We start from the raw sequence: 72089 nt of genomic DNA, 5'->3' as shown, positions 1-72089 counted from the left end.
AAAAATAAGTTGCGGGGCATGCATCAGACAGTAAATGGGGCACCAATTCCAATACTCATTGATAGGTGCTTTTGGTAAGGCAGGCATTTTGGATCTAGGAAGCATATTACCTTAAAAAAAAAAATAGCCTTATCACCATTACAAGCTCAGGCTGATCGTAATAAATATGCACAATACTCAGGATGACTTAGTGAATAATGTAGAGACCACAGGAGGCACAACAGCGTGTTATTATCTATAATAAATTGAAATATGCATGTTCTGCAATCCAGTAATAGGAATATAGTATTTGCCATACTAGATACAAACCACTCACTCAAGAAACCTAGTATCTAGCACTACCCAATGCTTCAGAAGAAGGTGTGAAAAATCTCTACACTTTCATTGTACAATAATCTATTTGAGGTGTGGAAGAAATTCTCTTTCTGAACCCTGCAATGACCAGTTTATGCATTGACCTGTGAGATTTGTTTGCATACAGAAGTATTCGTCAAAACCATATAATATACTAAACAGCAGTTGGCATGGAGGAAATAGGATATTATTCTAAGCAATAGTAGGCTATTGCCCAGATCTTCCACCACCCACCAGGCGTATCCATTATAAGAGCATCTTGCCTGCTTATAAATGCACATGATTTAAGCTTCCCTGTGTCAAATTGCAGCCACCAACTTTGTCTAGCACTTCTCTGCCCCTCCCTTCTCTCAGATCCCAGTACTCAGCAACACCCCAGGCCAGCACCATCCCTGCTACACCTGACCAGCACCTGCCTACACCGTGAACCCTAGGCCTAGTACCCCATCCTAAGGGCTCCAGAGCCTTCCTGCACTGTGAGCCTAGGGCATCCTACACATGCTACCCAGAGCCAAGCACTTTACCAGGGCCCCTCTGCATCCTTCACTTCCGAGGGGGCACCACTCTTAGCCTAGGCCCTCCCGTACCCTGCACTCCATCTCTCAATGCAAGGCCCATGTTCTCAGACCCGCTCCTGTACTCCATGCTCCAATGCCAAGCCCCTCATCTCAGACCCCCCCTCCCCGGCCCAAGGCCCCCCTGTACCCCACACTCCACCCCCCATGCCAAGCCCCTCACCTCAGACCCCACCCCAGCCCAAGGCCCCCCTGTACCCCACACTCCATCCCCCATGCCAACCCCACACTCCACCCCCATGCCAAGCCCCTCACCTCAGACCCCTCCCCGGCCCAAGGCCCCCCTGTACCCCGCACTCCACCCCCCATACCAAACCCCTCACCTCAGACCCCCCCTCCCCGGCCCAAGGCCCCCCTGTACCCCGCACTCCACCCCCATACCAAGCCCCTCACCTCAGACCCCCCCTCCCCGGCCCAAGGCCCCCCTATACCCCACACTCCACCCCCATGCCAAGCCCCTCACCTCAGACCCCTCCCCGGCCCAAGGCCCCCCTGTACCCCGCACTCCACCCCCCATACCAAACCCCTCACCTCAGACCCCCCCTCCCCGGCCCAAGGCCCCCCTGTACCCCGCACTCCACCCCCATGCCAAGCCCCTCACCTCAGACCCCTCCCCGGCCCAAGGCCCCCCTGTACCCCGCACTCCACCCCCATGCCAAGCCCCTCACCTCAGACCCCTCCCCGGCCCAAGGCCCCCCTGTACCCCGCACTCCACCCCCCATACCAAACCCCTCACCTCAGACCCCCCCTCCCCGGCCCAAGGCCCCCCTGTACCCCGCACTCCACCCCCATGCCAAGCCCCTCACCTCAGACCCCTCCCCGGCCCAAGGCCCCCCTGTACCCCGCACTCCACCCCCATGCCAAGCCCCTCACCTCAGACCCCTCCCCGGCCCAAGGCCCCCCTGTACCCCGCACTCCACCCCCATGCCAAGCCCCTCACCTCAGACCCCCCCCTCCCCGGCCCAAGGCCCCCCTGTACCCCGCACTCCACACCCCCCTCCATAGCCGGCCCAGGCTCCCCGCTGCTCCCAGGCCCAGCGCCACCCTAGCAACGGCACAACGCTCCGTAGCGATGGGGAAGGCGGGACCGCGGGCCGGCTCTGGATCCTCACCGGCATCCTGAGCGAGTCCCTGCGGGGCGGCTCCGGTCCGCACCCAGCTTCTCCGCCCGAGGGGGAAGGGCGGGCTCAGTGTAACCCCGAACCCGATACAGTGTAACAATAACAGGGGCGCTAGAGCCGCGACGCCTGCTCCTCCTGGCCCCACCTCCACGCGCGAGTGACGGGGCGCTCAGCTAACCCCTGCGCCATGCGGAGGCCGCTCAACCAACGGGCTTGGGGATGGGGAGGGGCACATCTACTCCCCGCGCAGCCATTGGTGCAGGGCTCCAGCCAATGAGGGGTGAGGCAGGGGCTGGGCGAAGCGGCCTCACTGCAGCAGCCGCGCCCGATGCTCCGCGGGGTTTGGCGCTGTTGAGGTTGCGGGCCGGGCCGGGCCGGGCCGGGCTGGGCCGGGCGGCCACGCGTAGCCCAGAGTGGAAGCTGGTCCCAAAAGCCGCATCATGGAACAGCTCGTGTTGTCACCATATTGCATCATTAATAATAATTAATGCTAATTAACTAATCATTAGCACTGATCTAGGGCTTCTCATCCAGAGAGCTCAACGTGCTCTGGCCAGTGTAGGAGCTGATCCTGCAGTCTGATCAGTTCAGGTGTTCGCCATACACCCACACAGACTCCAGCAAAGGGGCCAGAATCTGGTATTATCTGGCCATCTGAGGATTCACTGGTCTATACAACTAGCTTCTACCTCAGCCTCCTGACCCAGAGACAGGCCTGGTTGGAGAAGTGCTAGATTCTGGCTATTCTGACCTGACAGGTGGCCTCTTTGCCGGACTTTTGCCAGCTGGACCAGGTCAGAGCAAGATCCCAAGTTGCTCTAACCAGGGTGGTGGCATGACAATAACCAATTCTCTGATGGCCTCCTCTCCGCTGCAAGATGCTGATCTCTGCTACAGCAGAGAACCTGGCCCAGTGACTGTAGATGTTAGTGTTCACCATAGTCGAGCTATTAGTTTATTTGGTAGAAGGCTCTGTTGTAATGATGGTGACACTATGACATGTACCGATGGGAAGCAGTTATTACGCAACACAGTGAAAGGGTCTGGTCCTGCAAGGTACTGAGTGCCTTCATGTTTGCTCAGCACAAAATCAAGCCTGGTCTCCTTCCTCACAGAAATACTCTCATTGACTTTAGTGGGGGCTTACTCACATGAGTAAGGTGAGCAAACATTGAGACCAATTTTCTCTTAAGGGGGCCATTGTGAAAAACGAGAACACAGTATTTTTATACTGAGGACCAAATCCTGGTTTTAGCATGTACATCCTGAGTACTGGGGGCTGGGAAGAAATTATTCCCTCATAAGCTGCATAGTAACGGTAAAACAGCAAAACCCTGTTGTGGTTTTACCCCACAGCTCCTAATTCCACATAAAGAAATGGATCTGATTCTTCTCCAGTCTCCTCCCATCCTTCCCCCAAAATCCAAAGGGAGTTTTTCCCACATTCCCTGCAAAGCAAATCGCCTGTGTAAGGTCTTGGAGTCCTGTACCCTCTGCTGAGTACTAGTAGAACTGCACCAGGTATAACTACAGGGACCACCATTTATAGTTACAATGGGCAGCCACGGAGAGGGGAAGAAGTATAGATGGGGAGACTCGGCCTCTGATTGCATACATCTACAAAAAACATCAATATCAGAAGAAAGAAGGTGAGGTCTGTAACATTTAGCAACTGTGCACATTTGCCTTCCGGTTATAAGAGAAAGTGGAAATATGGCAGGAGTCAAGACTAAGTTTTTATAAGAGGATGGGTTAGACACCTAATATAGTATTATACAACTAGCAATTATCATGTGGCATATGCATGGGAACTTACACATAACTACAGATATGTGTACCATTTCCTCAGACCTATAGGCGGTGTCAAAAGTGAGTCAAAAAGGTGAGAACAAGTAAAACAATCTCTTCACAGCTATTTTTCATTATGTACATAGTGCCACAATGGTACATAGCACTTTACAGTGTGCAAAGAATCCTAATGGAGACATTTAGCCCTCCCCTCCAAGAGTTTATAACATAAAGGCAAGAAGAGGTTTGAATACAGTAAAACAGACAGAATGGTGTGTGGATGTCTCCACAGAGCAGCTGGGGCTTTGAAAGGGCATGGCATATATTAGCTGGGGGTCTACTCCATATGAAAGTGCTGCATGAAAGAATCCAAAATTAGGCGTGGAGGAAAAAGCCAGGGGAAGCACTCAGGGAAGACGCTTGGGTGGAACAAAAGGAGCAGGAGGGAGTGTAGGAGGAGAGAAAGGCAATAGCAGTTATATAGAGCTACGAAAGTGAAGAAGAGACGCTTGGATTGTCTTATGAGAAGCCAGGGCAAAGATCGAATTCCTATCATCCTTGAGTAGCAGGTAGGGAAACTGCCCCAAGCAGCTGCATTTTGGCTGGAGCTATAGGAGAAATTGCACAGGGGTACACCAGAGAAGGACTCCGAAGGAAGTTGTTGTAGTCAAGGCAGTATTCAATGCGAGGAAGGGACAGATTCTGGAGATACTCTAAAGGAAGAAAAGATAGGAATTGTAGCCCAGTCTTGCATTTCTTCCTCTGCCAAAACTTCAACTGGCTTCAATGAAAGCAAGATCTGGCCCTATGGTAGCTAATGGACAGATTCAGCCACCCTTACTCATACTGAGTGGAACTTTGAAATCAGCTGGTCTACTTGTGGAATGAGGTACTACCCAATTCAAGTAAAAGTGACACAATTTGCCCCTGAATGTGTAGGAATTAATTTAAAATATTTATTATGATATAGGTCTTAGCTTTTCTTTCTTTTTTGCTGAACATATTTTCCATTCGTATAACACAACATTTTAGTCACTACCACAATAGTTTTCAATCTATGGTCCCATGGGGGTCTGAAGACTATGTCTAAGGGGTCCGTGAAAGGTTGTCGTTACCATAGAACAGTGATTTTCAACCTGTGGTCCACGGACCCCTGGGGGTCTGCAGACTAAGATTTCCAAAGGGGTCCACACCTCCATTAGAAAATTTTTAGGGATCTGCAAATGAAAAAAGGTTGAAAACCATTGGTCTACACCATGAGTTTACTGGAATTTATTTTGGGGTGGGATTTTTAATATATGGCCATCAAAGGCTTGAGCTGCATGTACATTGAGAATGACTCATAGACTTTAAGGTCAGAAGGGACCATCATGATCATCTAGCTTGACCTCCTGCACATTGCAGGCCACAGAACTTCACCCACCCACTCCTGAAATAGACCCCCAAACTCTGGCTGAGTTACTGAAGTCCTCAAATCATGGTTTAAAGACACGTTACAGAGAATTCAACATTTACACTAGTTTAAACCTGCCAATGACCTGTGCCCCATTCTGCAGAGGAAGGCAAAAAAAACCCCATGGTCTTTGCCAATCTGACCTGGGGGAAAATTCCTTCCTGACCCCAAATATGGCTATCTGTTAGACCCTGAGCATGTGGGCAAGACCCTCCAGGCAGATACCTGTGAAAGAATTATCTGTAGTAACTCAGAGCCCACCCCATCTAATGTTCCATCTCCAGCTCTTGGAGATTTTTGTTTCTGGCAGTCGCCAATGAGTCACATGCCATTGTAGGCAGTTCCATCATACCATCCTCTGCATAAACTTATCAAGCTCAGTCTTGGAAGCCAGTTAGATTTTTTGCCCCACTGCTCCCCTTGGAAGGCTGTTGGTTAGAAACGTTCGCCTAATTTCAAATCTAAAAAAAAACAATACCTAGCTCTTCACCTCCCTTGAACTCATCTGCACCCTCATAATCCTTCCTCCTTTTTAAAAGCCTAGGAAAACAGGCAAGCCTTGCAGTGCATTCAGAAGGGCATTTAAATTGATACTATTGTATTTTCATAATAAAATGTCATTGACAAATCTTGCTTAATGAAGTTCTTTGTACAACTTCTCAGATGAACTTAGTGTGGGCCAATTTTTGCCCAATTCCTATTAAATCCATGAATTGTTTGGCCCCACCAGTCAAATCCTGGCCTTTTGAAGTTAATAGCAAGACTTCCATTGGCTTCGATGGAAGCAGGTTTTGGCTCTGATTTTGTTAATTCTGTGTGTGTTTGAGAATCGATCTTGAGGTAGTGGCTGAGGCCAAATGTTCCAGGCCAGGTGTCTATGATTATAATGGTATCAAAGAAGTGTTCCAATTTTTAAGGTGTTGCAGCCCAGTGATACTTGAGCTGTGATATTCTACAACTGCATGACACTCTTTATGGGGCCTGATCCAAACCCCACTGAAGTAAAAAGAAAGCTTCCCTTTGGGTCGGTCTACACTCACGGCAGTTGTAGAGTATGGACATTGTATGTCCAGTTAGCATGGGTATAAATAGCAGTGTACACTGTGAGGCAGTCCTTAGGTGAGTAGACATGCCAGAACCCATGGGTATGTATCCTACACGGCTCTCTAAGCGCCCAGCCAGTGTATCCCACATCTACACTGCGACCTTTAGCAGTGTAGTGTCCCACTGTCCCTCCACTGCCAGAGCCTTTCCTCGCTGCAGTGAAAGACTCTGGCAGCAGAGAAAGGCTCTTGCAGGAGGAAGGCACCAGGGAAAGTCTCCAGCAGCTCCCCACTGCCAGAGCCTTTCCCGGCTGCTTCTTCTCTACCAGAGCCTTTCCCTGCAGCTTGTAGCTACACATCACAGTGTAATTAATTCATCTTAATTAATTAGCCTCAGAGTTGGTAGGGCAACTCCCACCTTTTTCTTGTTCTCTGTATGTGTATATATATCTCCTTACTATATGTTCCATTCTCTGCATCTGATGAAGTGGGCTGTAGCCCACGAAAGCTTATGCTCAAATAAATGTGTTAGTCTCTAAGGCCTGGTCTACACTAACCCCCAAATTCGAACTAAGGTACGCAACTTCAGCTACGTGAATAACGTAGCTGAAGTCGACATACCTTAGTTCGAACTTACCGCGGTTCAGACGCGGTCCACACACGGCAGGCAGGCTCCCTGTCGACTCCGCGGTACTCCTCTTGCCGAGCTGGAGTACCGCAGTCGACGGCGAGCACTTCCGGGATCGATTTATCGCGTCCAGACCAGACGCGATAAATCGAACCCGGAAGTTCGATTGCCAGCCGTCGAACTACCGCGGTAGTGTAGACCTGGCCTAAGGTGCCACAAGTACTCCTGTTCTTATCACAGTGAGTGTGGATGCAACCAGCCTTTCAGTGTGGTGTGTACCCTACACGGTGCCACAAGTGTAGATAAGGCCTTTGACTTCAGTGGGAATCGGATCAAGCCCCTGTGTAGACTCCTCTTCCGTGTAAGCTCCTTAAAGTGTCATGCCACTCTATGATCAGCTGTGATCACAATATGGTGGCTGCCCTAGGAAAAACAATGACAATTTGAAACAGGTAGAAGGAGGCAGAAAGAAATACATACATATGGGTGGCAGGGAACTGACAGAGGCAGAGTTCTCATGCTTGATCTGTCAAGCAGCCCTAGATAATACAGTTCATATCACAACCTTTATTCAGCTCTTTTGGTGGCTACATATTGAAGTGGATTGTCTTAGTGATTGGAGCAGGACCCTGGCTGCTACACTGGATAACTCAGGTTGTGAACAGCTACAACAGGATTTTGTCTTCCTCTTTTGGATATTTATGGTATAACCAAGTTAAGGAATTACATAGCCTAAATATCCACCAGGTTTAAAACAAAACACCCACCAACATATAACTCCTATTTTGTCAAGAAAGACATCTGCACCTGCTTACAGTTCTGAAATGCAGATAGAGGCTGGAGCCTGCTATGCTACTGGATGAGATTGAGAACCAGAAACTATTAACAAAAGTGGAAGTGAGGAGTCTGTTTTTAATTTTCCAGACTGAGTAAAACACAAAACACAAAGACCATAAATAGTGAGAATAAAATGCCAGTTTAACATAACAGAAGGTATGGTTAGTAACAGTATAACAGTTATTAAATATGTAACACATAACATTAAATATAGACACTCACTTAGGTCCCCAATCCGGCCAACACTTCCACATGTGCTTCATTTTTATTACCCATCCCCGAGTATCAGTGGCACGACTCAGATCACGCTCCAGCCTGCAAACGCGTTTTCTTGTTGCTAGTCTTGCCCGCTAGTTTTTTCAGAAATGTGTACCCGGGCTTCAGCAGAGGAAACCTTGCCACTGCAACTCTCGAGAGCCCAACCAAAGGCTTGTGAGTGGCAGACGGACACGCTGGCCTGGATACAGCGGGTGCAGAAAGCCCCCAGGGTACCCAGGGCGGCTGGGACAGTCCGAGAAGCAGAGGCTGCCGCCAGGCTGACACCGGGTCCCGCCTCCAGCCGGGCGGGCTTGTTCTCAGGGCTGGAGGAGTTGCGTGCGTGCGGGCTGGGAGCTGCTGGCTGCTGGCTGCTCCATGCTGATGCTCACGTAGCCCCCGGGAGGGGGAGCTGTCCTCCTGCTGCTGGGCTCGGCACCCCCGGGACCCGGCAGGGGAGAGGCGGAGCCTGGCGCGATCAGAGCCAGCCCCAAAGGGACTGTCCCGGGAGCTGCGCAGACTCCGGAGCCTGTCAACAGAGCGATTCTCCCCTCTAGGTATCCCTGCCAGCGCCTCGTCCTCCGGGGCAGGGCAGGGCTGTCTTCCCCGCTGGCTGTGCGGGGGTCAGCAGCCCCCTCTAGCATGGTCCGGGGAGACCCCCTCTGCCTGCGCAGGCTGAGCCATTTCCTGGAGCTGAGGCTGCCGCGGCCGGGACGGGACACAATGGGAGGGGAAGCGGCGGAGTGAAGGGCTGAACCCCACCGTGCACGCGGCTCCCCCAATGCCCTGCCAGTGCGATCCAGGAGACCCGCAGCGGCCGATCCAGGGAGGTGAGAACCGGGGAAGGGACGGGCATGGGCGTAGCTCTCGGCGGGACTCCCCCCACCCCGCACGGGTACCCACCCAGCGCTGGTACCCTGACTCTGATCCCAGCCCCCACCTCGGTCCCCGAGATTTCTGACGTGGGGTAGCCGCTCCCCGGCTCCCAGAACCGGTGATTTGGTTACTTGTGCAGTTAGTTGCCAGCCCATCACATGATCGCCCTCCCTTTTGTTTCCGAAATGAAAACGAAAGAGGGATGGTGGAGTCGCCGCCTGCCTTGCTCCTGCCCTCTGCCCCTCAAGCCTGGTTATTTTGTGGGTGCTGAATCCAGCATCCAGACAGAAGTTACCCAGCGGGAGCTCAGATTCTTCTCCCAACATAAGGGCCTGGGAACGGGGGGGGAGGAAACCCTGGCCCAGCTGTGTTCACACTGGGATCTAACAGTCAACTTCCCCCCCCCCCCCCCCCGCTTTCCTTCTGGTGCCTTTACAGCATTACAAAAAAGAGAGAGAGAAACAGACAACTCCAGGGAACCAGGAGTTTTTGCTCCCATCAGCTCTACAAGGGAGATAAAGCACAATGAGAAGTCAAGTGAAGAAAGGGCCTAAGGGCATCCCTGGCACCAGGTCAAAATCATGGACAGTCCACGGGTTTCACCCAGTTACAGGGAGACCCCCTCCACCCTACACCATAACACTCTGTGACAAACAGCCCCCCTGAGTGGGTTGTCATATAAATGGGGCTTCGGGCCAATATGTGACGAAGGGGGGGAAATGGGCAGGGGCTAGCGAACAGACGCGCTTTGTGGTGTGTACTCCCACCCTTCCCATGGACTGATATCCAAGTTAAAACTGGGGGAGTTTTTAATGCTGCTCTAAAGCGATCCCTGCTCTGAGTGTTTTCGGAGGGAGGAGGTAGCACAGTACAGGCAGTGGCTGCTAGCCATGGCAACACTACATGAGGCCCACAGCTGGAGACTGATATCTCCCTCCAGACCCTGGCTAGGCTCACAAATGTTTAGAGAGGTGAGAATTTCCTAGGGGTGCTAATTTCTTCAATCTTCACCCCTGTCACCCACCCTTCCCCCTGCCATGTCAATCTCCCACTGCTTCCATCTTCTTTCTGTTTAAAAAAGAAATAAGTAAAACTTACCTTATTGCTGCTGCTTCGAGATCCAAGGTTTAGTCCACTCAGGGAATGGGGCACCAGGTGCGACAGCATGTCCCTGTGATTGGCTCTGCCTCATCAGGGTGCCTGGGGATCCACGGTTGTGGCCAGGGATTCCTGACCTATAGGGCCTACCCTGGCCCCATCATCCTGCTGTCAGCCCTGTGCAGAGGATGGTGTGCCTGAAATGTAGCTCCCTTATTCTCATGCACCATTTGGGTAAATGTTGCCAGCTGCACCTCTTTGTGGGAACAAAGGAGCCAGAGACAAGAGAAGGAAATGAAGTGTTGAATCATTTGATCCATTCCCCTGCTGTGGCAGGATTACTCTGTAACGTAATTTTAAAGAATGCGGTGCTTCAAGAAAAACAGAAGATTGCAAATGGATTTCAATAAGAATCATTTGTAAATGTAATACGTGAGAGATCCGTTCTGTTAATCACTTGGCGGGCCAAGTTTGCACATACAGTATTTTGGGAAGTATAGTTACTTATATTGCCAATATTCATTTTTCTGTATTAAGAATTGCTTCTATTTAATTTTAAATTGTTTTTATTTTATTTTTTAAACCAGGAACAGGGATATGTCAGTGTGTATCAGAAAGTGGCCTGGCAGTTTCCCTTTGGTTACATTGGCTTCAGTTCTTGTTTCAAACTCTCCCTTTGGTTAACTTTTGGGGCTTTCAGTTCTGATGCTCTTTTACACCCAATTAAAGCCAAAGTCATGTGCATTATTTTTGCCTTTAGCGGGGGAGGGGAAAAACATTTCATGGAGTTTCAGCTTTGGAAATGTAGAGTAGTTTCCAGAAGATTCATGGAGGCTTAGAATACTTAACTGAGCTGCTGAAAATAGTGATAAGAGCTTCTGGGAAGCAAAGAGGAGGAAGGCAGAGTCCACAGGTCTTTATAATAAAGAAAAGAAGCAGAGAACTTAAAATTAGTAAAAATCAACCCTGGGTCCTGTTTCACAAGTGAAACACTATGTCCATGCTCATGCTCTTTTCTTTCAGCTTCTCAAGTGGCACTGAAATGTAAGCATTAAAATCTTTAATTTCAGCTTGTCAATGAAGTTCACATTTCTTGATACCCAAGTGTAACTGTTTTGATGGTTAGAGGTGGTGATTTTTCTAAAATTTTATTTTTAACAATCAAATTTCCTTACCTGTGTTACTAATAACATCCAATATTAAAACAACAAATGGAATTTTTAAAATCTAGTTTATTTTTCATCAGCCTGGCTGTTTGTTTGCATCTTTGCATTGCTTTCTGTTTGACTAATGGAAACAGACTCACCAGTGTCATTTCTGATTCTCAGTCACTAGCACTGGACTGTAAAGTTTAAATTCCAAACACTGCAATCAAAGTTTTATCTTGTTTTAAGCATAACTTTTCCCCCTGGAATTATAAAATCCCCATTGAAAACAATTTTGTTCGTCTTAGGTTTTGTGTGAAAAAAGCAAAAAAGGATGTTGAACCTGTTTACCTTAAACTAGAACTCTAGGCCTCTGTTTTCCAAAACCTTCCAAAATCTGTTAATAGATTTTTTTTTTTAAAGCTAGTTAGGAACCTAATTTTATTTACAGAGTGTGTGAGCCCAGTAGTAGGTAGTCCTCCATTAGAAGGCTACTGCAAGTACTGTATTTATGCAGCCCGTGAAGAAAAACTCTTGGCTGCATAATTGTTCAGTTGTCTGAGGTTCTTTCATCATGGATCTGCTTCTGCTTCCATGGAAGTTAATGACAAAATTGTCATGAACTGGCATGAAAGCAAGACTGAGTCCTACCTCTTAACATCTTTGGGCAACAGACAAGTAGCAGGGACATTCTTTAGTTAGTTCTCAACATTTTAAAGTTGAAGAAGCCACTATGAAAAAAATCCTCATATAGTTTTAAGGAGTTGTGATGTTTTATAATGCTTCAGTTTTCCTTGGTTTAGATAGCTGTGCCTACCTGGGAAACTGGCCCACCCACTCGTTGCTATGAAGTGTACCGGATCTTCTGAGAGTCAGAGATTTCCGTTCCTACTAGAGACTGCCCTAACAAGAGAGGCTAGGAATTGGAAGGTGCCAGTTTTTTGGAATTTCACACTGAAGGTATTCTTTCCTCTTCTCTTTGGAAATGCATTAGTGTTCCAGAAGGTTTTCTGCAAAATACAGCCCCAATTCTGCTATCTGATCCACATATCTACATCACATATGGACTAGATACCAGGATTGGGATGTGTGTCTGTCCCGGTTTCAATTTAGTATAACAAGATGCACAATGTCTAAAACACAGTTGATCCAAAATAAAATCCAGAGAATATCCTTGCATAAATGGGAACCTGGGAGTGGCAATCGGATGACAGGGGAGTGTGTTTATTTGGGTTAAATCAACGATCCTATACGTAAGTAATCCTAAAATCTACAGTGCTTGGTCACTTTTTATTCCCCACCCACCCCAATTTCACTCAGATGAGAGTAAGAGGGGATGATCTGCGATCTAATCGTTAGGAGTCAGGAAACTAAATTCTGTTCTTGGCTCTGCCATTGGCTCACTCTGTTACCTTGGGAAGCCACTTAACCTTGCTCAGTTTTTCTGTCTGTCATATGGGGATAATAATGCTTACCACATTTGTAAAGTGCTTTGAGATCAAAGTGCAAAATTGCCCTTGAAAAGCATTTCAGGCTATGTCCCTTCTCTTCACAATCTAATGGAAGTGCTATATAAGTGCAAGGTATTATTATTTATTTTATTAATGAACCGGGCACTATCATCTGATGGATAATTTGAGATCAATATAATACAAGTTAATGGTGGACATTATTATCTGAATCATCCCCTAATTTATACTGTGTGCCTATCACACAGCTCTAGTTGCTTTTACATTAACATTTAAATGCATCCCATAAATCACTTACAATAATCCGTCAACAAGACTTATACTCTGTCCTCCCCTCGGAACACATCCTCACAAGAAAAGCCTGAGTAGGTAGATAGGTTTTGAAGCATGTGCTGTATGGTAGCAAACTTGGCTTCTATCCAGTCCAGGGGTGGAGCAAATTTGAGACAAGGAGCTGCACAAAGAACCCGTAGATGTAAAAAATCAGCTCAAGCCCTCAAGATGATCTCTACTGTTGGACTAAGAGTATAACTGAGCTGTTGATTAGAGCATTTAAACAGATGGATTTTTAAATTCTATTCCTCCAAAGTAAGTGTGTTGTTTAACAAACCACCAATTGTGTTTTAACTTTCTTCCTCCATTTCAGGGCACAGATATCTCTCCATCACATTATGAGAAAGCAGTTCTCTGGATTGCAGAATTAAGCTCCCAGTTCCAATTTTACTCTGAAACATTTGCCTTGGCTATCAACATTCTTAACCGGTTATTGGCATCAGTAAAGGTAGAGATTCTCTTTGGAAGCTTTCTTTTATGATTTTATTATTAACTAGGGCTGCCGCAAATATCTAATTAGGATTCAGTTACAAATCTAGCTGGACTGGAGGTATTTGGAATCACTCCGATAGTGAACTTCTAGAAAGCACAGAACTCAGATAGCAATCAAGGCCCTGGCACGTGCTAAACTTTAAGTCAGTAGGACATAAGCAGGAGCTTCATTTAAGCACATACTTGAGTGCTGTCCTAAATAGGGATTTCCCCTGAATTATAGTCCAAATGTAGTTATAAACATGAAGCCTTTGGGTTCGTGCAACTACTTTTCACTGCTATTTTACACAAACTACGGGCCCGATCGCTCTGCCCTTGAAATCAATGGCAAATTTCCCATTGAATCATAGAATATCAGGGATGGAAGGAACCTCAGGAGGTCATCTAGTCCAACCCCCTGCTCAAAGCAGGACCAATCCCCAGACAGATCTTTGCCCCAGATCTCTAAATGGCCCCCTCAAGGATTGAGCTCATGACCCTGGGTTTAGGAGGCCAATGCTCAAACCACTGAGCCATCCCTGCCCGAATTAGTATCAGCCAAAAGTTCAAGCCTAGTATTCAGTACCCATCAATTTACAATAAATAAATGGAATCATCACATTGTGACTGGTAGCACTGCAGCTTAGGGCTGACTGTATTGCATGATCTAAGTACGGAATGCCGTGATACCTGCGCTCAGGAGGGGATTCCTTCCATTGTAATTTTTCATGTCTTTGCTTTGTTTGAGCATAAAATTATCTTTTACTAATAGAAACTACAATTTAGGTCAAAGCAGGTTTAATGCAAACTAAAGGTGAAGATTTGGGCCTCTCTATCTGAATGACCATTGTTTATTTTCATCTAGAACGTTGTCTTCTATGCTCAGTGTTTTGCTCTTTCCCCTGCAGGCACAAGTAAAATACCTTCGGTGCATAGCAATTACCTGCCTCGTCCTTGCAGCAAAAACCAACGAAGAAGATGAGGTCTGTATGTTTTATTTAAATACAGTAAATCAACTTCTGGTCATTCTTGAGTCATTCACGTTTCCAGGCTTTTACCAATTTATCCTCTCTGTCCTTTGGTTAGCTAATAACAATAACACTTGTCTTGTCTTGATATTGCTTAACCATCATTTGGAAAGTTTCATGAGTCCCTTGAATGAAAGATGGATATTATTAAAGCTCTGTCCTTCACTTGTGCTGCTGTGATGGGAAATTGGGAGATTAAAGAAGCCAAGACAGGGTAATAGTTCTTCAAAGGAAGGTTAGAAGGTATGTATTTTCCTGAGGGTAGAAGATGTGGCTCGACTTCCATCCAATTAAGTCCCTGTGGTTTGGGGCAGATTACTCAAACATGGGTTGGTTCCCAGTCCGTTCATTAAACATTTAAATCAGCAACTGCTCACCTGGATATGAGAGAATCTCAGAGATAATTACCCAGTTATAATCATGTGGCTAAAACCTCTTGCAGCATTTTGAAAGTACACCTCAAAAATCATGTAAACCATTTTGAACTAGTTGCATTTCAAATTTAGAGTTAAAAAAAAATCAAAGGCTTGTAATAATAGCTCAAAATTGCCTTTGAAGAACATAGACTGCATCCTCCCCTCTTCGTTATCTAAATGTGGCCAAAGCTTTTCTTTTTCAAACTGTAATGAAAGGAGAAGAGCTCTGGGCTCAAGGCCTTTCTAAAGGTCATGAAATAGAAGAACTCGGTATTGTAAATGCTAGAGTCAGAAGTGTGTTTCTCCTTGAACATGTCAGCATCCTTGAAATGCTCTGCAGAGATGCACATAAGCCTTCACACAGTACATACCGTAAGGCTGTGCTTTGCAATATTTTCCCAGTAGACAGGAGAAGTTGAGTCATTGGCCACAGGAAATAAGAGAACCACAAATAAAGAAAAAGCACCGAGAAACAGGCTAGCAGGAGGCTTCAGAGAGACCGTCACAACAGCAAAATAATAAGGCTGGGGAAACAGTGCACTTGAATCTCTAATTTCATATTCAACAGGGTCACATTCCCTCTTGGTGTTGTCAGGAGGTATTTAGAAATCGGGTAACCTGAATTTAAACAATTCTTGGCTCCTCAAGGCACCTGTGTGTTAATCAGATCCCTTTGCACGCACAGACAAAAAAGGTCGCACACAACATTGTGTAGTAAGGTGGCTTCTTTATTATTATTATTATTTTCAATTTTCACAGGTAATACCATCAGTGAAGAAGCTTGCAGTGCGGAGTGGTTGTAAATGCTCTCCAGCTGAGATTTTGAGAATGGAAAGAATTATACTAGATAAGCTTCACTGGGATCTTTACACAGCGACACCTATGGATTTCTTAAACATTGTAAGCACTAAGAATTTTGCAAAAGTCTAAACTAGTTTTGTTTCTCGTTTAAGGAAACAGCTCTTTTACCAAATAAGACTAGAAAACACATATGCACGTGCGCTCACACACACCCCTTCCACAGTGACTTTTAAGCCACACATTCTTAGCTATCTGCAAGTCTTTTGAAGAATGTTACAGTGAAAAATGTCAATTTCTTTTAAACATACTGCTATTCAAAACCTTTAATTTTTGTTTAAAAATTATTCAACCAGACCCCCATTTTTAAAGGACAACTAAAATGGACTTTAAAAAGTTTCCTGTACTGCACAACTACACTCCATTTTTATTTTTTTAAATACACACTGCAAAAATATTTCTAACTATTTCCATTCTATTAATACTGTACATAGAAAGCTGTCGGAATTTTTGCTACATTTCACACACAGGTCCTCTCAAACCATCTCTTGCCCCCACTGAAACTTGACCCCAGTTTTGGGCAATTAGACCATACTGATCTGGCACTTAGTCACATTATTTGCTAAACACTTCATAGAAACAATTACACTTTTCTTAAATAAATGATCATGTGTTTATAAGGCAAAAATCATGTGATATGAACATACCCTGGGCTCTCTTTTTATGGTAATGGATGGATATTTAAACCATATTAAGCTGCTGATTGTTTGAAAACCACCTATCATAGCCAGGTGCTTGGACTGTGAATTTACTGAGGAAACAAAAGCATTACAACTGAATTTACTCCTATCTGCTGGCCTGAATACCACTTGTCTTTTGTTGGCAGTCAGGATAATGCAGTGACTTCAGAATTTGTTAGAAAACACAGACCTTTTACATTCATTATAAGCTTTAAAACAGTTTGATGGTTGGCAAGTACAACACAAACCAAGTAACACATGGTAACAGGGAAAATATTTCTACACTTCCTGATGTGGATTGAAATTAGTTTGCACTTCTGGTCAATAACATATGAAACGTACAAAGTTCACTGTTGACCTCTGCTATTTTTGTTTATATATATGTATGTATATATTTATCTTCTCTCCAGTTCCATGCCATGGTGATGTCCAACTGGCCCCATCTACTAAATGGGCTGCCTCAGATGAATCCTTCCCGCCATGTTGCGTTCTTGACCAAACAGCTACAGCACTGTATGGCATGCCACCAACTACTGCAGTTTAAGGGCTCCACATTGGCTTTGGTGATCATCACCTTAGAGTTGGAGAGGCTGACTCCTGACTGGTTTCCTGTTATTACTGATCTGCTAAAAAAAGCACAGGTAGGAGTCAAAATGGCCTCAAACCACAAATTTGAGGCCAGCGCACAGATAAATGAATAAAGCTTGCGGTGTATTTACAACCAACATTGCACGTTTTTAATGTACTTCTCAGGAGTGCATGTATATGTCAGGGTCTGTTCTCCCTTTGATACCAACCCCCTTAATGTTAATGGGAGTTAGGTACTCCTGGAGGAGAGAGCACACTGCATTTTGTTACGGGGGTCTTTTATTGTGAAAGGTGGGTTGATCACATTAGACCCAATTTTCGAGACATCTCAGTGCTCATTTGCTCTCAGAGAGGAGGAGGTTCTCCACAGTTCTCAATGGGAACTGCTGGATGCTGAGCAGGATTGAAAATCTGCCCGTTTATATGATTTAGGAATGCCAGGATCTGTCAGTGCGTTTACTTCAGCTAAAAACAGTCTTTTGAAGATATGGATAGATGAAGGCCACACCCTACCTCCTGGGCATTTCGGTTTGTCCTGAGATGGAGACATTTTCTCTGATTTACAGGACACACGTGCTCATTAAGAACATGTGCAGTGAGTATGGAGGTAGTCTGGGAGTCAAAAAACCTAGAATCTGTTTTTAACTTTGCCATTTGCTCATCATGTGACCTTGGGCTCATCAGTGACTGAACCCCCTACATCCTAGTTTCCTCATCAGTAACGTTGGGATAATAATTTTCACCCACCTTTTGTAAAATGTTTTGAGAGCTACTGATGAGAAGCTCTATAAATGCTAAGCTATTATTATAAGCCTTGTATACTGGAAAATTACGGGTTTTTTTCCTTTCACTGAGCTTCCTTAGAATTGCACATCAATTAAAGCTTTGACCAGAGGACAGAATCATTTAACAAACTAGAGAAAAACAGTTCTGTATCTTTCATTACAGGTTAGTAGCACCAAATTCATCCATTGTAAAGAGCTTGTGGATCAGCAGCTAATACATTTACAACCATCCAATGCTGTTTATATCTTTAATCCTGCCAACCAAGCCCTCCAAGCTCATCCCGAGGAAAAGTTACCGTACTATTATTCTGAATGGAAGAATTCAAGTCAAATTAGTTCAAGGGTCATTGTGAGTCAGCCAGTTCCAGCAACTTTCACACCTACTTCCGTCAAAATTCATGAAGACAGCATGGAGACAGATGAATTCTATGATGGATTCAGGCACCTATACAATGAGGATGGTGTCCCAGAAGGTGGAAGGGTCAGCATCACTGGCTCATGCAATAATCTGAGGCAAGGAGAAAGTAGTTCCCCTTGTCCTCCATTACAGCCACCTGAAATTAACTAGAGGAGGCCATAATTGTGTAGGAACTAGCAAATGCAGTTGCCAATAGGTCAGATGAATGGAATGCTAGATGCTGTCAAATGAAAGCATTCCTTGTTTTGGATAGAGCAATGCCAAAAACATTAACTTGCCGCCTTTTAAGTGTGTCCTAAAACAATGTTTGCTACTTCCCCACCATTTTTGTATGATCTGAGCATAAAGCTGGGTAAAAACCTCAACAGCTCTGGATAGCTGAAGTCATACAACTCAGGGATCTAAATTCAGCAGATGGGGCTTCACACTGCACTTGGAGGAACTGATGGAACCACATTCCTTGGGCAGCTATTATTTAGGCTCTCTCCCAGCATGCATTGTGACTTCAGCCCTTCCAGACTATAACATTGTTCTCCTCTACAAGCTGTTTCCATAATATGAACAGCTATAGGTGAGTTGCCTTGTGGGGAAGGGAGCACTCAATACATGGACCATTAGGTCTACTGAAATATTCCTAGGTGGGACCAAACTTCTGATTTAACAGTGAACAAAAATGTGTCATGAGAACAGCCTAAGCCTCTGTGTAGGAAATTTTATTTAAGGGCTGATCTTGAACTCAAAAAATGCTCTGAGTGCCCTGGCACCTTTCAGAATCAAGCTTTTAGGGACTGATCCAGATTCCATTGCAACCAATGGGAAGACTCCAGTGGGTTTTGCATCAGACCTTCACAGATTATGTGGTGCAATTGAATTTTGTTCATATTGTAGCATGCAAACGGTCTCTCTCTTTTTTTTTTTTTAACTTTTCTTTTACAATTTATATATTTTTAAAAACATTTGGTTCTTTGCCTTAACTACTAATTTCCACAGTGAGGCAGTTAAACTGACTTCTGTAGTTTGTAACAGTTTTAAAGCAGCCTGGCAAATGTTTTAAAGGATGAGTCCTGAAAGGGTGATTGTTACTTTTTTTTATTTAAAATGGGGGCCAGCACTTTTAAGTGAATTTTTTTTTGTATACTAATTTGAAAGTGTAATCAGAACAATACTGTTGGGAAAACAGATTAGGCCTTGATCCTGCAAGTTGTGGCCCAGTATGAAAGCTAGTTGCGTGCCTTTGTCTGAGCGCAGGTAGGGCTAAGCATCAGGCATAACTCATCAGAGCAAGGGCCCCGGAGTTGCTTGAGGGTAAAAATGGGATGGGGCTAAGCAGAGACCTGGATGTAAGTGCCATCCTCATACTACTAGAGGGTTTACCCAAGCCTCATTCAAGCCTTGCAGCAGCCTTCTCCTTAATGAAGGATGAGGTTTCCTGGCAATCCTTGTCCTGCTCATCTCTTTTTACCTTGTGCTTATGTGAAGCATCTCCCGCAGCTATGCTGTGCAGGCTCAAAGCTGTTAGTGTCTGAATTAAGATTTAGTTTTAGAAATGTTCTGTTAAAATGTTGACTGCGTAAGCACCGTGGTAAGGTCAGCTGTGTGTGTGTGTGTGTGTGCATGCGCGGGTGTGTAAGCTAAATTTCTTTTAAACTGCAAAAATATGGTGCTAAATGTACCAAAAAAATATTATAGCAAGTTGATGAATAAATGCAAGTGAGAGATGAGAGTCTGAGTGCATTTGGACAACCATTGGAACACATGATGGAGTTGTACAGCAAGGCAAGGGCTACCACAAACTGTGAATGCTGCGCTTTATACTAGTTTAAACCACAGCCCTCTTTACAGATTGAGCAGGGTGGTTTGCAAGTCTGTCTGATTGCAAGGATGTAGTAAATAAGTGTTGAAATGGGAATTAAAAAACGATGCACTGTACCAGAAGAGAAAACCGTTTACAAGCCTTTCCACGCATCTCGAGGGCTAGTTTATGGAGGGACTTGGAATGTTATTTATTAATCCTGCCTAAGTAGCATAAGGAAGGTTTTCATTTTGTGGTAGGACCAAAAAAAGAAAAAGAAAAAAAAAAGCAGCACCTTCCTTTTCTATCACAAACTGTGACTTGACTGCCTGGCTTTTAAAGAGGCAAGTTATCTTTTGTAGTTTTCATTAAATAAACTGTAATCTACGTTCTGGTTTTCTGAGTGTGTTCCTGAGTGTGTTCCTTAAGGTTAAGAATGTAATAAAATTGAAATAGAGCCAGAATCTGCCTTGATGCGACTCCATGCAATCCTCTTAAAGGCAACAGGGTTGAGGGGGTGTTTGTCAAGGGACAGTTTGGTCCCAAGGCCATTTCATTTTCTATGCTGTTTGTTATGCATCCTCAGTAGCAGTGGCACAGCTGTAACTGGGCCTAAAACACTCAGATACATTGCACATCTTCCCTCCTGTCTAGCTTTGAGCTTGTGGGTAGTTTCTTGACTCTCAGCTGGACAATTCATCCTACACTACTGAACACAGCCAAATTTTAACCTCTCTGTATTCTGGTCCATGGCACTTATCCCACTTTGTATACGGTTTCTTCATTCTAAAAGGCAAACTCACACTGAAAAGCCTATTCATAGATGTCACCATTTCCCAAATTAGGAGCGTGACTTGACACTAAAAGTGAACAGCAAAATCTACAAAGAGTGCCCATTGCAACAAAGGTATTCTGGCAGCTCTGTACCTTTAGGAGCATGCATCACCTCCCAAACACGTATTCTAATGTTACAGCTGTATCATAAATGTACTTGTTAGACTTCTGCACAGCCTCAACAGACAAACAAAATGTCACTTGTCAGCTAGCCATGGCTATGTTATCTACATAAAGATCATCCATTAGAACGTATAAAACTCCACGATATATCGCTCAGACATTTTAAGAACAGAAGAGCTGCTGCAATGGTCTGACCCGAGCTCTAAGGAAGACAGTATTATCTTTGGTGTTATGCGATGCATGTAAATTTCCACACCTGTAAGAGAATACAGTCTGGGCTTGTTAGCACCTCTTCCCTTATTGACTGAGCAACTAATCATCACGGGAAGGTTGTGTATACTGTTTAGTCAAGCATCCTAAGGATCAGTAATACCAGAATTTAGAATCATGTTGCCAAGTTCAATTTCATGGATCAGTATTTTTCCTTTTGCCGCGCCCCACCCCCCTTTTTTTTTTTGGTACAAGTCCACATCACGCACAGATTACACTCATTCCAAGCAAGATTTGCACTGGTCTCTCTTCACAGTATTATGAAGGACATCAGTGTACTCCGTTGCCAAATCATTGCGGCAATAGCAGCTATGGCTAAACTGTTGTGTATCATTATCAGATTAAAGAACCACTTTATTAGAGAGGTTATACCTGCCATTGCTCCTGGGCAGAATTGTACTGATTCAGCCAGCTTTGCTCTGGCTTGTGAAGGTCTGGTGTGGTTAGAGCTGATTTTGGCAGGACCACGATGTTGCCAGAGGCTTGGCGTGTGCATATTTATACCTGTGTAAAGCCAGGCATAGGTCTCTCATAACCTATGGGGAAAATGTAGATTCAGTGGTGCTTACCCAAGACTATCAACGCTTCCGCTAACCCAAAACAGCCAGTAACACGTGTTTCTAGCAGAGAAGCAGCTTGGGCTGTAAGACTGAGCATAGGACAGAGAATCAGGAACGCCTCATGTCTAATTCTGGCTCTGCTACTGACTGACTGACGTCCGTGTGATCTTGGGAAAGTTGCTGAACTTTTGTGTCTGTTTCCTTATTTGGGAGATGGGGATAAAATACTGATTTCTCTATCTCACGGAGCGCTGTGAGGATCATAATTAATGACACTCGTTTGTGGAGGGAGTGGTTTGTTCTTTAGTGGAATGTTCTCCTATGCCAATGCGTCACACCAGGAGAGATCTGGATGCAGAATATTATTGCAACATACCATATGAGAGAAGGGCCTGGTTTTCTTCTCTCCTACCCCACTGCAGCTCTATTGACTTCAGCAGAGTCACTCCTGATTTACACTGGGATAACTGAGAGCAGAACCTGGCTTCAGGGGTATTTTCTCTCTATTTTAATACAGGGTGAAGTTTTGGTGGTGGACAAAAACTCTTCCTGAGCCCTTAGGTATGTTATTACCACTTAATTCTGTAATTAGGGAAATGGAGAATTTGGAGGGCAGACTGTGGGGGGGTGGGGGGAGTATACCACGGTTGATTCTGGATCCCTTTGCTGATAGTCTGTATGGCTGGCCTAGCCTGGGTTTCCACATCGACAGTCCTTGTAAAGAAATGCCAGAGACTAATTATAGAATATTCCCAAAGAGCAACATAGCTCAGCAGGACAGAGCACCTTGTCCAGTAAGGTGGAAAGGCGTGGATCCGCTCTCACCCCTCAAGTCTGAGCAAAACACAGATTGTTTCGGATTTAGCCTCCTTCAAACGTTCAAACCAAGGCTCGGCAGCTTTATCCTGCCCTGGACAAGGGAAAGGCAGTTTGGGATTTTGGAAATTGAGCTGCTTTCCATTCACTCCCAGACATTAATGCATCATTGTGGGATGAGCTTGGCCACTGGTCGTTCACATTAAGGTTCAATCCCTCAGCTAACATCAAACCACAACAATTGAGTCATATGGGAAAATGAGCCAAAACACTTTCACTATGTGATCAGAAAGGTCCTGTTTCCAACTGGTCTTGGGAGAGAGACAGAATGGAGTTTTTCAGTCCTGTGGGCACACCCTCTTCTTTTGAATGGTGTATTTAGCAGGCAATTTTTCCTGGTGTGAAACAGCATTTAATGGCACACTAAGGGCTTGTCTACACTACGCAGCTTTTAGCGACAAGGCTGTGTCGACACAGCTTTGTCACTAAAAGTCAGCATGTGTAAACGCTCTGTCGGTATTTTGTCGGCACTTTTGCTGACAAAATACTTCCACCCCACGAGCGGCACTCCTGCTGACAAAGCCGCGTTCACACTACCACTTACGTCGGCAAAACTTTTGTCTTTCGCGGGGCGGCTTTTTTAAGTACCCGTGAAAGACAAAATTTTGGTCAACAATGTTGCAGTGTAGACAAGCCCTAAGAACTAAACCATGGCCGTTCTCCAGCAGATTGAGAGAGCAGAAAAGCATAACAAGGATAGCATTCAACTGGAGGGGTGAGGTTTGTTTTTGTTGTAAGCCTTCAATGCACAACTAATGACACGTCCCAACTTCTGCACACTGCAAAATAGGTCAATGTTTGAAGGTGTGATAAATGCCTAACGCAAACCTTTCTAAGCTGATTTTTGCATTAGGTATCTAATTTAATGCATCCGAAGAAGTGGACTGTAGCCCACGAAAGCTTATGCTCAAATAAATTTGTTAGTCTCTAAGGCGCCACAAGTACTCCTGTTCTTTCATTTAATTCTGAAATTTCTTGTATTAGGAAAAGGTTTTTTTTAATACTAAAATATTCAAATAGGCACACCTCCATACCAGTTAAAAACAAATAACTGTCCAAAGTGCACCTGGACAGTTCTAAGTGAGCTCCATAATGATGGATATGGGCAGTACCTATGCCAAGGCAGCCTGGTGGTTAATTAAAATCCTGGATAATGAACATCAACTATCAAAGATGGGGTCATCTTTGCCTCTTGCCTTACCCTGGTTAGACCTCCCGCACACCAAAACATACAGTAACAAGTACCTTTTACACAGACGTGCCATAACATAGGAAATCATCTACTATAAGTAATTTGACTGGTTAGCCTGTAAGCCGTTTCCTGATAAATCCTTCAGATACTGTTGCCTTCCAAGCAGTTTGAGATTCAGAATCAAAACTTGAACATGAACTGAACGTAGAAGCACATGCATACAGAGTGAAATAGTTTCCCATCAATGTGGTCACGTTTCTCCTTCATTAAATGTGTGCCACAGAGATTGGCTATATACCACAGTTAATAAAGCATATTACAAACAATCAGATCTAAATGTAAAGATGCTTTGCTATGGACCTGTATCCACTAGCATCAGGGCATTTCATATAATATTCCAACCTTTGATCACTACTTGCTGCACACGTTGTGCAGTTAATCTAAAAGAGAAGGTAATTTACAGTTACACATATTTGGAAACTCCTGTGGTCAGACAAAGAAGAGATCCAGAAGCAGAGCAATAAAGAAGAAAGATTTGAGATTCAAAATTCTTTTGCCCTTACACAGGTTTATGAAAGGAACAGATGTGCTGAAACTTGAAGCAAAAGTACATGGCTACAATGGGCTAATATGTTACTGTTATTAAAGGGGGAAAGTAAGAACAGTCATAACATTTAGTCCCATATCCCGTCTACAACTGTGTCCAATCCCAATGCTTCAAGAGACAGTGAAAAACCTCAAAGTAGAAAATTATGCAGCAACGTACCTGTGAAAAAAGTCTTCTCCCAAACACCAGAGAGTTAGTGGTTGGCTTATGTTTTGAAGCATGGGGGGTTGATATTACTTATACATTTTACCCTACTTAGTGTAATTGACAATATCATATAAACGCCTAATCCTTTTTTGAACCCTACTATGCTCTTTTGTCTTAATAGACAGCACGTTCCATACTGTAATTATACTTTATATAAAATGTTTCCTTCTATATCAGTTTTAGATTAGTTTTGTTGGCTTGTCTATGCAATTCTTTTTAACCTGTCTTCACTGCTTTTTAGTTCAGTAACATAATGGTGCACATGGTTCAATGTTCTGTATTCTAACAATGCAGAAGAGGACCCTTCATCGTCTGCTTTTGGTACTGCAGCACCCTCTAGGAGTTTTCAGCAGGTCTCCCATAGTGTTTTTCTCTGCTAGGCTTGTAGTTATTATAACTACATTCTTCTTGAAAGATGTAGTCATGGCCTCCCAACAAGAATTACACAGACTTTTCAACAGTATTCACTTTCAATCCATCTGTCCAGCTATGAGACTATCAGGATTAATTTACCTTTGCAAGAGCTCCATCTTTATTTCAAGACTTGTCTACGGAGTTACTCTGTTTTAAAAAAAACAACAACCCACACACTTATATTTAAAATATAGTAAAAGGCCAGGTAAAACTTGTTCCGTTGCAGGCAGGGACACAGACTGTCACCCCCAGGGTAGGACCCAAATGAGACAGTGAGAGGGGCAATCTTAGGCAGGCTGCCAGCTCTGAATTCACCGTCACTGAAAAATAAATACTCAGAATCTGGCCGCTTCTTGGCCCCAATCCCACTCCCATTGGCATGCATGGGCATTTTGCTATTGACTGTTATGTGAGCAGGAGCAGACAATGGTGGGCAATGCAAGAGGAATGCACTTGCCTAGGTTTTTCTTCTTCTTTTTCTTTACTGACTGTAGGAGTTGAGATTCACCTTACAGTAAGTCTCCCAGCAGGTACTGCCCAGGATCTGGTACCTCAGAGAGTTTGCTTTGGTCATTGCTGGGGAGTCCAGCGTATGTGCCTGTGACTTTCAGTAAATGTATCTCTGTGATCAAGTGTATGTAAAAGGCACCCCAATGCTCTGGTGATGGGAGCATTCAGTGCATGTCGTGACAATGAGAACTCTGAGCCCTCTCTGGAGCAGGCAGCACACATGCACTATCCCTGTCTCAATATGCACACACACGTTTGCTCATTAATCCAAATTCTGGGCCCATTCTGTTCAATGGGCGCTTCGTGACAGACTCCAAGATTTGGCACATTGTGGAGATCACAGAAAGCTACGTTTCTTTCCATCCTGTGGGCCAGCTCACTGGCTCCACTTGGCTCTTTGCACCATTCAAGCGCTACAGAGAGTGGAAACCTCCCTCGAGACACGTGCCAGGGACTGCCCTCAGATGAAGGGAGCCCCCAGCAGGCACAGGGCCAGCATAGCTAGCTCCTGCCCCCACCCCCTCACAGCCCTACTGCAGGGCATGTGTTGGGGCAGGGATAGTGGCCAGAACAGGATGTGCTCTGGCTATCTCCATCTGGTGTATAGCTAGGAAAGTTTAGAGCAGCACCAATGTTGCTGAAAACCTGCACCCCAGAGAGAGAGAGAATCAGGGAGCTGTAACCAGCTCCCTATTAGCCCCGACTCTGCTTCTATCAGGTTTTTATTCTTATCTATTTTGAAAGAGACAAACAGGGTAAAGGGAACTAGATTTATGGCTAAGGTTATGAATCGTGACACATGGCTTCATTTTTTCACTGAACATATTTAGGTTTACTATAAAGTACACTTTTAAAGTATATATTCATTTCACAATTCAGCTTTTTATTAAACCTACCTTTGGTGCAATGAAGATTATTCCTGTAACTAGTTTATGCATGTTTTTAAACAGAAATAAAAAATGGGCTTCTGTGTATTTCTATACATTTGGTTTGGTGCAGAGAAAGTGTAGTCTTTTAACAGTATTTACTTTTAGGGGAAGTGGCCCTCTGGCAGAAACATATAACCTACAACCCTGAACCCTACATTTTTCAGATTTCTAGCTTTAGGCCCTAGTGCAGAAAACTAATCCCCGCCATTAACTACCGTAATTACATTTAGTTGTCCTTTAAAATGGTTCCATTATCACTCAACACATCAATAGATTATTTGCAGATAGAGAAGGATTCTGGAATTGCAATCCAATATTACCTGGAACTGAAGAATCGGGTGCAAGCACAGAAATTGGGAACAGAGGAAGTTTAGGAGAGGATTTTTAAATATGAGGCACATGTGTTATCATTGGGAAAATTGAACAAATAAAGGGATTCTTTTGGCTATAAAAGTTTTCACTGATAATCTACATTAAAAAAAACTATACAAAGTAGTTATTGCTAAGAAATATTAGAATCCGGCTGATATGTTAAGGACATTAGAAACTTCTCTAATTACAATCGAAAAATCAAATTAAGAGGAACAAATCAAAATCCCATTACTGTACAATGGTAGCTTAAGCAGCAAGCTGAAAATCTGATTCATGCTAACACACCAAGTCGGTTCCTCTGCTACTTGGAAACTTTAACAGTGTAAATGCTTATGATTACTTTGTATGGGTTCTTAACCCCAGAGATGATTAGTATCTTGGTTTTAGTGCTTGTCATGCATTAGCTGTAATTAGCCATTTATCTTTTAGTGAGTATCTTAGATTTCATTTATCAAGAAACCTGTTCAAGAGAACTTGTCCAAATCAAAAGATACAGTATGTCTTAGTCCTTGCTATATACTCTCTTCTGTGCAATATAGTGCAAGCATAAAGGTGAAAGCACCAATTAATTTCTTCTGCATGAGATGTTTTGGCCTTAATAAATCTTCTAATTAACATGTCTTCCTGATGTTATGGAGCAGGCACTGGGAAGACTAAAAAAGCTACAGAAAGAACAAGAGAGAGTCAATATTTAAGTTGCAGGTAAATTGCATCAAGTGTAGAGAGCACAAAAGGTCAAAGTAGCACAAAACCTAAAGTAGCACATAGGCTGGTAACATGCAGCGCTAGGCATGCACAAGGCACACCTGACTTGAACGGTGACATATTTGCGGAAGATTTCATGTTGGAACTGGGATTTTTAAATCAACTGGTAATGCTGGAGAAATGTGACCATCATCACACTGAAAAAAATCTCCAAAATAAAGATATCCCACAGAGACAGAAGGAAAGTGGAGCCCGTCTCCCTTGTACTCAAGTTTAACCATAATGGAGGACCTCTGGAGACTAGCTAGTTCAATGAAAAAACAATTTTCTAAGATTAAGTACCAAGCGGCCAAACCTGTCTGTGCCTTAGAGACTCTATACACTTAACCACTACACCCACCTCCCTCTTAAATATCACAGAACTGGGAGGCAAGAAATCTGGGTTTTGCTGCAGAGCCAGATATAGGTTTGCTGTGTGACCCTAGGGACCAGTTGCTTGATCTCTTGTTTTCAATCTTCCCCAATCTATAAACTGCAGATGATACTTACCTCATCTGGGTGTAGTGAGGCTTAACATTTACTAATGTTTATAAAAAAGCTTTGAGATCCTTCAAAGATAGTACAGAAATGCAAATTATTATTATAAAGGTTACTTCGGTGGGAGAGAGAGAAGTCACCCTGATAAATATTTTACCAGGTCACAAAGTGTTCACCGTTAATTATTACCAGTGCAGCTACCAAAGAAATATGTACCCTCTTCCGTCACCCTCTTTACATAGAGACTTTATAGGCCAAAGTTTCTTTAAATTCCAGTTTAGGATGTGATTAAGTCACATTTGCTGCCACTTCCATCTGCTTGGGATTCTGTGGGAAGTGTACTCATCTAATTCGAATAACTCCAACACTTAACAATTCCTAACTCTGTGATCCAGGCTGGGCTCCCAGGCCGGATTGCAATAGTATCATCAAGGCCACCAAAGGTTGGTCAATGGTCATCTGCACACAGCACACGCCTTCTTTCTTTCACTCATGTCCATTCAAATCCCCAAAGCACCAATTATTATGGAACACTTTTTATTTTTAAAGGTCAGGACAGCTTTGGCCAAAAACACAACCGGAGCAAGTGTCGCATGTTAAGGTCAAATTCTGCCTTAGGCTGGAATTAAGGTTGTTACTTATTAAGTGCAACCATAATTTCTGAGTCCAGTAGCTTAGGACAAACAGACTGAGACACTAATTCCTCAAGTTATACCTGATTTAAGAGTTAGCAGGGCCCCATGGAAGATACATTCAGAAAAGGACTCCAGCTAGATTTTTAATTAGCAAGTCTCTCCAAAATAATTTTGTGCATTTGTTTTCTAGGGTTGCTGAGTGAACTAAGGGCACATTGTGCCCCTGCATAAATGTATGTAGCTTCCATTAACATTGAGAGGAAGTGTTTAGTAGAAGACTAGATCCCCCACCTTTTCATGGAGATCCTGTAGTGAGAGTTTGGCCAACTTTATATCAGAGAAACATCCGATAGACCCATTCTTAGAGAATTACACAGTGAAAGACTGCTTATAAGCATCTTGAAAAGCATCATTTGCCCAACAGGAGAGAAACTTAAGTTGATACTTAAGAATTTTCCCCAAGATAGAAAAGAATCTCTTTTTGTACACCATATGATACATTTACTAGTTAGCTATTTTTATTTCATCAAGAGCTCAATTCAGGAGGGGAGGGATAGCTCAGTGGTTTGAGCATTGGCCTACTAAACCCAGGGTTGTGAGTTCAATCCTTGTGGGAGCCATTTAAGGAACTGGGGTAAAAATCTGTCTGGGGATTGGTCCTGCTTTGAGCAAGAGGTTGGACTACATGACCTCCTGAGGTCTATGATTCAAAGTCATAACAGAAAACAAATACTGTATTTGGGTAAGCTTGCAATAATTACACTGTTATTTCATTAGGATGCTATTAGAGGACAGAAGTTTTAGAAAAGTACTGTCAAATAAACGACACCACAAAACTCAAAATAAATGTGAGATTTAATAAAAGAAATAAGTACAAAGTGAACAGAAAGAATTGAAAGGCAAAAAACAGTATGAATGACAAAGTGAATGAATGCAACACTTTCAGAGAAGCATGTTAACTTTACAAAAGAGCAGTTCCACAAATGTCTCCATGTTCTTGCCAAATTAAAAACAAAAAAACCCAGTAACCACTTCTGTGTAGAATCTGCTCCATGCACACATAAAAAGTTTATAAAATTAAGAGACATCCAAAATACATTTTAACTTAAAAAGCAGAAACAATACATGGTAATGGGTGTTTAAATGATAGAAAATGGATAACTTTTCCATTAATGCTAACATTTTAGAGATGTATGTTAAAAAAATAACCAGGAAAAATATTCTAATTGGATTGCTCATTTTGGGTATAATTTCTGAAGCAATCTTTATTTTCTTCTAGCCTACAACACAAGAGGTAAATCTTCAGCTTGGAGTGAGATTAGTGTCACATTATATTGATAACTTGTTAAATAAAAAGCAAGTACATAACTAGCTTAATGCACCAAACATTTAAATTTGGTCTCGGGCAAAAATGAAAAATCAAGTACTAACAAAAGAAGAAGCATATATTGACTTCTGTTGGGGGAGAATATTATGGTCTATCAATTCAAGAGGTTAATAATGACCAAGGGAAAGCTGAGGTCAGTATTTAACTAAAAGGACAAGGATGTTTACCACAACATGAAGTCAACGTATATATAATAATAATAATTAATAATTAATATATCGTTACATACATTCTGAATGTCTTCAGAAATATCTGGAAATCTCTCTTATGGCCATGGATATTAAGCTTTTATTTTTATCATCATTATTATTATTATTATTTTTAACTAACATACTAAGGAAACAATAGTTACAGCTCTAGGAATAAAAGTATTCTGATCGCTCATGAGCCAATCAGGAAGAAAATATTTGCATAGATGATCTTGTTGGCTGCAGCATGAAATCAGGAGAAAACTACTGACTGAAAAGCCAATCATAATGCATTCATTTGCATGTGTGATCTAATTAGTTAACTTTATTCCAACTCTCAGTACTGTTGGCCTTTGAGAAGGTAAAATAATATAAACCAGAAGCTATTGCTTTACTCATGTGATTAGTCCACTGATCTTTATGGAACTTCTCACATGATTAAGAATACCATGATTTTCTACTTATTTGCCACATGACTATTTTCAGCGAATCATGTGCTAGGATTGTCGTGTATGTAACAATATGCTATATTCTTTGAGCATCTATTCTAAAAAACATATTAACCCTCAACATTTGACAGTTATTCTTTACAATATATTTAGTTTAAAGAGGCACAGCCTTAAAATTAAATGGTCAGATCTCAGCAAAGTCCTGAATAAGTGTTAATACTCACTATTAACTCTCTTTCTTTTTAAAATGGCCTGTCTTTAAAAGTACCTGTATAATTTTCATGAGGTTCTTACTTACAAATATCAAGTAATACTGTGACATGATTTTCAATATATTCATATAAAAGGCCAACATCTGTAAGAAAATATTTCAACACCTGAGCATGTATTAAAAAAGCTGCTTTATCAGGATATGCAAGTTGAAGAACCTCAGTATACAATACAGCTAAATGCTACCTCTGAACAGACCTGCTAAAGGCTCAGATTACAAGGCTATACACCATTATTTAAAAGTCAAATGAGGAATTTGCCAGCACGGTTGTTTAACGGCTAAGAGATCTCTAAAAATGATAAGAAGAAATGAATACTAAATAAAATGGACATGCTCACAATCAACACCTAATTAGCCAGTGTTTGCTGAAACAGTTAACCAAAACTCTAAAGGCACTAAGTGGGAGCTAGTGTAAAATATTTGTTTTCTTTTAGCCCAGTATCTGATGACATTTTTGAGTCTAACTATTTTTAGCGAAGACAAACCATGTCTAAATGAAAAAGGTACAATCTACCTAACACACCCATATTCACCAATTGCCTTGCCTACATCATGGAAAGGGTGGGCCACTGGCCGCTGCCTGAAATAGTGTTGTTCCCTATACAGCTCTGTGGGCTAAACAATGGTTTCCAAATATCAAAACACTGTTAAAGAGAAAAATTTGTGAGAGGAGGGGACTAATGGGACTTGGGGGTACATAGCCCTGCTTAGGATCAGGCTACTTGTATTCATTACACATCTGTTTATGGGTACATTTTTTACACTGGAAACAATTTATAAGTTCAAGATGAATGATCAAACATCTTGACAGCAAAACACACTGGTTAAGTTACAAGTGGAGTTACAAAAATCCCATCGTTCCACATAATATAACAAACCCTAAGGAAAGGAAAATCTTCCTATTTAAATGTTCCACGTTAGCAATAAAGAGAAATCAAAATGTTGTCGTAGGACTTGTATTGCCACTCTCTTTATATTATGCACGGCACAAAGTGTTTAGAGAAATTAGGGTTTTTTTAAAAAATGACCTGAGAGTAGGTTACTCAGCCTAGAGCACTTAGGCCTTGTTAGGAAATTCCAAGTGGTTTTTTTTTTTTTTCAATTCTAAACTTATTCAAGTTGTGACTTTTGTTAGAAAAATAAAAGTGTGTTCTTCACACCACTTATAACAAATGTAGAAAAAAATCAAATCAGGAGTCCCATTAAGCATTAAAAATTAATGTAATCTGTAAAGTAACTATCAATTAGTAACATTAGTTCTTATAAAACAATTATGGTCACTTTACAAGTGGATGTTTGCCCATCAGGTCTGAAACAAAACAAGCCTGCTCATTTTCAGGATTAGTTGACTTTGTGTCAGAAAATTTACACAGTATGACATTTACTTCCTTAAAAACTATTCATAAGTCCTGTACAGATAACAATAAATTGTTACACTGTAAACACTGAAGAGGCTCATTTTCTCTTTCACTTTGGTCCACTCACACAATGTTATGACAGAAGTAACACAAGGTAGGAAACTCAAGCAACTTAACACATGAAAGTACAAAGTCCACTCTTGGCCTGTGTGCGATTAACTGAAAGAAAAAAAACATTAACAAAAACAGCATGGATTAATGTTATGGAAATTAAACAAAAGCAAACTCTAGTGAAAACATATACAATGAAGAAGAGAGACCACAGATCTGGCATTTCAGGACTACCTAAATGCGTCCTAAACTAAAGGTGGTGTGAAAGCATAATCTGGTTAACAATTGCATTTGTGAAAGCCAACCTCCCTGTTGAAACATTTTATCTGATTATCTGCAATCCTTAATCCCCGATTTCTGATTTTACTAATCAAAGCTATGAAAAAAATTAACTCTATTGAAATTTAAAACCAAATGTCAGATTTAACGAGCCATCTTACAAGCACTTCAGTGAAACAGAATTAGTAAAGCATTTCCGCCAAGGATTCCTACTCTATCTCCCCCATTCCTTCTCCCTGGGCTTACTTATCTCCTGCTCCCAGAGGCCCACAGAATATCTATCTGTTCAAGAACAGGCGGATGGTCCTCAGTTCAGATGCCACTCCTCCATCCACCAAATGGGCTGAGGAAGCATCCTTCAGGGCTACCTTTGTGGCATTCTCGGGTCCTGATTTCCCAATGCCTGCAGCTTGGGTAGTCAGTGAGTGTAAAACACTACCATTATGAGTTGGTGGCATTTTACTCTCTCTTTTCACTGGTGTAAATGACTGCACAAGTGCAGCATAACAGAACTGGATCGTCAGCCTTTGCCAGTTAAGAGAGCAGGAATCCAGACTCTGCGAATCCAACCCAGGTCTCTTGTGTGAATGGTAGTGCTCTGTACAAACTACAGATTCAGCTTTATAGAGTGTCAGCCTGACTGAAGTGTTCCACACACAACCGAACAGCACAATCAGGAAGAGGCATCAAAACATGTTTTCAGTAGTATCCACCAGAGGTCACTGTTCGCACAGGTAAAAGCTATCAGGATTCTGGCACTTTGCTAGTTGAGCTTTTGGTGAAACATCCCAAATTAAAGACACTGGATAATCAGGAATTTAAACACACAGCTCCCATTAATTTCAATGGGTCTTGTGTGGCTAAATCTCCTAGTCCTCTTGGAAAAAGTTTACTTAGATTACTACTAAGCATATTATAACTTGGGCTGGACAGGACACCGTTTTTTCCATTCCAGGAGATCTTGAAATTTTTTCCCATCCCAAATCAGGATGAAAAAAAAATCAGTCACAAATTTTCATGAACTGACAAATCAACAAAAAAATTTTTTTTCTTTGGGTCAATCAAAACATTTCATTTCAAGTTCAACTTTTTTTCTTTTTAAAAAAACCTGTTTAGCATAAATTAAGTTAAATTGTGAAAAGAAAAGTCATTTTGACCCCCAAAAATAAAAATTTTCATTTAAATAATGTCAAAAGACGATATTTCAACAATTTCAAAATGTTTTTCCCAACAAGTTTTGACAAATCAGCATTTTTTGGTGAAAAATTGCTGACCAGCTGTAATTATAACATTCCCCATAGGAGCAGAGCTGGGTGGGATGGGTTGAGACATAAGACTACATTAATGCTCTCCCACACTCCCTCCTGTCTCCACACGTATATGCAATAATGGTATTACAAAAAAAAGGGATGGAAATACCATTCCAGACAACATATTTACAAAGTCAGAGCGTTGGCAGGCAATGGGGAATGGAACTTTTTCCAGCTCAAGATTCTTACGTTCTGTACCACGCAATCCTGCTTAAGCAGAAAACATTTTGCTATTCTGTACAAATAGCATTCTGGGACTTGCCCCCATATTTATTGTCTCACAATGACTTCTGTAGCAGGTGTCAAGTAAAAAAAGGTGATATTTCTCAAAATGCCAAACTGAACCCAGAATCTGAGACTCAAGATAGAATCTTTCTGGTTTTTCAGTCCCGGTTAGTACTGAAGACCCCACAACTGGAACTTATTTAACAAACCGCTCGATGCACAAACCACAAAAGAATCCAGCTCAGTCTCTCACCAGTGCATTCAGAAGTACTTACGTCAGCCAGAATAAATAGTCTGTAATTTTTTCAGTTAGATTCTTACTCTGTTAATCTGTCGTCATTTTTACACAGTCCCATTTCTGACTGTAACCACCTTGTAATGACAGTGGCAAAACTCTGACTATTCAGTCATGTGCTAATCACGAGGGTGTTTCAAATCACATCTCAGATCGACTGTTAAATAATGACGCATTTGATATCTATTTCCAAATGGAGAGCTAGATAATGCATCATGGCTGAGATGCGAACCCGTCTGGCTTCTGCCTGCCCAGAGTGTGGCCACCAATACTACTGCTACTGAGGAATGCAATTAGCGCACATCCCATATTCAAATAAATTAAGTCAAAGTATATGTAAATTAGCATGTTTGTGTTTTTTTTAATGAAATATTAAACACTGCAAAATTATTAGAGAGAGAAGCTGAGGCAGCAAGTGCCAAGTCACCCAGGATTTAAATGTTTATTTTAAATGCACCCATGAATTTGGGTGCTCGTTAAACAGTAGGCAGGCCTGCAAACTCCCCCTCTCAGTTTAATGTACCTCCCTCTTTATCTGCAGCATCCTCTTCTATTGCATTGACTCACACAATCAGGACAAGATGCAACTCAACCTGTTATTCCTGTATCGATACAGCTCTTGAGCAGAGGTGGTCAACAAGGCCACATTGTGTACTGCGAACGATGATTAATTATAACTCCCAGGTACTGAAGGCTATGTCATCAAATCAACACACTAAGCTGTGATGGCCTGAACTACATTTAGTAGCATCCTCCAGTCACACGATGTACAGCACATTATGTAACACTCAGAGCTGCAACAAAGGCGGCTATTCAGCCATGGACTACACTCACTATATCCAAGGGCAGAGTATCAAGTCATTCTGGTCTTAAAGATTCTTTATACTGTAAGGGTAGGGCGAGATTCTGATCTCTCTTACGTTAGTTTCAGTTTACACATGTGTAACTGAGGCCAGAATTAGGCCCATTGTCTTTTGTCTAAAAAGCCCCTTGACATTATTCATTCATTTTCATGCAAAATCATTGCTGACATTTGAAGGCTTGAAATAAATTTAGCCCAAAGATCTCAGAGATGCACAAGCATGTGGGCCTTAATTTGCGCTACATTTGAATGGACGATCCTTTTGTTATAATATAATATTTTATAATCAGCGCTTGGATTCTAGCTGCCGGTAGGATGTGCACAAAGCACGCAGGACAGAACCAGAATTGGTTTTTACCACACGAGGAAAATGTTAATCCACAGTAATCACATTAAATAATACACCTGATCTTTTTCTTTCCATCGTCAAAATTATCAGTTACTGTTACCACCAGCTCTGAATCTTATGGAACATAAAGAGAATATTTAAGTTCCTCTGTGCAGGAGAAAACAGCGTAAGATGTTAGAACAGAGGAGAAGTATAGCAGTTTCTAGGGTGACCCCTTTTCCATTTTGTTCCCAATCCTGCACTCATTGAAGACGGACTTCAATGGGAGTAGGTGCAGACCATTTGTTTCACTTGTTTTCTCTTTTCCCCTGTCACTCGCATATATTCTGAAAACCATTATTCTCACTGATGAGCACCTTACTCCAGAAGCACTACCGCTGAACTCAGTGGGAATGCCTAAGAGGCCAGTCACAGAGGTACCAGAGTCTGGCCCATAGGGTAGAAGAAAAATCTTCCTCATATCTAAAGGTCAGTGATTCCAAATAGGCAGGAACAAGACCCAAGGGGCCATGATGCATTCCTACCTTCCCTTCATTTTTAGGTGCCCCCCCCTTTTTAAAACTCTTTACTGTCCAGCAAAGCCAACAGCCCTTCAGCATCCTACAGACACAGTCCCAAACCCTGCAGCTCACAATAATGTTATTGCACTGCCTGAGGCCTGGCCTGAAGGACACTGCACTATTTGGTTGTTCTGGAATCCTCCTCTTCCCTGTCCTGGGAAAGAGAGACAACTCATTTCCCTAGGCTAAACAGACTAAGCCAGTCCCTTGAACCGGCCATCAAGGAGGTGGGCATAAATGTCACCTGACTCTCTCATTCTTAACAGGCCTGAAAAGGGACAGGTCCATTTCCTCTCCAGTCGCCAAGGCTTCTATAGGGGGCAGATATAACCGGACCCTTTCAGGAGGATCGGAAGGATGCTGGCTTAAGATTTAAAATCCCCTTTAATTTACTAGCTTTACAGCTTCATTCGCGTGGTGTTTTATTGTGTTTGTTTCTGTCTAAAACGACCACATTGTTGAAAGAATAAAATGTTTTGAATGGCTGGAAAAGGTTTAAGTTAAACCGCTTACTTTTTCTTGTCTTTATCCTTCTTCAGTGGCTGCTGCGAAGTAGCTTGCAAGGACTGAGACTGCAGGGTTTCGACTGCTAGTTTCCGCCTGTTGAAGGCATTCATCTCCTCCTCCAGCTCCCTCCTCTTCTCCTCCACCTTCCTCTTCTCTTCCTGATGTATCCTCTTTAAATGCTCAAACTTTTCGTGTAGCTGGTAGAAGACAGACTCCATGAGCATCGCCTCCACGACCGTCTGCTGGGCTACTGCCCCAGGCCACACGTCTCCCCAAGGAGCAGCAATCACAGGCTCTTGCTGCTGTGCAGAGTCCCACTGAGGTCACAGAGCTTCAACACAGGACTGAGGGGCTGAAATTGCTGCTCTCTCTGCAAGACAGGGGCCTAAACTACCTGCTCTTTGCATATTACTAGCCTTTGTATGTAAAGGGCAAGACAACGGGACAAACTCAACATTGTCTGTCTCAATCGCTCTCTCTCGCCGCTCATTCTAATGTAGAACAGCAAGAGGGGAAGGAGGTCTTAGGGCCAGGGCACTGGATTAGGACTCAAAAGATCGTGGTTCAGTTCCCAGCTCTACCACAGGCTTCGTCTGGGATCTTAGTCATGATAGTAATTGCCTGATTTTCACAGCCCCCGTTGGTACCAACCGGAGCTGTGGGTGCCCAGCTCCTCTGAGAAGCCTTAATTTTCAGAAGCATCAAAGTGGTTTAGGAGCCTAGGACCTCACTGAGACTTGCGCAATTATTCCCATTGTACAGAATGGGGAGGAGGGAGGCACAGAGAATAACATTTCCAGAAGAATCTAAGCCCCCACTGACATTCAATGGGACTTACGCTTTTAAGTCACTTAGGGTATGTCTCCACAGCATTTTGGAGTGAGCCCCCGCAGCCTGGGTCAACAGGCTCCGGCTAGTCGCGCTTGCACTACTGTTCTAAAAATAGTTATACAGACAGCACTGTGCAGCTGCAGCTTGAACTGGAGCTTGGGCAATGAAGTCCGCCTACTCCAGCAGTTCTCAGAGTTTTCTATTGGTGACCCCTTTCACACAGCAAGCCTCTGAGTGCGACCCCCCTTATAAATCAAAACCACATTTTAAAATATTTAACACTATTATAAATACTGGAGGTGAAGCGGGGTTTGTGGGTAGAGGCTGAAAGCTCAGGACCCTCACATAATAACCTCACGACTCCCTGAGCGACCCCCAGTTTGAGAATCTCTGGCCTACTCCCTAGGTTTCAAAGCCTGAGCTCCCACTCACTCCCGCTTGCTCCAAAACGCTGTGTGGACATACCCTTAGGTAGTTTTCAAAATGTCATCCTCTGTGCCTCCCTCTCTGATCTGTACAGGGGGAATAATTCCCTACCATGCCGGGCTATTGCGGGGATAAATTCATTAACGTTTGTGAGGTGTCCAGATCCCACGGTGATGGGGCCCACGTGAACATCTAGCTAGATACCACTGCGTATATTTGAGACCCATCCTCGGGTGCTGGGATATGCTACTTGGGGAGACTGTTACGTTACTCTGCTCGCTGTGTTCAGCTCACAGCTTTCAAGTGCTCACACTTCATCCACATCTGGACCTCAGAGCTGAACGTGTGGTTTGGGCTCATCTCGCAGGTCTCTGATATACCCACCTCTCTTTCCTTCTCTTTCAGTTCTGATTCAGTCTCCTTGACTTTGTTAACAAACATTTGCCTCATTTCTTCCTCTTTCTTGTGCAGTTCACCTAGGAACTCTTTTCTTTTGGTCTCATAGGTTTCTTGAAGGCTGGATAAAAAGCAAATGAGACACTACGGTATTATTCAATAGTGACTAGCAAGGCTATGCCCGTCTAAATTGCTTGAAGGCAGAGGGGACGGAGAAGGGAAAAAGAGAAAAATATCTCAAGCAGCAGAGAGGTTCAAAATCAATGTTAGCAGGTCTCAGTCTAGTGGCCTGATGTTGCAAGCTCTCTGCCCAAGGGGATTCTAGCTGATGGAAGGTTTGCAGGATCACTACTGGAAATGGATTGGGGAGATGAGGGTCACTCACCTGAATGGCTGGCTGTCAGGATCTGTGTCCTTGAACCCCATCTCCTCCAGCTTGCACCGTCTGTACAGCTCATAGTGGCGGGTGTGAGTCTGTTCCCGAAGATCTTCCATGTTGACTCGAATCAGCATTTCTCGCAGTTTCACAAAGTCACAATGACTTTCATTCTCGACTGATTAAACAGAAGGGAAGAAATTCAGCAAATACGGGGGGCGGGGGGGAGGATTGAGGGGAAGGGAGGATTGCAAGGATAAGGCAGGACAGATTAAACCCAGCGAGATCCTCTCTCAGGGAATGTGTACCTTTGGTGCAACGAGCGAAGCTTTCCAACAGGAGAGCATTGCAGAAGCAGGGCCTTTCCGTTTCAGAAGCATCTGCCTAGGCAGGAGACTGCTCTTTACCAGGGTGCAAGGTTCTAGGGCTAGGACAGCATTTCCAAGAGCAAGGGTCATGAGCACAAAAGGAATTAATGGCGGACCTATGAGAGGACCTATGGGACTTGGTGCCTTCCATACACTGATAGCCACGGAAATGGGTGTCATAGAAGGATGATGGGGCATGTGCACAAAGGTGTATGGGAGCAGTTCTGTCACCAGGACTCTGCCCCACTCAAGGAAAAAAGGAAATAGAACCGGGTTGAAGGGAAATGTATATTTCCTGGATTTTATGTGCCGTTCTGAGCTGTTACTTCAACGGCATGGGGCTCAGGTGAAAGATCCTGCCCCGACTGCACAGCACGCGTTTTGAGAGGGGCTCCGAAAGGAGGATCAGCGCTCGAGGGAGGGCACTTGTACTGCTCTCATCATCCCAGCACGGCACTGAGTGAATGCCTCCGAAGCACCTGAACAAGCTAGGGAGGGTTACAGTCCCCCACCTAGACATTCAGCACAGAGCCACCGTTGCTGGGAGGATCACTGAAAGAGAGAGAGAGAAGCAGAAAGACCCTCAGGAGCAGCTGAAGTTCCCACCCTGCTCTGAGAAGAGCTCCCACACACTGTATAAAGCCAACCCTCCTTCCAGGGCTTGAGTTGCATTGGTTACAATAGCTCATCATAAACTTCAGTCTAAGCTTTCACCCTATAATTGGCTGCTCCTAGGGTTTTCCCAGCTGGAACCTCTCTGATCCAGAGCTTAGCTCTCTCTGTTTAGAACCCTGCTCCAGCCTGGTTGGAGCAAAGGGAATGCACCTGCCTGTATGACCCAGCCGTAACCACACTGCACCTTCAGGCAGGGTTCAAGCACCTGATAACTTGATTCAACAAAGGAGCCCTGAATGGTGATACAGAATCCTCGGGTCTCTTGCCCTGGCACCCACACTCTGACATGGTGGTAGAAGAAAGACGCGCAGGAGAGAGCGTGAGCACACACACACGCCGAGGGACTTCACAGCTCTGAAACGTGCCCTGCTGTTGACTTCCTTACCTTGCACCACCCCCCAAGGGTACTGCCGAGCTCTCACCAGCTTGTTTCCAACTTTCACCTCCTCCGTGCTGCCAACAACAGCAAAGGGCAGATGAGCCTGAAACAGAATCAGCCCAGGGATTCAGTGCACATGCTAGAATCTCTCACAGGCATCAGTCTTACAAAGCTACCATGAGCTTCTTCTAGCCAGGCACAAAATCTGCTTCAAAATCATTTATCTCAAGCACAGAATCTTCGTTACTCAGCGTGAAAACAATGAAACGGCATAGGGCACCCTGCGTGCCCAACACCTGCTTGCCATGGAGCCGTACAGTGCGGCTTGGAGCCAGAGCATGGCACAGCAGGTTCAGGTACCGGCTTTGGCACTGAGTCAGTTAGAGAGAGATTTTATTCATGCCCTGGACAGTTACTTCCAAACTACAGCTGTTCCCAACACATAAAGCATCACTGGCTTCCACGGCTAGCAAGTAGAGGCCCCTCCCTGCTAGACTGTTCTTACTGCTGTAGCATCCCCAGTGTGCTAAGCCCTGTCTGCACACAGAGGGTGGGACAATGCCTTCTTTGAAGAACATACAAACAAAGACATTTGTTAGTGGTGATTTGCACAGCAGCTCACATGAAGGCACAGGATGGGGCGTTTGCAGGACACATCACATGCTGGTTTAGTTATTAGAGACATGGTATCCAAGAGTGAGGGCGGGGGGGAAATCGCAACACGTTTAGGGAACATGGCATCAAGACGACATCATCAGCTTTGTAAGTGCAGTAAAGGAGGGCATTGGTTGAGAACACACAGTGTTCGTTGGACACAGCCCTTACATAGAGAGCTACAGGCACTGTCAGTCGCTCTGTCCCATCCCAAGGCAAATATCAATTAGAGAACATGTGTTACATTCTCACTACTCTCCTCACATCACCGCTTCTCTCCTCTGTCGTGGCACTAATGCTGGAGGTTGGAAAGTCACGCTGCAATAAGTTATGGCAATTACCAGTACAGAATGACCACCCAGCCACACACTAAGCACCAGACAGCTGATCTTCCCCAAACACCAGCACATGCAGGGTTTTACTGTGACAGATACAAGACTGGTTCGATTACCTGCTGGTCAGCCGGCAAAGCTCTCAATAGTCAATGGGAGCTTTGCTGGAATAAGGAGCACAGAAAACATTAGGAGCTAGGTATTATAGTGGTAACCAGATGCGGGTAGGTATTATGCTCCCCGTTACAGCCAGTATCCAGAGTTCACCACGCTGTTAAACATACTGCAATCTTGGTCTGCTTCCCAGGGATTTCAATGGGGAGGGGCTAACAGAGGTCCTTCATTAATAGGCGGAAGTAGACTCAAAAGTAGAACTCATGGGGAAATGTTCCCTCTTCCTCTCCCCATGAACAATTTTGACAAAAGAAAAAGAATTTTAATTTTCATCAACTTTTTTCTGCATTATTCAGTTTTTTGTCAAAACAAACAAACAAACAAACAAAACCCACACAACAGTAACCAAAACCCAAAATATTTCAACCAATGGGGCAAACATTTTTTGTTTTATTGCAAATTTTTGCCCAATTTTTTCAGTTTTTGGTTGCTAGAACCCCCCCCCCCCATTTCCATTTTTGGGTTTTTTTTGGTGAGAGACCAAAACATTTAATAAAAAATGGAAATTTACTGTGGAAAAAGCCTATTTTGGTTTAAAAAACCCCAAACAAACTATTTCAGATGAAAAATGTCAACCAACTCTACTCAAAAGCACAATTCAGATTCCAGATAGCCCAATTCATGGAAATTAGCAAGACTCACACTCACTTAAACCAGGGCTGAATTTGGCCTTAAAAAAAACCCAACAACATAGCAGAGTACAATCATCCCTATTTTTATTTTAAATTGGGCTCCATTTATTTGGCTTCCTTGGTTTAGGAGACTCCAAACTAGAGCTGGTTGAAATTTTTCACTCAAAGCTTCCCCTCCCCGCCATGAAAAGTGATCTTTAAAAAAAAAAAAAAAAAAAAAAAGAGATGAACAATTTCAGCACAAAGTTTCCTGTTTCAAAATCTATTGAGTCTTCAACAAAAAATTAAAACTCAAAAACGTTTCAGTTTTTCTCCTCTCCCTCCAACTCTTTTCCATTTTCTCCTTTTTTCATTTTGCTTCTTAAAAAGGATGGGAAAAAACCCAAACTTCAAAAACTGAACACTTTTCTGTTTTCTCATCCCTAAAGTCAGAAAATTTCTAATTTTTTCGAAACATTTAAAAAACAAAAAAAAATATTGCAAAACATATTTTGACTTGCTGCAAACCCAGCCTTGAAATATTAGCATGCAATCTATTTTAGAGCAGAACATGGCCTCTCATAAGAGCTGTATGAGATTAAGTAACAGTCACACTTTAATTAAATTCCTGTACAGTGAGGTTTAAAAAAGGCACAAACAAAATAATGTCTCTTCCTCTCTTTAGCAATAGCCTTAGGCGTCTGTCAGATGCACTGCTCCTCTTTAAAACAGATCTAGTATCCACACAACCCCCTTGAGGACCCACTTTAAAATGTGTCGTTGTCCAGCAGTTTCCTTTGTTACAATATTCAGAGGAAAGGCAATAAGCAGCATTACTCACATTCATTACGGAGTTGATCTCTGCGACAGCTTCATCATCCGTGGGGAACTGGTAGATCTGCACTCCGTTACTGACCAGCTCACTCATTATCTTTATCTTAAACTTGTGCAGCTCGCTCTTGGAAATGGTGTCTGCTTTGGCGATGATGGGGATAATATTCACCTACAGTGGGAGTAGGGGAGAAACCAGGGGAACCATTATAGGGCAGATCTGGGAGCAGCAGCCAATCATTGTCCCTGGCTGAGCAGCATATTGATGGGTTTAGAGCCGCTATGGCACTGACCCTCAGAATAGCTGTGCCGCCTGGACGGCCCCTTTAAATTTCTTAATATGCCACACATGTTACACTTTGCATGTAATAAGACAGGCAGCAGCACCAGTACAGCTAAGCACTGGATGGTGTAGGATGCCACCATCTAACTATGTTTTCTGCAACAGTAACTTCTAGAGAAGCTAAAGGACAAATGCCCTGTGATTAATGTGGACAACAAGTAGATCAAACCCTCTGTAACAAGCAAAAAAATCAGACAAGACATTATCTTCAGAGACTCTTTTCCTGGTTTTAGCCTTAGCCCAGTGAGCGCTGGGACAGGACATCGGTAGTTCCTGTAGGTGCAGCCATGATCAATAAAGCTCATACTTTTGCACTTCACTATTGTCTTGTTTAGGCCATTTCATCCCTGAAATGTTACAGATAGTGTGAAATGAGACAGCGTGATTCAATGGGGGAAGAGCAGAGACTTGCCGTCAGAATCTTTGCAGCAATTTATTTTAACGCTTGTTAAAACTCTCCTTGAGTGCCACACTATGTGTGTGTCCTGCAGATTAAGTGAGCGACTGGGAAATGACACCCAGCTGTGAAGTGCCAGTATTCTTACGCTTGGCGTTACTTAACAGTGTTTTCACATCAGCAGCTCAGACCCAAAACAAACACTGTACAGTTATTTCACTCTGGGTTCTGCAAAGCCATTTCCCCCAGCTACGCTAACCTCCACAGGGAGAGAAAGTCATTCACATTCACTGTGTAGCCCAGTCTAGCAAAACCTAGGGCCGTTTTGACATTTCTCAGGCAGGAAGCCATTTCACTATCATCTAACACTGTGCAGAGCTGGGAAGCCTGCTACACAAGGCAGTGTTGGGGTTAGGGTGGAAAGTCCTCTCTTGTCCTCCCTCTGGAGGGTTGGTGAAGGAGAGAGCACTACGGGGGAGGAAGGGGAGTATTGGGGGAAGTGAGAAAACAGGCTTTGCTTTCTCTCTGGGGGACCTGGCACAAGGAAAGGCAGCAAGTTGTGAGTGATTTGTGGTGTCTGGGGGCTTTTATAGGCCACCCTTGGAGGTGCTGTGTGTCTGAAGCTAGACCGCACGGAGTCTGAAGGCAGCTGGAGTCGTGGGGGTAGGAAAAATCAGTTTACAGATCTGTCTGTGTCCTCTGGGATGCAGGAGGTGGTAGCTGATGGTGGTGAATGGCAAGTGCTTCCTGGGGAGCGGGACCCTTTTCAGCAAGTGCTTTTAAATAATTTTCCTCTGCCCAGAAATGCCAAATTCCATGTTACAAACCACCACTGAAAACTTCTGTACTGGTTCCATACTCCAAACAGGGAAACACCAGACTCCAGACAAATTAACGGAAAGTCTGATCTGTCACCTAATGTTTTTCTACTTCCCGTATTTTTGACCTACAGAGGTTGGAATTCAAAACTGTCGCTTGGTCTGTCTATTGACACCCATTAAAATAAACGAGGCTGCTCTCCCAGCTCTGAATCTCTTTGTAGCTCGCTAGGTGGCTTTCCACAGCTTTCATGTCATCCCTTGCTTAGCTCTCTGGTAGAAAAGGAGACCACTTATTGGATTAAAAAAAGTGACCCAATTCGCTAGCTGCCCCATAATGATATTTTCCCATATTAGGCTTTTGTGAGTGACGTTTCTACTCATGAAAGTAAACAAACAGCTGGACTCTGGCAAATTCTCCTGCCCAGCTCCTACTACATACCTCAGTCCTGTCCTATGAGATCTGTGCAACTCAGTCCCAAGCTTCTCCTGACTAGAACCAGAGGTTAGGCAGGACAGTCCAGTGGTTAGGCTGATGAACCTGATTCTCCCAAGTCCCAGGTTAATTCTCTGCTCTACTACAGATTTCCTGCATGACCACGGGAAAGTCACTTAGGGCTTGTCTACACTAAGGCCAGGGCAACACTAAATACTTAGGTTGATCCAGCTACATCACTCAAGGATATGACGTAGTTAAGCCAAACTAAACCCCAGTGTAGACAGCACTAGGTTGGTGGAAGAATTCTCTTGGGGAGATGGATTAACTACAGCAACAGGAGAACCTGTTCCTGAAGCAGCACTTCTAGTGAAGACATAGCTGCAGGAAAGTTAATCCGAGTTAACTGCCAAGGTGGGTTAGTTAAACCACATTAAACCCTTGTGGGGACACACTGATTCAGAATTAGAGTGCCTTTAGTTCAATTGAGCTTAATTCATTTCCAAAGGTTTAAGTAATCCACTTTAAATTCATACCATTAGTTAATAAAGATTAACTTTCCTGAGTGTCCTTGTATAGACAAGCCCTTATTCTTTTTGTGCCTCAGAGTCCCATCTATAGAATGGGATAACAGCACTTCCCCACTTCGCAGCAGTGTTGAAAGGATAAACATATAATTCAGAAGCTATGGCAACAGGGGCCATATAAGTACCTAAGACAGACAGACAGCCTGGAAAGTAGTCTGTCTGTCTTGTTCCAGTTGCCAGGGGCCAAATGTCCTTCTTGTGAAAAAAAATCATCATCACAACGGGCTATCTTGTTAACCATCTGAGCAGAGACAGAAAGGACTGAGTAGACCCAGGACTCCCAGTGGTGGTCTCTCCAGGTCTGGTATAAGGCCCATTTACCTGTGTGGAAGAATGAATGACCTTGGGAGGAAAGCCCAGGGCAGACTGCATGCGGTTTTGCACCTTCCAGCATTTCCGGGAGTTTGTGCTGACAATTCAGCAGGGCTTGTGCTTTTAGAAACATTGTTTAGTCATTCCATTTTGGACAATTTAATCATCCTGTTTCCCAACATACCCTCTTCTCAACAACCCAAATCCTCCAGAGAAAGGATCAGAACCTGGGACTCTCTCTGACAATATGTCCCATAGCAGCTAATGAAGGATTAGAACATTGAAACCCAGAACAGGGATCAATTTGCCTCAATTGTCTTTATTAGTATTAAATGGTATAATCTGACCACGCAGTCAGAGACAACAGGTCCTCCTTCTAACAGCATTAGCTAAGTTCAGCCTTCTACCTATAACAATGCAGGAGGCAAAGGGCCCCACACAGTTTGCCCTTCCAGTGGGGATGAGGAAGCAGAGATTGTGTTAACAGCTGTTTCCCCTGGTATTTTCCTGGGCCCTTGCACTGCTCAGATAAAGTGCAGGCCAAGGCTCCTAGGATTTGGTTCTAATCCCCGCTGATCAGATTCTGTTTGCCTTGAAAAGGCAAATCAAGGAGAATCCTCTGCTCCACAATTTAAGATCCAAGAGGCTTTTTAAATAGATGATACGTCCAACAATCAGCAGCCAAAACAAATATGAATGCCAGCAATTAGCTAACAGCAAAAAGATAATGGTGTTTCAGCTGAATTAGTCTTGGATTATTCCAACTTTTCCTGACACCTGGCAAAAATATGTACAGCTGTTTAAAAAAAAAAAAAAGACTGCATCAGGAAGGTATCAGAAAGCGTCCTGTTACAATGATTAGGTCACCTCCTTCAAACTGGGTTTCACTTTCCAAGAACTTTTCAACTAACGATCTACACAGGAGGCCTGGATGAAAAGCAGGAGGTAACCCCTGCACACACTCTCCCCATCCCCTCTCCTCTTTGTCTACTACTCCTTTCCCCTACCCTTTTCCCTCTTGACTTTGATTTCCTTAATTTTATTATTTTTTTGTTTTGATATGTGTCATAAGAACCCCTGTGCCGGGAATACTGCTGTTAATGCACAGAGGAATCCATGGCTGTGTAAAATATCTTGGTCTTTTCTGATGGATAATCCTTTTGTACTTGCTTTATATGTTGGCTTCTAGAATTTGTTTGGTTTGTTGTTAAAAAAAAAAAAAAAAAAAAAAAAAAGATTGAAAAAGTCTAATAAATCAAAAACTTCAACAAAACAAATGAGGTTTCAAGTGCTGTTGAGCTTGATCCACCCACCAATGTACATCATTCCTCTTACAGTGGCCTTCATGTATCTACTTGCAGCGTGAAGGACACAGCCCCAATCGACTGATATGTAGTTTAGCTAGGAGTCAGAGCCAAAGTCTCATCTCACTCCTGACTAAGTTTATAACCAGCACAAGCCCTCTCAACAAAGCGAACACGGCTGAAACAGAAAGAGGTTTATCCTTCCACTCCCTGAGTAGACCCTAACAACACAACACTAATAATGCTTTGCACATACACAGGGTTTTCATTCAAGGATTCCACGGTGATTTACAAACAATAATTGATCCTCATAGAACCTATGTGGGGTAGGAAAGTGTTATCCCCATTTTAAAGACAGAGAAACTGAGGCACAGGAGTTTACCATCTGGTTTTCAGCTCCCAACAAAATTGATGGGTGCTCAGCACCTCGGGAAAATCAGGTTACAAGTGTCTAAAGTCATTGGCCGAGCTGGGAATAGGATACAAGGGTCCCTGTGTTCTCACGCTGCTGCTCTAACCTCTGCACAGTCTGTGAGAAGGAGTGATTATATGTAAGGGCAGCGCTTACTGATTCGTTCTGATCAAACCCCTACTTGCCAGGCCTCAGAAGTAAAGCTTTCTGAAATCTAATGGTAATCCCCTTCATGCCCCTTTCTGATGTGATCCAGGTATTTACTGTGTATTCAGAATTCCTAAAAGGGATGCAGCCTTCACTCAGATATCATTGGCTCATTCTACAATGTTAAAGCTTTGGAATAAAAGGGCTAAAAGCACCCCATTTAAAAACCTTGCAATAGAGGGCCAGCCCTTGGTCAAATAGGATCCCAGAGCAAAGCAGTAATTGTCGCCTCTCTCCTCATCCCCAACAAAATAAGGGAGGTGAATATTCTTCCCCAGCTCCAATGGCATCTCACGTTATTCTGTACCCTGGAGGTCACCCGAATGATCCCGCCCACTTTGCCCTTCCACAGCACTGGGTTGCTCCAGTGTAATAAAACCAAGGCCTAGGAGGCCATAAAGTATAGTACTGAATAAGCAGCAGTAAACTACCGGACACCAAACAGGGCTGGCTAGTGAGGGTTGCTTCAAACACATTCTGCAGAGAGCAAAACTCCTGCACCTTTGAATTTAGCTTTCATTAAAGTGCCATTGCACCCTGAAAAGGGACTGTGGAAAACTGCACCTTCTTAGTCCTCCGTTCTGTAAATCAATACAAATTAATATGTTTTAATTTTTACTTCTTTTCACACTCCTGTTAGCACCGGAGACTCAACACAGCTGGATTCTATTTTAGCTTGTGCACCATCAATCAAACTGTTCCCCAAGTTCCAGTTACACCTGTGGATCCGGCAATGGAGTGGTACAGGTGTCACTGAAAGCAGAGTCTGGGAATGCACAGAAACAACTAAGGGCATAAATTGGCCTGCAGAACCCCTCTGATGGGTGATGACATGCAAGTAATAAAGAGTCCATCTGGGATCTCTGAACTCAGGTAGGGCAAGCAGTTAGCTTTATCTTGTAAATGGAGCACGTTGATTGGGAAATCATGGAGTGATGATAAACATGGAGCCCCAGGATGCCAGTTTTACAGAGTCACTTTCTAGGGCAGAACGGCACTTTAAATGAATAACTCAGCGAGTTTATCTGTGCCACAGGGAGATGATTTTTTTTTTAAAGTTCTTTTCTTATTTCTCTACTCGCACCAAGGGAAAAGCTAGACACATTTCAATTCAAATATGCCTCTTCTTGTTTAACAGACATCCAGTCATCTATTATTTACCTAAAATCCAGCTTTGAAGATGTTTCTGGCTGCCTGGAAGTAATTAGATACAGTAGACAACAGCTGGCCGTGAGCTCAGCTGCAGAACAAATGCGGTATTACGGCATGATGGAAGACTTCATGCAAAAAAAACCTTAGCCCTAGAGGAATCTTGAAAATTCAGTACTTAGAGCAAGACACATTATTAAAATCAACATAGGGAATCAAAACTGTATACCCAAGACCTGACCCCAGCCTGCTAATATGGTACAGCAGAGGTATAACAATCAGATTCCTACCAAAAAAACCCAAGCCCCTTGCTAAACAAGTCTTAGAACTCAAGCCAACGTAGGAACCAAACCGTATGAGAGAGGGGGATGGTCTAGTGGATAAGGGGCAGGACTGGGACTCAGTAGACTTCTGACCTTGAACTTGATCCTCAGAAGACCTCACTGATGTCAACACCTGTTGTGACTGAACCCTTAGGCTTTGTCTACACTGGAACTTCATAAGGAAAACTTTTGTTGTTCAGGAGTGTTAAAAAAAACAAACCACCACCCCACCACTACCCCCCGAATGACAAAAGTTTTACTGACAAAAAGCACTGGTGTGAACAGCGCTTTGTCAGCAGGAGCGGTCTCCAGCCGACAAAGCTGCTGCCATTCGTTGAGGGTGGAATTTTTTTGTCTCCTGCCGACAAGCAGCAGCTACTCTGCGTGCCCACAGCCGTGTCGCTCAAAGCTGCATAGTGTAGGCATAGCCTTAGTTTTTCTGATTCCTCAACTGCAAAATGGAGATGACAACATTTACCAGCCTACCAGGAAAGTGTTGAGAGGCTAAATTAATCCAAGCTTGTAAAGCGCTTTGGGGTCCTTGGATGGAAGGTGGTGGTGAAAAGCAAAATATCTATACAGGCCTGGATTCAACAGAAAGAAGAAAGCTCACCAGTCTCCCCTTTCCTAGTCCTCTAAAGACACTGCGTAAGTCTAGGTAATCATTCCATGCAATACAATCACTGTCTGAAGGCTTCGAGAGGCAATGCAATGGAACCATGTCAGGGTGGTTTAGCCAAGTGGCTTAGCCAACTTGAAAAAAATACTTCTTATATACGCTCAATTACAAATGATTAATTTTGGTATGATCCTAGCGGAAGCAGGGGAATGCTCCCGCTATAATTTTTCCTGGCTTCTATACTACCCCGCTGGAATCCTCGGCCCAGCTCCCTTTACCTGGATGCCTGCCTGACTGCAAGGACTCCCCTTTCTCTCTCCCGTGCAGCAGAGTCCTTTGAACCCCAAGAAGGCGGGACCCAGGATCCGTGTGGGGCTTAACCCCCAGTTTCATCATGGGAAATTAGAGTGGAGCTACCCTAGGCTCTGTCTTGGAGTACTCTCTCCTCACTGTCCACTTCTCTGCCCAGTGATCACTACTATTGAGTTTTAACCACATACAATTTATTAAACAGCAATTATAAACAAATAAGGACCTGCCTAGGTGGCCAGCTGGCCGACTTGGGAGGGCTGGCCTCTCCCCATTGGCCCTGGGGACCTGTCAGTCCCAGGATTCTGACTCCTCTTCGGCCCTTCCCCTTTCTCCTGATATTGGGAGAGGGCCAACAAAAAAGCTAAGTTTCAGTAAGAGGCCTAAAGCCCCCTTACACAAGGGCCAATTTAAAAAGGCAGCAGGAGACGTTAAGGGAAGGGAATGCACGAGGAAAGGAATATAAAAGCGTGGTGGGACCACCACCACCCCCACAAAGAACGCCAGGGAAATCACACATGGGCATTCTTGCAAACATACTTTAGAGAACACGTAATGCTGGCATCACACCAGGAGGCAGAGTTTATTAGGGGAAAGTTTTCAGATGCCCTATGATATTAATGTAACAGCAACTCCAGGGTGCTGGAACAATTTGTATAGTGGGGGTGCTGAGAGCCATTGAACCGAACTGTAAACCCTGTATATGATGGAAACCACTTCAAGCCAGCGGGTACAGCAGCACCCCCAGCACCCCTCATTCCAGCACCTATGCAGCAACTACAGTTACAAGCAAGGCGATCACAAGGTGGAAGCCAGTAAGCGGTGCCAAATAAAATGGAGCCAGCTGCTGGGGCTAGCGTGGGACACAGACATCTTCAATCTTCTTCCAGTAAATGTCTGCCATCCAGGAAAGTGCATCACAGCCACCTTTGGACAGAGGTTGGGTTGGAGAGTGGACCTTAAAAGTGATTCAGAGGGACCCTGGTTACTGCAGAGTCCATGCTCTAGTTTATTCCTGCACAATGCAAAATTTTGCAGAAATTAATGTTGTGCGCACAGAATTTCCTTTCCCCCCCACTGAAATGGGCTGCAGAGATGTTGGCTGCCACTAGGGGCCTCTGGACCCAGCAGAGCCCAGCTCCCAAACAGAATGGGGGCATTCCCAGCAGCTGCAGTTCTCAGCACACCCTGAAGGAAGGAGGCAGCGCATGTAGGAAACTCTGTGCAAGCCCAGGACATGGCATCAGGCTGTTTCTCCCTCTGGATCTCTGGGGGGGGGTGTCCCTGCAGCTGCCTCTGGGGGGTGCGAGTGTCTGGGGGTGGAGGGGGCCATGGCTGCAGGGCCGGTGTAACCATTAGGCAAACTAGGCGGCCGCCTAGGGTGCCAAGATTTGGGGGCGCCAAAAAGTGGCGTGGACTCCGGCAGCTCCCCGACCCAGCTCACCTCCGCCTCCTCCCCTGAGCGGGACGCTGCATCCTGCTTCTTCCCCCTCCCTCCCAGCACTTGCACCAGCTGATTCACACGGCAAGCCTGGGAGGAAGGGGGGAGGAGGAACGCGCGCACTTGGGGAAGAGGCGGGGCCAGGGCAGGGATTTGGGGAGGGATCCAATGGGGGCAGGGAGGGGGCGGAGTCAGGGCAGGGGCGGGGCCACGAGGGGCCAGGGGGAGGGGAGAGGAGGAGGAACGCGCGCGCTTGGGGAAGAGGCAGGGCCAGGGCGAGGATTTGGGGAGGGATCCAATGGGGCAAGGAGGGGGCGGAGTTGGGGCGGGGCCACGGGTGGGGCTGGGGGGAGGAGGAATGCGTGCGCTTGGGGAAGAGGCGGGGCCAAGGCAGGGATTTGGGGAGGGATCCAATGGGGCAGGGAGGGGGCGGAGTTGGGGCGGGGCCGCGGGTGGGGCTGGGGGGAGGAGGAACGCGTGCGCTTGGGGAAGAGGCGGGGCCAAGGCAGGGATTTGGGGAGGGATCCAATGGGGCAGGGAGGGGGCGGAGTTGGCCGGGGGTGGGGCCAGGGGGGGCGCAAGGTGGAAGTTGCGCCTACGGCGCAAAATATCCTTGCACCGGCCCTGCATGGCTGGCCTCTGGGGAGGGGGGGGGGGGGGTGAGTGTCTGGGCCAGGGAGGGCCCCATTCAAGGTAAAGTGACCTCTGCAGTCATAGGACAAAAAAGAGGGGTTAGTGGGTTACAGATTGTTGTAATAAGCCGTGCATCCAGTGTTTATCTATTCAGTCCATGATTTTTAGTGTCTAGCACAATTATGAATTTAAGCTCCTGGGCTCATCTTTTGAAAGTGTTGTGCAGGTTTCCTTTGAGGATGAGGACTGGTAGGACTTAGAGTGATTGCTTTGTGAAAAGTTGTTCACCCACAGGTGCAGGGGTGGGTTTTTTGTGTGTCTTTTATCATTTTCCTATGTGAGTATATTTGAGAGCGTAGTGACTGTCTGGTTTCACCCACATAGTTGTTACTGGGGCAGTTAGTGCACTGGATGAGGTTTATGGAGGAAGTCAGTTGTGTTCTGAAGGTCCAATAAAAGATATTACCTCACTCACCTTGTCTCTCTAATATCCTGGGACCAACACTACAACTACACTGCATACAGGTAGCTATAGACATTTAGCTGGTGATTGAGAAAAGGGATTGGCATTCTAAGTGTTAAATATTCTTCAAGACAAGGAAATCACTTTTTATTAAAAAAGCAAGCTGAATAAGACATCAATGACCTTTCGAGCCTGCCTCCAACTCCCTCACAGCATGCTGACCAAGTAGAAAGTGTGTCAAGAAGCCTTAAATAACTTTAAGCTGCATGAATGTCATGTAACGAATCACATGACCAGTTGCCACCTAAGGGAGTGACTGCTTGAGGACCTATGTAACGAAATATAGATGTAACCACTAGCTAGACTATAAACAGACCTACTTTTTTGGATTCCTATGACCTTGCTAGGTTATTGACCTTACCATACTTTGAGAAGGCAATATGATACAGGAGTTAGACCATTGAGACACGTAGGTTCTGTTCCTGCCTCTGATTTGTTGTTTGATCTAGAGCAAGTCACTTATCCTCTTTGACTTACTTTTCCAATGTGAATGTGAATATAGGGACAATTCTAAAGTGCAGCTGTGGTAAGTCAAGTCCATACGTAAAAACATTTTCCCTCAACAATTGCTCCATCTGTGTATCCAAGGGCAAAATCTGTTACCCTTAGCAAAAAGTCTCAATTTTTACTGCTTTTTGCCCGTTATCACTACTGACAGGACAATACAGGTAGCACTGCAGTTCCTACAACACAGCTGTGGGACAGCGAGCTGGAGCCTATACTGGCTTGCCTGTCAGCAAACCTCCTCTCTCCTCCCCTTCCCCCAAAAACAACAATAGTTAACTGGGGGAGGGATAGCTCAGTGGTTTGAGCATTGGCCTGCTAAACCCAGGGTTGTGAGTTCAATCCTTGAGGGGGCCACTTAGGGATCTGGGACAAAAATCAGTATTTGGTCCTGCTAGTGAAGGCAGGGGGCTGGACTCAATGACCTTTCAGGGTCCCTTCCAGTTCTAGGAGATGGGTATATCTCCATATATTATTATTATAAGTTTCAGCTGAAGACTCCCTTGTTTTCACAAGAGATGATGAGCCAGAAACAGCCCAGCTTGACTTTCAGATCCCAAGTGAAGTTATTACAGTGATGGGTGCTGCAGAAAAACTTGAAAGAGACGTTTTCAAACAAATGTCTAGTTTTTCTTGCAAAAAGGAGCAAATTTTATATGGAAGCCACTGAGAAGAAATGAACACAGAACCCCATGAAACCATCTATATGAAGTCACTGATCAGGCAGATCTGTGCTTTAACCAACCTAGCTCACAGAGCTGTTATGAGAATTCATCAGTTGATGTCTGTGAAGTGGTTTGAGACCCATGTATGGAAGATGCTATGCATTAATATTGCTTTACATCTAACTGAAAGCATACATTACTTTTGAAGATTGGATGCTTGCCTTAAACGCCTTACCTTGCTATCCAGCTTCTTCATCGTTACCAGATCTAAGGATTTGAGCGAGTGCCCAGTTGGAGTGATGAAGTAAAGGCAGACGTGGATTCTTGTGTCATGATAATTAAAGAGAGAACGACGGATTTTCAGCTCTTCTTGCAAGTAGTTTTCAAACTGCGTGTCAATGTAATCAACTACTGGCCTGTAACTAAAAACAGATGCCATTAGCAACAAGAATGCTGAAGTTTAAATGAAGTTGACAGTTTAAAGTTATCATGCATTCTCTCAGCCCCATTATTTTAAAACCATTTACAAAGAAGCATAAAATTTTTTAGCCCTTCACTGGTAACATGCAGAATATTACATTCACACGAGCAACTTCTAATCAAAAGGCGTGTGGTATTTTCAGAGACTCTGTTGCAGCACAAAAGGGATTAATGCTGGTGGAACTGAAATATGGAAAGCAGACAACTTCCATACATCAAGCTTTGACCAGATTTCAGGTGTAAAGTATCTCGATGTAGTAGCATAGCAATACAAAGAGGAGAATCCAGGAATCCTGAAGAGCCTTTACCACTGGATAGCCATGGCAGATTATAACTACTTTGAAAGGAGGCCAATTGAAATTACTGCAAGACGTCTTACAGGGACTTAGACTCATAGACTTTAAGGCCAGAAGGGACCATCATGATCATCTAGTCTGACCTCCTGCAAAGGTCACTTGATCCAAACAAGGTGCATGAGCAGTTAAATGGGAGTGGGTGGGAGGAACCAATATCACAAACTGATCATTGTCATCATGGACAATTCCAACTATTCCACAGTTGGTTTGGTTTTTTTAACTAGATTTGTAAGAGTTTACAGGTTAGCTAACCAAGCCATCTGAAAGGGAAGAGACTATTATTCCCTGCTAAAGACAATGGGACGAAACCTGAGATGTGCTGAGCATCTGCAATTCCCATTGACTTCAAAAGGAGCTGCAGATGGTCAGCATCCCTCAGGATTTGGCTCGGTGAGTTTTTGAGTGAGTTAAATAGATCTTTGGTTTAAGACACAGTTCTGTAGGTTCCCCACTAATCCAGTATCTTTCTGACTCATGATGTGAGTGAGCTCCCCTGAGTAATATGTTTTGGATGGATGGAGTGATAACACAACAAACCCCTCACCATCACTAATAAAAGGACAGATTCTGCACACAATGGGACTCCTCATAGAGTAGGAGACTACTCGGCCTGAGTAAGGGTGGCAGAACCTGGCCCAACACAACGAAAGAAGAAGAGGTTAACAGCTTCTTCAACAAGCCTGGAGGAAAGAACTGCTCCTCAGCAGGTCTCCTAAGAGACTGTTGGTGTGTCTTTCACTGAATTAAGCAAACAAGTCAGCAGGATTACACTGGATTCTTTAAGACAACTCACAGCACGTTACAGTTTTCACTGCCTCACTAACCTCACCCTCTCTCCTTAGCCAAACTCCCTCTAGCATTCTCCCATACTTATTACAGCGGCTCATCCCTGCCCTCTTCAGTCTAATGCGGCCATAATCAAGACACCTCATGATCCAAATGGGAAAATTGGGTGCCCAGGAACAGAGGCTCTGTCTGTAACATTGCAGGGAGAATCACATATGTTAGAACACTAGAGGCTGGTGCAGAAATGGCGACTAGATGGCATGTGACCTGCCTTTCATCTTTATTTATCTGGTCTCCAAACCCCACTGCATCCACGATTGTCAGTTTCAGGTGCACGTTGCTCTCCTGCAGGTCATAGGTACGCGGTCGTAAGCGAACTGCATTCTCGTAGTGACTGGCCTCCTCCGTCTCAAAGGTGGTATTGAAAAGTGTGTTCATTAGTGTGGATTTCCCGATGCCTGTTTCACCTAGGAAGGAAGAGTCACCATTCATTGCAGAGTGGAATTCGTAAAGGGATTTCAGAGTAAATTAATTACAGAGCAGAACAAAAATTAAACTGTGAGAGGTTACTGCAACTCCCCCAAGTTCAGAGAGGTATAATCATTGTGATGTTCCTACTGCCCTATTCCCAAAGGCCTCCGATTCTTAATCTTATTTAGCACGTTGCTTCTGTATCACTGTTCATCTGAAGATCTCACAGCACATGCAAACAAAATCAAAGCAAACGTAACCAGAACCCTCTGCTGTCTCCAACCCAGATTTAGAGGCCAAAATAATGAAAGTTAGGAAGAACACAACAACTTACAGGACATTCAGTTCTGATTGATTCTTCATCTCAAATGCTTCTATTCACGAGCTACAATGTACCTGGCTCAATTTTTTCCACACCTTTTACAATGTACTCACAAAGCAATAGCTCCAGGTACTTAAAATAGTTAACAATGCAAGTCAGTGCAGTGTGATCTACGTTCCGTGGATCTGTGGCAGAACTACATGAAATGTCTGCTTAAGTCTTCGGATTCTCTTTTTCTCATAGTGAGGTTTTTCGTGTGTGTTTTAGCACTGCCCAATGTATTTGGCTTTCGGCTTCCTTTGTTTGGCCTTGTCACTTGTCTCTCTTTGGGGATTTGCACAAGCGGGGCAAGCGTGTTCTCCCTCTGTGAGACAAAAGACTATTTCCACCCTCCCAGGATTTCAGATTTTGACCATTTATGAAACAGAGGAATATGTAATTTTTTTAGCAGACAGGGCAAAATCCCTCCTTAGAGTAACAGCACATGAGTCCCAAGTGGTGAATCTGGCCCAGAATGTGGGAGGAAGAGGCCAGGATTGAGAATCCAGGGTGGTCAGAGCAACCTCAGTTGCTTTTTATTTAGTCCTGTGCTGCCTGTTTGTCAATGAGCACTTCCTGAGCGTGCCTGTGGGAATGGAGAGTTTGTGAGCGCGCACAATCAGCTAAGTGACTGTCTTGCCAAGTGCATGCCTAACTCCCTGACCTACATGTGCATGCAGTGAGTGTGTGCACAGAAGGCGCCCTGGAGCTCAGGCTTCTATGGGTACATCCTCATTCAATGGAGGTGTAGTTTCCAACTCAGGTAGATATACACGTGCTAGCTTTCATCCAGCTAACATGCTAAAAATAGAAGCGTAGCCGTGGCGGCACAAGTGGCAGGACAGGCCAGATGCCCCGAAGACAACCCTGCCTGGGACCCTAGGTACTTACTTAGGCCACTTGCCCCTCCTGCCTCAGCAGCTACAGTTCTATTTTTAGCACACTAGCTCGATCAAAGCTAGTGTGTGTATGGCTACCAGAGCTGAAATTTACACCTGAAGCTCAAGTGCAGACATACCCCAAGTATGGAAACCAGGCCTGTTAGTACTAGAGATGGTTTCTGGTCATTTTACATTAGTAAATGCTCCTAGCTAAGTATTAAGAACTCTTACTATACAACCACTCTACAAACCTTTTCTTTAAGTCTCCAATCAAAGCCAGATCAACCTAACAAATGCCCAGAGGCTTTAAAACGACTTGTTCCTCCACTATACTCTTAATCCTTTCATCCCCAATGTGCCATTAATAAGGGTCAAAGGTTTGTAGAGCTCCCACTGCACAGAAACCCTTAGCCCCCTTCCCTTCACAGAAGTGGACCTGCTAAGTCAGCTTAACCTGTCAGCCAACACATCTGTTCCTCTGTTGTGCATGGCTGGTCTATGGCTGCAGGTCTGCCTTTGCCCAGCCAGACTGCATATCAGACAGCTGCTCCGCATGGCCCCTCTGCCTGCTCTGCTCTCCTAGCTGCTGCCCCCCATCGAGCCATCTCGAGGGTGAAGATTAGAGGCACCATGAGGTCTTCATTAGGGGTGTGATGAACAAAAGCGTGGGTGTGAGCATGACATGCTGGAAAACGCCCCATTCTGACGCACAGGGTATCAGTACGTGCTGATCAGCAGGCAAATGCATGCAGCACTGAAACAAGGAAAAAGGGAAACACTGCTTGGGTGTTTTATTTATTGAGAACCCAATGCAAATCCCATTCCAAAGGCTTAAAACACTCCTTAGATTTGGCTTGGTATAAATAAATCTTCCAAAATATTCCCAGGCTGCACGTTACAGAGAGCAGGAAATGGTGCTGCATGGCGCGAGAGTGGCTGCGAGGCCACACATCAAGCAGAACCAGCCAAGTTGGAATCACAAGGAGATAAGCAAAAGAAAAGTTGCCTCAGGCGCCGATCTGAAGCCACCCAGGCAAACTTCTGGAGAGATGAGCTGCCCAAACGCAAAGAGGGGCTGGAATGTTTTGAAATATGAGTTAACAAAAGCCTCAGCTGGCTGGGGAGATCTGGTGATAGAATCCAGAGAGGGTGGAACGCCTAAGCTGTAGAGATGGTTTCCTCCTATAGATCTCTTGATGTACAGAGCTTACTTAGTCATTTTCCCCTCCCCCAACATTGCGTTGTTGCCCTTAGTCACACGCTCCAATCCACGTCAGCATGGTTTGTGGCAAAGGTAAAGCAAGACTAACAGACATTTGTTTGGGGCTGGGGATGGGGGCAGTTAAACCAATGTCACATATTTTGGTCTTGCAGGCCACATACCAAGTGCCATATTGCTGTACAGTCTTGGCAGAGCGTTGCCCAGGAGCAAGGCAGCAGGGATCCGTTGGTTTAGCATCATCCCCCTCTCCTAATGCATCATCTGTGCAGGAAGAGCTAGAAGAAATCTCTGCCAAGTTGAATAATTTAGATAAGCAGAGGGATGGAATGTGAAGTCAAATGGGGACACCAGAGACAGGCTCAGTGGGAAGAAGACTATAAAACTAAGAAAATTAATAAAGGAAAGTTGAGGGTCTCTCCCAGGCCAGCTTCCCCAGATGAATAATGATCTCATGCACTGCCCACACACCAAGGCAAACTGTACAAGATAGAATGGATAAACCTTAGTGCTACATTTTCAGCATTGACGGGCCACCATTTTAACTTTACTAGGCATGCCCCTTCCTGGCCATCGTCTTTTGGAACTGATAAAGAGAGTCTAAGGTGCACCGATCAGCTGAGTTGAACCGACGTGGTTATGGGAGAGCGGGATAACTGGCAAGCTGCTAGACTACAGAGGCACCTAAGCCTGATACAAGGTTTTTATTTTAGACCTAGCAGGTTCTGGAACCCTTCTGCTCCCACCTTGGAGAACAAATACTGCGTGGAATATTTGTACTGTAGATAGAATGGTGGAGAGCCAAATACTGGATCCCCCAACAATGGCTAAATGCCATGTGAAGGAGACAAAAACCAACTGATGATCCAAACCCATCTGGCAGGGAAGTCATTTGGAAAGCTCAGGGCTGATCTATCCAAAGTCTGTCAGGAAGCATTGACTTTCTCCCAGCATTCTCCTGTCCAGGTTGGGTCAGGACTGGGAGGAAGAATTTGTAATAACAGTCAACAGCTGTAATTGAGTTCTTCTCTCTTTGCCAGGGAACTATAGGAAATCTGATGATCTCTCCCACTGTTTCATAGATTTAAAGGCCAGAAGAGGCCACTGAATCATCTAGTCTGACCTCTTCCTCCCTCAAAAAATAAATGTGGCGATTACAAATGCACGGTCTTCTGCTGCTGGCACACTGCTTTTGAAGAATGACATTACAAAGCCCAGGGTAACATCCTTGCTTGATGTTAAACTCTGGGTACAAGCAATGCTGTTTACTTGGGGTTTGGGTATGAAAGAAAAAAAAAAAAGTGTAGGTAGGGAGTTCCTAAAGGGGTCAGGATCAGAATAAAGGAAGTATTCCACTGCCCACTCTATGTAAAGCTGTATCCAGTCTGGGCAGGAAGAGATCTTGGAACACATTTCAGATATTGAAAATATCACTTCCCCTGCCTTGATCACTGGTCCAGAGCCAGTGCTGGGAAGAAGTCTCTGCCCCCAAAAGCATTTCAACTGTTATTGCAGGTTGCAGTACTTTAAGCCTAAAATAAAAGCATGCCAAGCAAACAAACAAAAAAATCATCTGCAAGCCAGCACCCCCAGGCATCACCAGAAAGGACTGGCTTCAAGCAGTCTGTGTGGCATCAGCTACTAGAATCATGCACAAATTGAAAGGGAAAAAGTAAAATTATAATGAGATTATTGTAAGGTCTGTTCTCTAGCAACCAGCCAGCATGCTTAGAGATAACTGTTTTATGCTGAAGGCAAACAGGAAATTCCATCTTTCTTTGGGGACAGAAATGGACCCAATTCAAAACTCTGGATTCACCCACCCCCAAATTCTGCGAAAGTTCCAATCTGGACCCAGCTCAGCTATGAAGAATTACTATTTCTAGCTGTAGTGATAGTGATTCTTAAGCCTGCTATCAGCCACTTCATTTCCCCATCCTCAAATCCATACGTCTAAGGCCCTACCAAATTCACGGTCCATTTTGTTCCATTTCACAGTCATAGGATTTAAAAAATCACAAATGTCATAATTTCAGATATTTAAATGTGAAATTTCATGGTGTTGTAATTGTAGGGGTCCTGACCCAAAAAGGAGTGGGGGGGGTCCACAAGTTATTGTAGGGGGTTGCGGTATTGCTACTCTTATTTCTGCGCTGCTACTAGCGGCAGCACTGCCTTCAGAGCTGGGTAGCTGGAGCGTGGTGGCTGCTGGCCGGGAGCCCACCTCTGAAGGCAGAGCCGCCGCCAGCAGCAGCGCAGAAGTAAGGATGGCATGATATGGTATTGCCACCCTTACTTCTGCGCTGCTGCTTTCAGAGCTGGGCCCTCAGTCATCAGCCGCCCCTCTCCGGCTGCCCAGCTCTGAAGGCAGAAGTGCAGAAGTAAGGATGGCATGGTATGGTATTGCCACCCCTACTTCTGTGCTGGTGCTGGTGGGGTGCTGCCTTCAGAGCTGGGTGCCTGGCCAACAGCCGCCAGCCGCCCAGCTCTGAAGGCAGCGCAGAAGTAAGGGTGGCAATACCATGACCCCCCTAAAATAACCTTGTGACCCCCCACCCTCTTTTGGATCAGGACTCCCAGTTTGAAAAGCACCGGTCTCCCCCGTGAAATCTGTATGGTATAGGATAAAAGCACACAAAAGACCAGATTTCACAGGGGGAGACCAGATTTCACCGTCCGTGACACATTTTTCATGGCCATGAATTTGGTAGGGCCCTACATATGTCCCACATCAGCTCAGGTACAGAAGCTAATTCTGTTTGTCCTCCCATCATGATTTGGCTGCAGCTAAAACAACCCATGCTTAGGGATGGGCAGGAAATTATTTTTTTTTTCCATCTTTTGAACATTTTTGAGAATTTGAAAGATCTTCCTGTCCCAAATTTGGTTGAAAGGTCAAAGTATCAAAAACTTTTGTGGACCAACAATCCAAAAAAATCCCCAAAAAGAAAAACCCAGTTTTGGCCAATTGAAGCATTTTGTTTGATTTTTTAAAAATATTTCATTTCAATTTCAACCACTTTTAAAAATCTAATTAGCTTAAATTTCAAAACAAAAGGTTGCTTTGAACCGGAAAACTGGAATTTTTCATTTGAAAAAATGTCGACATTTTTGGAACTTTTGAAAAATATGTTTTGAGTTGAAAAATTCATCAAAACCTTTCACACAAAAAGTTTCAGGTTAGATGAACTGGCATTTATTGCCCAAAAAAGTTTAATAATAAATAAAATTATTATTAATAATTATAAATAAATAATAATAATCCCTGCCCAGCTCTATATATGTGGAATATTTCAACAGAAAAAAACCCTTCAACTATCTTTACGAAGAGGAACACGGTTTCCCTCATGAAACAATAAAACACGACATTATGTTAACGGCAGTCTGGACTTCTGAGTGCTATTGTAATGGCTGCCACCTTGGCCAACACACTCGGGACTGAATTAGGGATCTCCAGAGCTGCTACAACTACAACTGAAGAGGATGAGAGTCCATTATAGCCCCAGCTAGAGAGCTTTAACTCTGGAGATCTATTCTGAGGGGAACCTGTAACACATACTTACCAGTGGTTTACACTATTCCCAGATCTACTACAGACTTGTTGTTACACCTTCGGAAAGTCATTTAAGGACAAAACTTTCCAAAAGTGCCCACTTATTTTGAGTGCCTAGTGCATGATAGGCCATTGGCAGAACACCCACAACTCCAACTGATATTGAACACAGCTGAAGGTGCTCAGAGCTTATGAAAAGCAGATCAGTGGCATCCAAAATTGGGCCTACAGAATAAGCTAGCACTTGTGAAAATTTAGGCCTATGTGGTTTGCCCAAGGTCACACAGTGAGTTTGTGACAGAGCAGGGAACTGAACAAATTTTGGCCTTAACTTCTTTGCATTTTCCATGTAAAATTCCAGTAATGATACTTATCTCTCTTTGTGACGTGCTCCGACATCCATGGATCTGATGTGCTACTAGATTATTATTTATTGTATTACTACTACTAAGAATTTTCCTAGTCTATGGTAAACTCTGCTTACCCACACAGAGGATGTTGAAGCTGAATCCTTGTGTGACAGATTTGCTGACAAGCTGATCTGGGAGACTATCAAATCCAACATGGCCCCCCAGGGAAAGATTCCGCTTCTCTTCATTCTGTTAAAGCAAACAGAGTCAATTTAGCCAGAGCGCATTAAAAGAGAGTCAATAGCACAAGGGCTAAGGAATAAAAATCACAAGAAACGTTACCATCATACTCGAGGCAGCGCGTGTTTCCGACTCACTGAGGTAATCCTAACTCTACCCGCACAGAGGTTTATTATGTTTTGATATCCACATTCCAGACATACTGGTAATTATAGCCAAGCATCAGTAGAAAAAAAATCTAATCTTAACAGGGAATTATCTTAAAGAGACAGCACACTAAACTGCTGAGCCACTCTGGAAGAAAAAGTCGGGGCAAGATTCAGCTGCGTCCAGCTTATGGAGAATAAAGCAGGAAAAAACCATCTTCCCATGTTTTTCGATCACTTCCCTCCCCCTTTTATGTTCTGAGAGGTTCCTGCACTGAATTATGTCAGAGCTAGTCTGGAGCTCCTTCACAGCCCTTGATCTTTTTCCTTTGGCTTTGCCTTAAGCAGCTTTGTTCAATCACACTTTTAGGGGTACGTGTTACAAGGGGAGGCAAATGAACCCTCTCACCTCACCATCTGTGACCACACCAGTTCCTCTTCTTCTTCAGCTGTTCCTGTCTCTCCCACCATCCTCCCACGCATACACCTTACAATCCCATCTGTCTCCTTCCTCCCCAAGTGGAAGAAGAAGCTGGTCACTTTCACTGGAAGCTTTGTTTAGAAATAAATAAATAGGATCGACACAGGAGGAAATAACTCAGAGTAATAAAATGTCTCTCTTAATAAATCACAGACAGACAGAAAGGCATGAAGCCTCCAGTCTGCTCCAGCAGGGATGCACATTCTACTCTTTGTGGATTTTACTCTACTGTGCCAGGGGGTCTGAGTAAATACACACAAGCAAGAAAGTCATCAGCCCAGCAGAAGACACAGGCCAAACTCCTGATGGCATAACCAATCAGCTCCAGGCTTCAATAAACTAGCATTTGTTTACACGGGGGATGAATTTGGCCCAGGACTCTACAGGATTATTATCTTTCCTAGTAGCTTAAGCCTATCAGTCCCAGAAATTGACAAACATGCTTGCAGTTCTATTCACCTTGCAAAGTTTACCTCTCTGCTTGCCAAAGGCATCCAATGGAATGCATAACAAGGACACAGAGACTTAGCACAGACACTGCCTGCCACTGCACACAGAAAAGGGAAAAAGAAAATTGTCTCAATTGAAAATCCAGAACCACTGTTACTAGTTAGGAAAGTACATAAAAGGGCTGAACTCAGCCCTGGGATAAGCAGACTAGTTATTGGGCTCAATACAGGAGTAAGGGGGTGCAGTTCTGTGCCCTGTGTTACACAGGAGGTCAGTCTAGATGATCTAATGGTGCCTTCTGGCCTTAAAACCTATGGGACATTGATTCCACTAGAATCAATGGACAAGGGAAATTGCATCCAGTATCCTTAGTTCAAGTGATTCAGAATAGAACTGTTGCAAAGTGTTTATTTTGTATATATATGTTTAGATTTACAATCAACTTTCACCTTGTCTCCACACAGCCAAATAATACTACCAAAACCAACTGAGCAGACCACTGAATTTACAAACTGGTTTTTCTTTTCATTTTCAAGTTGCCTCTAAGGCCTGGTCTACACTACGACTTTAATTCGGATTTAGCTGCCTTAATTCGAATTAACGCTTGACCCGTCCACACAACGAAGCCATTTAATTCGAATTAAAGGGCCCTTTAATTCGATTTCTGTACTCCACCCCGACGAGCGGAGTAGCGCCAAAATCGAATTTGTCAATTCGAATTAGCGTTAGTGTGGCCGCAATTCGATGTTATTGGCCTCCAGGAGCTATCCCACAGTGCACCATTGTGACCGCTCTGGCCAGCAATCTGAACTCGCATGCACTGGCCAGGTGGACAGGAAAAGCCCCGGGAACATTTGAATTTCATTTCCTGTTTGCACAGCGTGGAGAGCACAGGTGACCACAGAGAGCTCATCAGCACAGGTAACCATGCAGGCTGATAATCGAAAAAGAGCACCAGCATGGACCGTACAGGAGGTACTGGATTTGATCTCTATATGGGGAGAGGATTCAGTGCTAGCTGAACTGCGTTCGAAAAGACGAAATGCCAAAACTTATGAAAAAATTTCCAAGGGCATGATGGAGAGAGGCCACAATAGGGACACAGATCAGTGCCGCGTGAAAGTCAAGGAGCTCAGACAAGCCTATCAAAAAGCAAAGGAGGCAAACGGTCGCTCCGGGTCAGAGCCGCGGACATGCCGCTTCTACGCTGAGCTAAATGCATTTCTAGGGGGGGCCGCCACCACTACCCCACCTCTGACTGTGGATTCCGAGCTGGGGATAATCTCATCAGGTACACCTGATGATTCCATGGAAGGGGAAGAGGAGGAGGAGGAGGACGAGCTGGCAGAGAGCACCCAGCTCTCCGTTCTCCCCAACAGCCAGGAACTGTTTCTCACCCTGACTGAAGTACCCTCCCAAGCCTCCCAAGCCAGCACCCAAGACCATGACCCCATGGAAGGGACCTCAGGTGAGTTTACCTTTTAAAATATAAAACATGGTTTAAAAGCAAGCATTTTTAATGATTAATTTGCCCTGAGCACTTGGGATGCATTCGCAGCCAGTACAGCTACTGGAAAAGTCTGTTAACATGTCTGGGGATGGAGCGGAAATCCTCCAGGGACATCTCCATGAAGCTCTCCTGGAGGTACTCCAAAAGCCTTGCCACAAGGTTTCTGGGCAGTGCAGCCTTATTCCGTCCTCCATGGTAGGACACTTGACCACGCCATGCTAGTAGCAAGTAATCTGGTATCATTGCCTGACAGAGCCTGGCAGCGTATGGTCCCGGTGTTTGCTGGCATTCAAGCAACATCCGTTCTTTATCTTGCTGTGTAATCCTCAGGAGAGTGATATCGCTTAGGGTAACCTGGTTGAAATAAGGGAATTTAATTAAGGGGACTGAGGTGGCCGTTCCTACTGGGCTGTTTGCCTGTGGCTGAAAAGAAATCCTTCCCTGCATTTAGCCAAGTGCAAGGGGGGGGGGAGGATTGGCCCAGAGCTTTTCGCGTTTTGCTAGCAGGGATCTTCCCTGATACCAGCCAGGCGGTGGGGGGAGGGATAAAGCACTCATCCCAGAGAATTCATGGCGGGTGGGGGGGGGGGTGTTAGTTTGGTTCCTGCAGGGATCTTCCCTGATACCAGCCACGCGGTGGGGGGAGGGATAAAGCACTCATCCCAGAGAATTCATGGCGGGTGTGGGGGGGGGGTGTTAGTTTGGTTCCTGCAGGGATCTTCCCTGATACCAGCCAGGCGGTGGGGGGAGGGATAAAGCACTCATCCCAGAGAATTCATGGCGGGTGGGGGGGGGGTGTTAGTTTGGTTCCTGCAGGGATCTTCCCTGATACCAGCCACGCGGTGGGGGGAGGGATAAAGCACTCATCCCAGAGAATTCATGGCGGGTGTGGGGGGGGGGTGTTAGTTTGGTTCCTGCAGGGATCTTCCCTGATACCAGCCACGCGGTGGGGGGAGGGATAAAGCACTCATCCCAGAGAATTCATGGCGGGTGGGGGGGGGGGTGTTAGTTTGGTTCCTGCAGGGATCTTCCCTGATACCAGCCACGCGGTGGGGGGAGGGATAAAGCACTCATCCCAGAGAATTCATGGCGGGTGGGGGGGGGGGGGTGTTAGTTTGGTTCCTGCAGGGATCTTCCCTGATACCAGCCACGCGGTGGGGGGAGGGATAAAGCACTCATCCCAGAGAATTGGATGGGGGGGGGGGGTGTTAACCTTCAGCAGCAGAAAACAAGCTAACAGGAAAACTGCAGCACAACGGGCTTTGCTTGGTATGTGGGAAAGCAGGGCGCAGAAGCCTAAAGACAGTGGCTTACCATGGCAGCATGCAAGGTGAATTCTGTTGCCCCGACCTGCGTCTGTGATCTCTAGCAGCAAAGCCACAGGCACTCAATATTAAGAGGCAAAATGCGACCTTGCACAGAAATCACATGTGCTATGTAATGTGAATAGTATACACCGTGAAAGAGTATAAGCATTGTTCTGAAAAATGTATCTTTTAAAAAAATTCTCTCCTTTTTTCACTCCCTCCAGCAGGTGCAAATGTTTCAAGCCTCCCTCCTCCTTCCCGAAGGCTATCCCAGATAAGGCGTCGTAAAAAAAAAACGAGAGAAGAGATGTTTTCCGAAATCATGCAATCCACCAGGAATGAAAGAGCTCATCTGAATGAGTGGAAGGAGACGGTTTGCAAGTATAGGAAAGAAGCCAGTGACCGTGAGGACAGGAGGGACCAACGTGAGGACATGAGGGACCAACGTGAGGACATGAGGGACCAACGTGAGGACAGAAGGGACCAACGTGAGGAGAGGAGAGACGCTCGAGATGAGAGGTGGCGGCAGGAAGATCAGAGGAGTCGGGAAGCAACGCTGGGGCTGCTGCGTGAGCAAACAGACATGCTCCGGCGTCTGGTGGAGCTTCAGGAACGGCTGCTGGAGAACCGAGTGCCGCTACAGCCCCTGTATAACCCCCCTACCTCCTCACCATGTTCCATAGCCTCCACACCCAGACGTGTAAGAACACGGGGGGGGAGGCTCCGTACACCCTCCCATTCCACCCCAGTGGACAGCCCAAGCAAAAGGCTGCCATTTTTTTAACCTTTTTTTACTGGGCTTTTCCTTCCCGCAGATCCTCCTCCCAAACCCCACTCAGGTTCTGTGCCGCTACAGCCCCTGTATAACCCCCCTACCTCCTCACCATTTTCCATAGCCTCCACACCCAGATGTGTAAGAACACGGGGGGGGAGGCTCCGTACACCCTCCCATTCCACCCCAGTGGACAGCCCAAGCAAAAGGCTGCCATTTTCTTAACCTTTTTTTACTGGGCTTTTCCTTCCCGCTGATCCTCCTCCCAAACCCCACTCAGGTTCTCTCCCTCTTTTTATAATCAATTCATAAAGAATAAATGATTTTTAAACAATGGTGACTTTATTTCCTTTGAAAGCAAGCTGGGGGAAGGGGGAGGGTGGGTTCCTTACAGAGAATGAGTCAATAAAGGGGGCGGGTTTTCAGGAAGGATAAACAAACATAAATTTCACACTGTAGCCTGGCCAGTCATGAAACTGGTTTTCAAAGCTTCCCTAATGCGCAGCGCTTCATCGTGTGCTCTTCTAATCGCCCTGGTGTCTGGCTGCGAGTAATCAGCAGCCAGGCGATTTGCCTCAGCCTCCCACCCTGCCATAAAGGTCTCCCCCTTGCTCTCACAGAGATTGTGGAGCACACAGCAAGCAGTAATAACAATGGGGATATTGGTTTGGCTGAGGTCTGAGCGAGTCAATAAGGATCGCCAGCGACCTTTTAAACGGCCAAATGCACATTCTACCACCATTCTGCACTTGCTCAGCCTGTAGTTGAACAACTCCTGACTCCTGTCCAGGCTGCCTGTGTATGGCTTCATGAGCCATGGCATTAAGGGGTAGGCTGGGTCCCCAAGAATAACAATTGGCATTTCAACATCCCCCACGGTTATTTTCTGGTCCGGAAAGTAAGTCCCTTGCTGCAGCCGTTTAAACAGATTGGTGTTCCTGAAGACGCGAGCGTCATGAACCCTTCCCGGCCAGCCCACATGGATGTTGGTGAAACGTCCCTTGTGATCCACAAGTGCTTGCAGCACCATTGAGAAGTACCCCTTGCGGTTTATGTACTGGGTACCCTGGTGCTCCGGTGCCAAGATAGGAATATGGGTTCCATCTATTGCCCCACCACAGTTAGGGAATCCCATTGCAGCAAAGCCATCCACTATGACCTGCACATTTCCCAGAGTCACTACCTTTCGTAGCAGCACCTCCGTGATTGCTTTGGCTACTTGCATCACAGCAGCCCCCACAGTAGATTTGCCCACTCCAAATTGATTCCCGACTGACCGGTAGCTGTCTGGCGTTGCAAGCTTCCACAGGGCTATCGCCACTCGCTTCTCAACTGTGAGGGCTGCTCTCATCTTGGTATTCTGGCGCTTCAGGGCAGGGGAAAGCAAGTCACAAAGTTCCATGAAAGTGCCCTTACGCATGCGAAAGTTTCTCAGCCACTGGGAATCGTCCCACACCTGCAACACTATGCGGTCCCACCAGTCTGTGCTTGTTTCCCGGGCCCAGAATCGGCGTTCAAAGCCTATAACCTGGCCCATTAACATCATAATCTCCAAAGCACCGGGGCCCGCGGTCTCAGAGAATTCTGTGTCCGTGTCCATGTCCTCATCACGCTGGTCGCTGCGCTGCAATCGCCGCCTCCTCCTCCTCCTCGCCTCTTTTTTCTGGTCCTGTGTAAGCATAAACTCCACGAGAAAGCGCGAGGTGTTTATAATGTTCAAGACTGCGTTCTGGAGCACAACGGGATCCATGCTTGATGCAGAATGGAGTCTGCAGAGTTCACTCAGGAAAAAAGGCGCGAAATGGTTGTCTGCCGTTGCTTTCAGGGAGGGAGGGGGAGGCTGTACCCAGAACTACCTGCGACAATGTTTTTTGCCCCATCATGCACTGGGGTCTCAACCCAGAATTCCAAGGGGGGTGGAGACTGCGGGAACTATGGGATAGCTATGTAAAAGCTACCCACAATGCAACGCTCTGGAAATCGATGCTACTATGGTAGCTTGGACGCAAACCACCGAATTAATGGTGCCTAGTGTGGCCGAATACATTCGAATTTATAAAATCGGTTTCCTAAATTCGAATTATATAAATTCGAATTAATCCTGTAGTGTAGACATACCCTAAAAGCAGTTAGACCTAATGGAGAAGCAAATGTCCAGAAATGTTATTTTAGGGTACTGCTTATTCAGTTTCATCCTAACATTTCCTTTGTGGAATTACACATTTGCTGTTGTGACATACACCTCTACCCCACTATAACACGACCTGATATAACACGAATTTGGATATAACGCGGTAAAGCAGTGCTACGGGGGGGGGGGAGGGGGGCTGCGTGCTCCGGCGGATCAAAGCAAGTTCAATATAACGCAGTTTCACCTTTAACACGGTAAGATTTTTTGGCTCCCGAGGACAGCGTTATATCGGGGTAGAGGTGTATTTAAATGCAGCCTTTTTTTTTTTAAATTACAAGCACAGGGCGGAAAAGATAAGTGTCTACTTATCTGATCAGGTTTTTCTGCTCCTGTTCCCATCCCCCACTACTCTGCCCTGATGTTCCAGTGTGTAACACAGCCAGACGACAGAAGCCATGGACTTAGAATAAAGTTAATAGGCTGTCATGTTTTAAAATATATTCCCATGGAGGAGGGGAAAGTTCTAAAAGCAGTAACTTGAAATTCATTCTCTCTGGGAGAGCAAGATTCCTAAACAAAAGATTAACTTGTTTAATTTCACCTCAAGTCAACGTTGTCTTCAGTCCTGCTTTGGGAAGAATAAATAAATATTTTCTTTATTTAAAAAAAAGACTTTTAATTACAAGAGGAACTTTTAAATGGCTGAGGCAGCTACCACATTTGAAATAAGACACGGAACCTTCTTTTCTGTGGGTGTTGATCTGTTTTTGTTACTGTCTTTCAGATGAAAATTATCACAATGCTCTCCCTGGAGCAGAAAGACAATCTGACCATAATCGTTTGTTCTCTTGCAATCAATTCCTGTTTAATCTATCAGTATTGATTGTTCTCACCAAACAACGAGGAAGAAGCCATCACCAAAAAAATCCTCTTTGAGAGAGATGGTGTCTATTCAGACTCAAATGTGGTCAAGTGCTTAGACACCAAAAGTATTTCCCATTGTTTATCAACTAAACCAGGACCTGCATTCAGAAATAAATCATGTTCTCTCTAAGCCATGGTCACTTGGCCTATAAACACACTGTACGCAGGTGTTGAACTTCCCCTTCTTTCCTCCACTAATTGGCCAGGCTAGTCAGAGATTATACTAGTCTAATCTTTCAGGCCTTTGGCTTATTTTTCAGTTCTTACTTTGCATCTCTTTCCATGGTGACAGGTTTCAGAGGGGTAGCCGAGTTAGTCTGTATCAGCAAAAAAACAAGGAGTCCTTGTGGCACCTTAGAGACTAACAAATTTATTTGGGCATAAGCTTTCGTGGGCTAGAACCCACTTCATCAGATGCATGGAGTGGAAAATACAGGAGCAGATATAAATACATGAAAGGATGGGAGTTGCCTTATCAAGTGTGAGGTCAGTCTAACAAGACAATTCAATTAACAGCAGGATACCAAGGGAGGAAAAATAACTTTTGAAGTGGTAATGAGAGTGGCCCATCTCACACCTTCTTGTCTACCGTCTGAAATGGGCCACTCTCATTACCACTTCAAAAGTTATTTTTCCTCCCTTGGTATCCTGCTGTTAATTGAATTGTCTTGTTAGACTGACCTCACACTTGATAAGGCAACTCCCATCCTTTCATGTATTTATACCTGCTCCTGTATTTTCCACTCCATGCATCTGATGAAGTGGGTTCTAGCCCACGAAAGCTTATGCCCAAATAAATTTGTTAGTCTCTAAGGGGCCACAAGGACTCCTCATCTCTTTCCATGTCACTTCATTTCTAGCCATGTCACGGAGCTGGGTGCTGCAGTACATTAGCATACTCAGCTCTCAATCCAGAAGACACTGGTTCAACTCCTAACAGCAGGAGTAAGGAGAGGTCTCAACCCTCCCATCACATTTCGGCATGATTTGTAGTCTTGGCCCAAAGACGGTCTAGCAGGCATACATCCCATACCTGAGAACCCCCTGCCTGCCAATGCATTTCAGGCCTGAGCTGCCTGTCAGGGCCTCATCTACACTATGGAGTTAGGTGGAGGGATAGCTCAGTGGTTTGAGCATTGGCCTGCTAAACCCAGGGTTGTGAGTTCAATCCTTGAGAGGGCCACTTAGGGATCTGGGGCAAAATCAGTACTTGGTCCTGCTAGTGAAGGCAGGGGACTGGACTTGATGACCTTTCGGGGTCCCTTCCAGCTCTATGAGATAGGTATATCTCCATCTCTCTCTCTATATATAACTCTGTAAGTGTATACCCAACGACATCAGCCAAAGGGCAGTGGGTCTCCAGCTGTGAGCCCCGCACAGAGCTGACAGGCGATGTAAGTAACGCAGTGTCTACACAGATACTGTGTCACCCTATGTCAACCTAAGCGCTACGCCTCTCGTGGAGGTGGAGTTATTAGGTCGGAGTAGTGGGCGACTTACATCGGCGGGAGCAACGTTGTAGGTAGACCCTTACGTCAACCTAACTCTGTAGGGTAGACCAAGCCCTAGACAGGCACCCCAAGCCTGAAATGCATTGGCAAGCAGGGGCCCCTGTTCCCAGGCATGGGATGTATTGATAGTCCGGAGCTTGCCCACCATCTGCCTGCACTGTGCTTGGCCAGTTGTTCTTGGTCCATTTTCAT

General features: G+C 44.6%; 1 protein-coding gene across 4 annotated transcripts; it reads right to left on the bottom strand.

Annotated features, from left to right (window-relative positions):
- Window positions 1-16844: 16844 nt before the first annotated feature.
- SEPTIN8 (septin 8) lies at window positions 16845-56043 on the bottom strand. Of its 4 annotated transcripts, none has more exons than XM_065409759.1 (8): window positions 55862-56043; window positions 54204-54390; window positions 42997-43158; window positions 40391-40487; window positions 38972-39140; window positions 38575-38707; window positions 36940-37130; window positions 16845-17054 (listed from the first exon to the last, which is right to left on the bottom strand). In XM_065409759.1, the coding sequence occupies exons 1-8, from the start codon at window positions 56026-56028 to the stop codon at window positions 16889-16891; spliced, it is 1272 nt and encodes a 423-aa protein (XP_065265831.1). In that variant the 5' UTR covers window positions 56029-56043; the 3' UTR covers window positions 16845-16888. The 4 variants fall into 4 exon arrangements, with proteins under 4 accessions (XP_065265831.1, XP_065265832.1, XP_065265833.1 ...); XM_065409760.1 differs by lacking the exon at window positions 16845-17054 and adding an exon at window positions 27513-27567; XM_065409761.1 differs by lacking the exon at window positions 16845-17054 and having other exon boundaries at window positions 36936-37130; window positions 54204-54384.
- Between the last annotated feature and the right edge of the window lie 16046 nt (window positions 56044-72089).

The sequence above is a fragment of the Emys orbicularis genome, chromosome 8 (assembly GCF_028017835.1).
Source record: "Emys orbicularis isolate rEmyOrb1 chromosome 8, rEmyOrb1.hap1, whole genome shotgun sequence".
In the NCBI taxonomy this organism is placed as follows: Eukaryota; Metazoa; Chordata; order Testudines; family Emydidae; genus Emys; species Emys orbicularis.
Note: the sequence above shows the minus strand (reverse complement) of the source record. Positions and strands in the feature narration are given on the sequence as shown.

Excerpts from the sequence above, each read along its gene's own strand:
- SEPTIN8 (XM_065409759.1), bottom strand. The coding sequence starts at position 56,028 with ATGAACACACTTTTCAATACCACCTTTGAGACGGAGGAGGCCAGTCAC. Across the intron at positions 40,488-42,996 it reads AGATCAACTCCGTAATGAAT|GCTCATCTGCCCTTTGCTGT; the intron begins GTGAGTAATGCT and ends ATTCTGTTTCAG. Across the intron at positions 37,131-38,574 it reads TGAAAGAGAAGGAAAGAGAG|CTACACGAAAAGTTTGAGCA; the intron begins GTGGGTATATCA and ends GTCTTCTACCAG.